Genomic DNA, 72089 nt, shown 5'->3' with positions numbered 1-72089 from the left:
GATTGATAATTTGTTTGCTAAAATTGTTCAATAAAAATATATTTAAAAGAAAGAAAGAAATCCTGGTAATGTCTGGGAAATTCTGGACTCATGACAGCACTATTCTGAACCCTGTTTAGCTTTGAAAATGTGCTAGCAGTTTTATTGCTGTACCTCTCCTAGGGCAAGAGCTGTAGCTCAGTGACAGGCCATCTGAATGCATGGAGACGGTTTCACATCTCATCCACTAATTTTTCCATCTCAGTCAACTTCTATGCAAAAAAGGAAAGATTTAAATGAAAATTTGTTGACATATTAGCGTGGATTTCTCCCAACAAACACGTATTTGTAATGGAATTCTTTGAAAACACACACATTTTTGCAAGCATTTCCCCCTAATATAAATGCACTTTCAAGGTTATTTTCACTTATATGCATTTTCCCGCCCCAACCTGGCCACCGTGATCCATGCGACGGTCACCTCCAGGCTTGACTACTGTCATTCACTCTATGCTGGGCTGCCCTTGAAGCTGTCCCAGAAACTCCAGAGGGTGCAGAATGCTGCAGCGAGGCTCCTCACAGGGTCTCTGCCATGGGAGCATATTCACCCAGTGCTTTTCCAGCTGCACTGGCTCCCGGTGGAATATTGGGTCAGGTTTAAGGTGCTGGTTTTGACCTTTAAAGCCCTTTGTGGCTTAGGGCCCTCATATTTATGGGACTGCCTCTCTTGGTCTGCCCCGCAGAGGACCTTAAGGTCCCTGAATAATCATAGTTTAGAGGTCCTGGGCCCTAAGGAAGTCAGACTATCCTCCACCAGGGCCAGGGCCTTTTCAGTGATGGCTCTAACCTGGTGGAATGCTCTGTCTCATGAGACTAGGACCCTTCAGGATTTAACCTCCTTTCACAGGGCCTGTAAGACAGAGCTATTCTGCCTGGCTTTCAACTTGAACTTAGCCTGATCTTTTATTCCCCTTCCTTCCCTCCCCCTCCCCTTTTTATGAAGATTACCCGCTCTGGGATCCCACAGCTACCGAAATTCTCACCTGGTCTCCTCACTGGCTCAAATAGGACTGATTTAGCCAGCTAGCCCTGGTGACCATCTAATGTTTATTGGATGGATTTCCCCCCTAAATTGATTTTTGAATTTTGAATTTATTGTTATTCACATTTTATACTGTATTTTATGCTGTTTTTTGTTGCATCAATTAAGTGTTTTAAATTTGTTGTTAGCCACCCTGAGTCGGGTTTTCTGAACCAGGAAGGGAGGGGTATAAATAAAAAATATTATTATATTATTCTTATTTTTTATGCACAGTTTAGCCCAGTATAAGCAATTTTCTGCACATGACTTGGCTGGTACCTTGTCACTGCAAGGTAGCCAAGAATGGTGTTTTCTCTCTCCTCTTCCATTAATTTTTTTCCCCCAGCACTCAGCAGCCTCCGTGATTGTCTGCACTTCCTGAGCTGAAAAGCCCCATGGAAGGAGTTACTTAATGAAAATGTCCCCTGAGCTTTAATGGAAGTATGGGAATGCATAAGGCTGGGACTGGCCCCCTGAATGCTTTTATTTTGAAGGGAAGCCTTTCCTTTTTGCCTGTTTAAAAACAACATCTTTCCCCACTGCTTACTCATGGACTCTAGTACCATACTAAAAATTCAGCAGCGTTCTTATTAAATTTAAGTTTAAAGTTAGCTACGTTAATACTGCTCTTGTTTTGGATACCCAAATGCTTTGTTTATGCACTTCTTAAATGCAGGGCATTGATTTTCAGTCTCTTTATATGGGACTGATCATTTTAGTCCATGGGTAGGCAAACTAAGGCCCAGGGGCCGGATCTGGCCCAATCACCTCCTAAATCTGGCCCGCAGATGGTCTGGGAATCAGCGTGTTTTTACATGAGTAGAATATGTCCTTTTATTTAAAATGCATCTCTGGGTTATTTGTGGGGCATAGAAATTCATTCATATTTCCCCCCCCAAATATAGTCTGCCCCCCCACAAGCTCTGAGGGACAGTGGACTGGCCCCCTGCTGAAAAAGTTGCTGAAACCTGTTCTAGTCCTTCAACCAATATACTTCTGAGTTGAGTCACATGATCAGGCAGAGGGAGAGGGTGACTTCTACTGGAACATAAAGTGCAAAAAGAACGTTGAACGGGACCCCTGACCATTAGGGTGTACCCTTGAGTACCCCCTGAAAAAAGCACTGGGTGGGATGGAGAATGGGGAATCCACTGGCAAACGGAGGTGCCATGATGTCAGGACAGGCATATGAGGCAGAACGACAGGGTCCTATTATACAGAACATGTAGGAGGGCCCTCAAATGCAGCAAGGCCAGCTTATCAAAATTTGCTCTTGCACACTTGATCCCTCCTTGTAGTGATATTCTGGGAACAGTTATGGACCACAGGTATGAAATTTACGGCATGTAATGCCCTAAGAGAGAATTTAATGAAAATGATTTACAGGTGGTACATGACACCAGTCAAGCTTGCAAAAATTTATAATTTACTTGACAATAAATGTTGGAAATGTAATGAGACTGAAGGTACATTCTTTCACCTTTGGTGGACATGCCCAAGGATTAAGACATTCTGGGAGATGATCTATAATGAAATGAAAAAGGTATTTAAATATATCTTCCTGAAGAAACCAGACTGCAGTCCTGAACACTCTTTAGAAACTGGGTTTTGCCCCTCAAGCCCTTCTAAGTCTGGGGTTGGGCCAGGCAAAAGCTATAGTCAGGCAAAGAATATTAGACACCGAGAGACAACAGGACTGTGCAAGGTGCCCCAACTATAAAAGTGGAGAAATCGAGAGATATATAGCCGCATCAGCAACATATCTCTTCTTTCTCATATCTAGAAATGCAAGAAGGGCATTTACACTCACCAGAAGCTCGGCTCTTCCCTCGCCAGTCCTGGATGGAGCTTTTAGAAAAGTCCCCTATGCTCAGAGACTTTGCACCTGTCCATTGGGAGAGATAGGAAGCCCAGAACACTTGTTCTTTAGATGTCCCTTTTTGCAGAGCCAAAGTCGTTGAGTTTTTTTTTGCACAGCCAGAGTTCTTGAGCTTTTTTGGGGGAGCCAAAGTTGTTGAGTGCCAAAGCCTCTCTCACACTGCTGCACACCTCAAAGGTGACACCTGAGGCAGTCTGCACCCACCACACCCACCGAGCGCCGCCTCTGCATGCAATGTTTTGCAGTTGTTTTTTAAGTGTCAGAAAGAAAAAGAAGGCATTTCTCCCTCTTGAAGACACCCACCCACCGACCCACCCACCCACCCTTTGCTTTGAAGTATAGCTATAGTATAGGTGATAGCAGCCACAGTTTAAAAAAATTCTGGCACGATTTAGACAGCGAGCTCTTCCTCTGCTCAGCCTGAAGGATTTTTTCTTTGAATTTTGTCTACCTTACCATAGAATCCCAGAATTGAAGAGTTGGAAGCATGGCCCCACTAAAGCAGTTGTGGGGGCTTGTGGTACCCCTCAGGTTGTTCAGTTGCAGCTCCCATCATCTCTGACCCATACCCTCCAACATTTCTTCGATGAAAGTAAGGTAAAGGTAAAGATAAGGGGACACCTGACCATTAGGTCTAGTCGCGGATGACTCTGGGTTTGCGGCACTCCTCTCGCTTTATTGGCCGAGGGAGCCGGCGTACAGCTTCCGGGTCATGTGGCCAGAATGACTAAGCCGCTTCTGGCGAACCAGAGCAGCACACGGAAACGCCGTTTACCTTCCCACTGGAGTGGTACCTATTTATCTACTTACACTTTGACGTGCTTTCGAACTGCTAGGTTGGCAGGAGTCGATGAAAGTAGGGACATCCTATTCCATAACAATAATAATAATTTTATTATTTATACCCCACCCACCTGACTAGGTTGCCCCAGCCCCTCTGAGCAGCTTCCAACATATATTAAAACAAAACATTAAACATTCAAAAACTTCCCTATACAGGGCTGCCTTCAGATGTCTTCTCAAGGCCGACAGTTACTTATCTCCTTGGCACAGGGTTTGGATAACTCTTTACCAGGCATAGGCAAACTTGGCCCTCCAGATGTTTTGTGACTACAACTCCCACCATCCCTAGCTAACAGGACCAGTGGTCAGGGATGATGGGAGCTGTAGTCCCAAAACAGCTGGAGGGCCGAGTTTGCCTATGCCTGCTCTATACCCTCCATCATCAAATCAGAAACTGGAGCGGCTTCTGTAAATCTGGGACTGTCCCTGGAGAACAGGGACACTTGGAGGGGCTGCTGGCCTATGCTGGCGGGGGCTGATGGGAGCTGCAGTCCAATGCCCTGTGGAGGGGCACAGGTTCCCCACCCCTGATCTAAATATAAGAGCAAATAAGAGCAGAGTCTAAAATTATACAACTGCCCCACTGAAAGCCATGCCGAACAGCATAAGGTATCACTGCAGAGCCAATTGCGCAGGGTGTGTCTGTGCATGCATTCCCACCTTTCACTTTTGCTCTGTTCCCCACACCTTCGAGCCCTTCTGCTGGCAGCCGGGAAAGCCTTTGCAAAAGCAGCTGCCAGTCGCCTTCGACAAGGCAGGCTGGGAGGCCGTGCGCATTCCTCCTGCTGCCCACACTCCGGCAGCATTTGCGACGTGTTCTGCCGCTTAATTGCCTGCAATGGTCTTGATTTACTCTGATGGCATCCAGACGAAGGGCCTTGATGGAACGTGCCTCATTAACCATTCTGCAAAGCACTTTGTATCTTATCAGTCGGCAATGAAGCTGCCCGAACACCAGGCAGATTTGCAGCGTTATAAGGACATGAATAGCTGCGATCTTACAAGATGGTTGCGGGGAGGTGGAGAACAAAAAGGGACTCTACATAGTGCTTTTTTTTTTTTTTAAGATTCACCTTGGCTGATCCGAAGGAAGAGAAACATCGGTGTTTTTGATGAGCTCTTCTCGCTTGAAATGGATTAGCCCCAAATAACCCATCAATTCCCCGTCAAATTCAGGAAATAGCTTGGGTTATTTCCACAGCAACTTTCCTCCCTCCTCCAAACTGCTTTCTCCTCTCTGTCCCACAACTGGCAGTTGCTAAAGCAGGGCTTATCCACCTCCAGATGTTTCGGACTACAACTCCCATCAGCCCCAAAGAGCACAGGCTGTGGTAGAGGAACGGCAAGCAAATTAACAGGTGGAAAGAAAGAACCGAACTCAGGGGGGTCATTCCTAGACTGTTGGAATCAGAGTCTGGGAACAACAAACTTCAGCAACATCTTAATGGACCTGGGCCTTAAGCCATGGCTTCTCCTTTGGGTTTGGGGGCAAATCATGCTTCATCTGATTTGCAAAGTGTGGCAAGCTATGGTTACTGTGAACCAGGGAGAGCACATCAGGGAGGGAGGAGAGGTGAAGGAGCATGTGTGCAAGCTCATTACTTGTTCTAGTTGGCCAGATCATGATTTGGATGTAACATGTCAACTGGGCCAAGGGCTGCTTCCAGGTGACCACAGATTCAATCGCACACCAGCAAAATCAGGTTCTGCAATTAAAGGTGACTTGGAGCTCTTCTACAACAAGCTAATTTCCGCTCCCCCACCCAAATTGACATTTTGCAATATGGAAAGTGGTGGGGAAATGGAAAAAGTGGGATAACACTTCCTTGATACCCCGCCCATCTGGCTGAGTTTCCCCAGCCACTCTGGGCGGCTCCCAATCAAATGTTAAAAACAGTACAGCATTAAAAACTTCCCTGAACAGGGCTGCCTTCAGATGCCTTTTAAAAATAAGATAGCTGCTTATTTCCTTCACATCTGAAGGGAGGGTGTTCCACAGGGTGGGCGCCACTACCGAGAAGGCCCTCTGCCTGGTTCCCTGTAATCTCACTTCTCGCAATGAGGGAACCGCCAGAAGGCCCTCGGCGCTGGATCTCAGTTTCTGGGCTGAACAATGGGGGTGGAGACGCTCCTTCAGGTATACTGGACCGAGGCCGTTTAGGGCTTTAAAGGTCAACACCAACACTTTGAATTGTGCTCGGAAACATACTGGGAGCCAATGTAGGTCTTTCAAGACCAGTATTATGTGGTCCCGGCGTCCAGTCCTAGTCACCAATCTAGCTGCTGCATTCTGGATTAATTGCAGTTTCCGGGTCACCTTCAAAGGTAGCCCCATGTAGAGTGCATTGCAGTAGAGAAGACATCCCCAGTCCTACCAGGGTTTGAACTTGCGACCTTCTGCATGCAAAGCAGTTGCTCCACCACTGAGCTACTGCCCTTCCCTGCAAACAAATCAGAATGAATGCTCAGTGAATAGCTGATGTCGTCTAAGCTCCCTGCAAACAAATTGGAACGAGGGCTCAGTTAACAGCTCATCTGGATGGAGCCGAAGTCTTGGCACTTCCTTTTCCTACTTGCAGGTTCCTGCTGGAAGGGTTGCCGATTTCCTAACAATAAAAATAACATCAACAATAGACTCAGTTCTCATTGAACTGTTTTTGGAGGTCCTGTAGAGGATTCCCCAAATATATTTTTTGGGTGTTTCTGAGTATGATAGAACCTTCCTCTTGTGAGCGGGTGGTATCATTTAGGCTACATAAGGAATGACATTCAGAGATTTGAGTTTGCTTCTTAATAAATATAAATATATGACATTTTCTCCAGGGAAGTCAAGGCAGCATCTAAGATTCTCCCTCTCCTCAGTTTTATCTTCCCAGCTGGGACTGGATTTTCGTTGTTCAGGAGATGAGATGAAAGGCTCTTTGAAGGGGAACTGCAATCAGAGTCAGTCCCAGAGGCAAGTCGGCAGGATGAGCTCATGGTTTCTGTGTCCTTTGTATCCAAGGATGTTCTGCTGCAATCCTCTGACTCCGAGGACCCTATTGTGAAGTCAGAGTCTCCCTTGCTCAGTCAGAACAAAATATTGCCGGAACTGACTGCTTCTTACCTATCAGGTTTAGTCCTGCTGGCCACATGACCCAGAAAGTTGCCTGCGGACAAACACCAGCTCCCTTGGCCTGAAACAAGATGAGCGCCACACCCCATAGTAAAATTTGACTGGTCTTACCTTTTTATCTTTACTTATCAGTAAAGGTGGAGTTTACAGTGGAAGCAGATCTGCTGCTCCGGAGACCTTCAGCCAAAGGCCACATTTACACCATACATGTAAAGTCCTGTCATACCTTCTTAAGGAGTCTTGGCTTTGCCTAAAGAATTCTGTGAGATGTAGTTTGTTAAGGGTGTTGAGAATTGTTAGGACACTCTGCTCTCCCCCTCACGGAGCTACAATTCCCAGGGTAGTTTAACAATCAACCCCTCTTCCCAGGGAACTCTGGGAACTGTAACTCCATAAGGGGAATAGGAGTCTCCTAAGAACTATCAACACCCTTAATGAACTACAGCTCCCAGGGTTCTTTGGGGGAAGCCACTACTCCTTGAAGTGGTATCATAGCCTTTCAAATGCATGGTGTGAATGTTGCTGAACAATAGGAGAGTGCTATTTCCTTATAGCTCTTGCATGCAACCATAGCACCAAGAACCCTGTGAGGTGAGTTAGGCAGAGAGAGAGAGAGAGAGAGAGAGAGAGAGAGAGAGAGAGACCAAGATCACCCTGTGGGCTTCAAGGATGAGCGTGGATTTGACCTGGAGTCCACTATACCACTCTGGCCTTACTACTCACAGTTGTTGCTGCTGTAGGATGACGGAGACTGCAGTCAATTCTGGCAAAGCTTTGCAAGCAAATAGTGTATGGCCGGTGTCAGGCTTCAGGGAATCCCCCTCCGTCACGGCAGGCTGCCAGTAATGGAAAAAAAACAAGAAACTCTTACCAAGGTAAAGGTAAAGGGACCCCTGACCATTAGGTCCAGTCGTGGCCGACTCTGGGGTTGCGGCACTTATCTTATTGGCCGAGGGAGCCGGCGTACAGCATGTCTAAGCCGTTTCTGGTGAACCAGAGCAGCTCATGGAAACGCTGTTTACCTTCCCACCGGAGTGGTACCTATTTATCTACTTGCACTTTGATGTGCTTTTGAACTGCTAGGTTGCCAGGAGCAGGGACCGAGCAACAGGATCTCACCCTGTCGCGGGGATTCAAACTGCCGACCCTCTGATTGGCAAGTCCTAGGCTCTGTGGTTTAACCCACAGTGCCACCCGCGTCCCTCTTACCAAGATATTTTATTCAATATTCACAGAGATAGACGTAGGAAGCAGTCTTTCAGATAATGGCGTTGCTGCGAGCAAAGTCCCACCCCCTCCGTCTCTCCTATTGTATGTCATCCCTGTGTCAATTGATCTGTGCTTTCTGCCTCTTAGCTTTCTGTTCTCTTACTTTCAATGCCCGCCAGATACTGTGGGGTTGGGGAGTCAGGAACGCTTTCTAAAGACACAGTCTGTCAGCTGTCTCTTCCCTGGTTCTTCTTTCTGCTGCCCTCCCAATATTTCCCAGATTCTCCCTTCTGCAGCCTCTGAACTATGATCTTCTGCAAATCTCTGTTGTAAATCTATACTGTCCTCTCCTCGGGAAGGTTCAGGAGAAAGGGGGGCAGTCCCTACCTTTCCTCCTTAGGCCAGTCCCTAACATCCGGACACATTTCTAAACCTTTCTTCTGCCCCTGCATGAATTTGCAATGTTCGGATTTCAGGCGACAACAATATATTTCCCCCCTTCGACAGTCTCACACCTGTTCATTTTTCAACTTTCATGCAGTTGTTACACACTGCTCAATTCTGCTTACAAGTTAGGAGAGCTGGGGGAAAAACCATTCCTATCCATTGATTTCTTTAAAAAAAGAAAACCTCTAACACACCAGAATTTCTCTTTTTTCTCTCCTCTCTCTCTCTCTCTCTCTTTTTTAAAAAAACAAAGCAAGGCTGCTCAGACAGAATAATCTTGTTAAAAAATCTCAGCGGGGATTGAACATAATTAATATGAGCAAATTCTTTTTGGAACAATCCCTCATTCACCTGCAAAATAAATCCACAGCTGTCACACAGTTCATTTCTCAATCACAAAGGGTGAGATTGCACCCGCCCCTTCCCACATACTGAAAAAAACCCCATAATAAATCAGGGCCATTTCCCTCCAATGCTGCCAGGCCAGATACAATTAACACAGACAAAAACTGCAAGTACAATAAATCCTCCCTGATCCCAACAGGTCATTGTGAGGCTGTTTGCTGGGAGGAGGTGGTGGAGGTGGGAAAAAAGGATTTTTTCCCTTGTCAGAGCTATTCGTTGTTCCGAAAGAGCAGCGATGGGCAGCCATTTAAAGCCCAACCTGTCCTTTGTGATAGTTACTTCTTCCGTTGAATGAAGTTGTGCCACAGCTGCCTGACCCTCTCTGTTGCTTCACAGATGAAAAGCAGGTTAAAAATAAAGGTAAAGGTAAAGGACCCCTGGACGGTTAAGTCCAGTCAAAGGCGACTATGGGGTTGCGGCACTCGTCTCGCTTTCAGGCCGAGGGAGCCAACGTTTGTCCACAGACAGCTTTCCAGGTCATGTGGCCAGCAGGACTGCTTCTGGCACAACGGGACACTGTGACAGACGCCAGAGCGCACGAAAACACCATTTACCTTCCCGCCACAGCTGTACCTATTTATCTACTTGCACTGGCGTGCTTTCGAACTGCTAGGTTGGCAGGAGCTGAGGCAGAGCAACGGGAGCTCACCCTGTCATGGGGATTCAAACCGCTGACCTTCCAGTCAGCAAGCCCAAGAGGTTCAGTGGTTGAAACCATAGCGCCACCTGCATCCCTTTTAAATGAAAATATAAATCTGCTCACAACATGCCTCTTTTTCTCCCACAGATCATGAAGTGCATTGCCACATCCATAATCCCACATTGCCGAAGGCTTCACTCCACGTCTGTTTTGCTGCACATTGGGAAGAGAACAGTGGCGGCTGGTCCATCAGAGCCCAGCAGGTGGCGCAAGCAGTCAGCTTCCTCTTCCTTAGTCTCCATGTTGTCATTATGGAGCTCAGTAGGGAGGATGATGGAGACAACACAAGAATTAGTGGGCTCCACCTATCAGTAGCTCTGGTGCCACCTACTGTTGGCCTCCCTGGGGCCCGTTGCAGCCACAGAAGAGGCTGGCAGGGCTGGCTGTGGCTGTGGGTAGGCCTGGTGAGGCCTGTCACAAGTTCTGGAATACTGAGGGGGCCTGACCCCTCCTTGAAATTTTTGGGGTGCCTCAGCCCCTTGGCCTTCCCTTCGATGGTGTGCCTGCTGCCTGCCCTGCCACCACCACTATCAACCTTGATTTCTGGCGAGATCTTGTGCAATTTTGGTGAATTGAAGCTGTTTCTCTTCCAGTGGTGATGGCAAGTTGTGTGGGTCACCCATAGGGGAGGGATTCACCACACCTAATGGCTGGGCGCCACCCGCTACTGGGTGTGGAACCTTTTTGCAACTCCTTTCTGAGCATAATTCCATAACTGCCAACACACCTGATGAAAATAGGGACGTCCTAAGGAAAAACAGGATATTCTGGGATCAAATCAGAAACCAGGACGGCTCCTGTAAATGTGGGACTGTCCCCGGAAAAGAGAGACACTTGGAGGGTCAGAAATTGCCACACTTGTCCACGTTAATTAGGCCACCCGTACAGTTAAACTGCACCTCTTGAATATTTGCATACCGTGCAAAACAGAAGCCACCGAGAAGGAAAAAGGCTATTCTCAGAGCTGCAAAAGAAGACAGAAAGAAAGAAATCGTCCTGATATTGAGTAATCGCCCCAACAGGGAAAAGTAATCAATCAACCATGTGACAGATCTATTATGTACACAACACATCTTGTTATAAGTACATCTTATAATATATTGCAGGGTGATAAAACCATGATATATAAAAGACAGAGCTATGGCAGTGTAGTTATAGCGCGCATATAATTGATCTGTCACAAGGGTTATTTTAATTTATTTTTCTCCTGTTTGGGTGATTCTTCAAAATCAGAACCAGGGCCTGCTCTCCAAGATGCAGAAGACCAGCCAGAAGAATAAGGGGATAAGTATAAAAGGGCCATAAAACACAAAGCGAAAACCATATTGGTGCCAAGCGCAGAAAGTTAAGGAACCCCTTCGGGGTTCCAGCAAGGGAGTCTGTGAAGAGATCTAGGATAGTGTGATAACTAAGAGTGCCAGATCTAGGGGTAGATGTAGCTGTCCCCATCTTTTGACCTGACCTACCTCACTGGGTTGTTGGGAAGATGGAAGGGGAGACTCATGGACCTACATGTCCGGGGAGAGGGAGAAAGAGAGATTCTGACAGCCCTCTTGCCAGCAGTTTATTATTTGCAATATTGCACTACCAAAGCAGCACACAGCTTCCCTGCTGGCATCTGGTACTGATTTGTTGGTGCTGAATGCCAGGCCTTTTTTCAGGTTTCCCCCCTGAGTTCACAGGAACTCAGTTCCGGCACCTCTCAGGTGGGTTTGGGTACCTCTCAGGTGGGCACCATTGCCATTCAAAAAGAACAAGGGAGGTGTTTATAGTGGGCCCTGGCACCTCTTTTTCTAGAAAAATAGCACTGCTGAATGCCACATACACTTGGGTTACATACGCTTCAGGTTACATATGCTTCAGGTTACAGACTCCGCTAACCCAGAAATATTATCTTGGGTTAAGAACTTTGCTTCAGGATGAGAACAGAAATCGCGCGGTGGTGGTTCGGCGGCAGCGGGAGGCCCCATTAGCTAAAGTGGTACCTCAGGTTAAGAACAGTTTCAGGTTAAGAACGGACCTCCGGAATGAATTAAGTACTTAACCCAAGGTACCACTGTATAATGAGTTGAAGAAAATGTTCCAATTAACATTTGTTAAAAAACCGGAAGCATTCTTGTTAGGGATTGTTGGGAAAGACCTGCCAAGGAAATTTAAGAATATCTTTGTGTATATGACAACTACGGCAAGAGTCTTAATAGCACAAGGATGGAAGAATGAAGAAACCCCGACTAAAGAACTGTGGCAAAAGAAACTGATGGATTACGTGGAACTGGCGAAATTGACACACAAACTGCGGGACGAGGACAACTGTGACTTTAAAGAAGAATTGGAACCTTTTACAAAGTACTTCAAGAAACAACAAGATGAATTGCCCTCCTTGGCAGGTTTTGAATAAACACTTGCAAATTTAATATTAATAATACATAGACAGATAAGTTAAGGATCTTTACAATTTTACAATATGCAGAGAATTATAAGTATGGAAAAATCAGGGAGAGGAGCTGAGGGAAGTCCGGGGGGGGGGGAGAGAAAAATTAGGGGGGAACTTTTGAGTGATATGTTTTATTGTTAAAATATGTTGTTATGCTCAGTAAAATTCTTTTTTAAAAAATTGTTGGCTGATAAAGGCAGCGGAACCCATGCTAGAAAACAAGGTGGTCACCCGAGTCGTTCCCTCATTCCCAGTGGCTGTGCATGGTCTTTTGCTACAAGGGCAAGAGATGGGAGTGATGGCATTGTGATGCTCAGGGGCCAGGGGAGAATGGTTTTTGTTAGGGTGAGCCCATTACTAAAGTGGTCCTGGATGCTTTGCAACAATTAATGAGCATCTGAGGAATGCTGGGATGGAGATAGACAGGGGTGAGACTGGTGTGTGCATGCAGAAATCCAAATCTATCTCTTGGATGGACCTATAGAGAATCTCCTAGCAAAGCTGTTTTTCCTTGTCAGGATTGGACTCCTTCAAAAATTCACTTTGGTATATCCCTCTTGTCTATCCCACAGTAGATTTGGTGTATGTGTGTGTGTGTTGTGGGGAGGGCAAGGGGAGGAGAGAGACAAAGAACCCCCTGTTGAGATCTTAAAGAGTTACATTCATTAAAATCTTTCTCCCATGGATGCCAAACAGCTGGAGAAGCAGGTTTTAATTACAGAAACAAAGGGTCGGACTGCACAGAGATTTCAAGTACTTTTTTGGTTCGGGGACAGTCTGTTTGCCTGGAATTTTCCGAACAGAAAACTGCTGTGAACAAACCACCACCGCTTTAAAAATATTTACATTTACTTTCTTTAGCAATTTATACTGCTACCTTTCCTAATCATTCGAAGCAGCAAACAATCAAGGGAGAGACAGACAAGATCTTTCTCTCACACACAAAAATATTCAGGAATGTGCATACAAAGTATTAGTGGCTAAAATAATAAAGAAAATGGCAGGAAACATTCACTGTCAACAGAAGGAGTGGCAGCCACTGCTAGACCTACTTGAATTTAACCCATTGAAGTTGATGAACACGACTATCTTTGGCTCATGCATTTCTATTGGTCTACTCTGAGTAGAACTAGCATTGAAGAGCACTGATGGTGAACTGCAACTCCTGTCACCCCTGGTCATTGGCCATGCTTGCTAAAGCTGATGGGAGTTGCAGTTCAGCAAAATCTGGAGGGCCAAAGTTTCCCCATACCTGTTCTAATGAGATCAAAGACCTACCTAGTCTAGTATGTTTCCCACATTGGTAACCAGCATCCTGTGGGAAAATCTTCTGAGCCCAAGGGCTGCATTCTCTTATTGCAACAAGCCACTGGTGGATGGAGCCAGAGGCAAAACATGCAGACTTTACCTTTGTACAGTCACCTGGTTCCTGCGCAGACTCACCTGGCCCTCTCTGGCCTCCACCCAAGCAAGCAAGAGGCAATTTCAGAGTTCAAGGATACAACCAAACCAGGCTGAATCACTTGAGGAGAGTGCAAAGAATGGCTTGGAAAAAGAGGGTCTACCTGGGGTGTACCATAAAGAAGGCTGATCGCCGAAGAATTGATGCTTTTGAATTATGGTGCTGGAGGAGACTCTTGAGAGTCCCATGGACTGCAAGAAGATCAAACCTCTCCATTCTTAAGGAAATCAGCCCTGAGTGCTCACTGGAAGGACAGATTGTGAAGCTGAGGCTCCAATACTTTGGCCACCTCATGAGAAGAGAAGACTCCCTGGAAAAGACCCTGATGTTGGGAAAGATGGAGGGCACAAGGAGAAGGGGACAACAGAGGACGAGATGGTTGGACAGTGTCCTCGAAGCTACCAGCATGAGTTTGGCCAAACTGCGGGAGGCAGTGGAAGACAGAAGTGCCTGGCATGCTCTGGTCTATGGGGTCACGAAGAGTCGGACACGACTAAACGACTAAACAACAACAAACCTGGGGTGTGTTCTTGGGGGAGCACACAGGTGGCACTGTGGTCTAAGCTACTGAGCCTCTTGGACTTGCCAATCAGAAGGTCATCGGTTCAAATCCCTGCAATGGGGTGAGCTCCCATTGCTCAGTCCCAGCTCCTGCCAACCTAGCAGCTTGAAAGCATGCCAGTGCAAGTAGATAAATAGGTACTGCTGAGACGGGAAGGTAAACAGCATTTCTGGTTTCCGTCATGGTGTTCCATTGCGCCAGAAGTGGTTTAGTCCTGCTGGCCGCATGACCTCAAAAGCTATCTGTGGACAAATGCCAGCTCTCTCAGCCTGAAAGTGAGATGAGTGTGGCAACCCCAGAGTCGCCTTTGACTGGACTTAACTGTCCAGGAGTCCTTTACCTTTTTATCCTCTTGGGGGAGAGTCTCGAGGGTCTGATGGAGAGGCTTGGAGGACTGTATTTGGCCTCCAGGTTTGAGGTCCCCCAACCCCAGCCATAAACAGAGCATGGAGACAAAAGCTACTCCTAGTTTTGCACCCCAGAAGCTGGTATTCAGTGGTGCACTGCCTAATTTAATTAAAACCCCAATTAAGCATGTGGTCAGGAGGGGGAGGAGGAGAAAACAATGTTGACAGCTGCATCTTTAATTAGGGACTTTGTATGGCCCCTCAATTTTGTCTGAGGCCCAGATCAGTCCATGTCAGAATGGAGCTTGCAGTGGAGAGACTGAAGTCCTGGACTCCTTAGGGAACTGGAGGTGCTTAAACCTGCTCATAACCCCATCCAACGACACGTTTGGTAACTTGCACAGCAACCCCCTCAAAAAGCCCTGTGATGCATGAAGGGCCAAAATAATGGGAACATTAATTTGCCAAAGGTAGAAGATGAAACAGATACTCTCCCTGGTAAATAGAGACATTTGGAGTATATGGTTTGGCTATCCAAGGTCTTTTGCCCAACCCTGGAGTTGAATGTGACGGATCCTCTGTCCTGGGGGAGTTTCCTGTTCCTGCCTCTTTCCCCTCTCAACTTGTATTGTCTTCTAGATGAAATGTGTCAGGCTGTATTAGCAGAGACTCCCCTGATTCCCACCCAGAGAGCTTCCGTTGCAAAACAAATAGTCCGGCATCAGCAAAATGTCCGGAATAATAAAAGCCAGTTGCCAGAAAAAGGAAGATGTAACTCTATATTAATGTTCACTGGACACCTTCATAGCTTATTAGTGGCTCTGAATATGATATCGGCAGTTTTTCTGTTCTGCCTCCCACACTGCAAGGATTTCCCTGAGAGGATTTGCGATAGCAAGAGATGGGAAAGGCAAGAGACCCTGGGAAGCGGTTGCCTCTCGGAGTAGATGGGGGAAGCCGAGATGGTGCCCTCTGGATTTTGTTGTAGTGTTTCTCTCATCAATGGTCTGACAAATATAATTGCTGTACATTGAAATGGAAAAATGGGTCTGAATGGTATTGCTAAAGGGAACATTGGAGAAATTCCATTGAGCTAGAGAGCTCTCTGAGCACCTAAGGGGTTGATGATTAACTGTTAGAATATATCTCTGCTCTGCTCTGTCACATGGTGTTTAACTTTAGATCACATGAGTAATGTTTTCAGTTGCAAATCGCCATTGAGAGAGTCTTTGTTCTTCAGTTTCTGTAGAAGAAAGATGTGCTAATGTTCTCCCAAAGAGAAAACAGCTCCAGGCTGTAATGGAGCCTGTGGAGAGAGACTCACCTTTGATTTCAAGTCTGTTTGGAGTTATTGTAAGAAGCTGAGTCTGTGCTTGGACATGCATATGATTTTATGCAATGATTTGGATGTATCATTTATTGTTTTAAGTCTGTTTGAAGAAAGTTCTGTTAGCAAAGCTTTGAAACCATATTTGGTTCCAAGAGGAGTCAGTTTTTATTCATCCTATTGCTTCAAGCTGCACAATATTAATATCTGCAATAGAATTGGTAGGAATGGGTATGTCAAAAGAAAGGCCTAAGGTGGCTTTGTGTTTTATGGAGGGCAGCCTCCTTTTTGAAGAGAATATTTAGCCTGGAGAAGAGAAGACTGAGAGGTGATATGATAGCCATCTTCAAATATCTGGAGGGCTGTCCATGAAAGATGGAGCAAGCTTGTTTTCTGCTGCTCCAGTGGGCAGGAACCAAAGCAATGGATTCAAGTTGCAAAAAGGATATTTCAGCTAAACATTAGGAAGAACTTTCTGACACTAAGAGCTGCTTTGCTTACAGGCTACTTCGGAAGGTGGTGGGGCCTCTTTCATTGGAGGTTTATAAATAGAGGTTGGATGGTCAATTGTCGGGAATTCTTTAGGTGTGATTCCTGCATCGTAGGGGGTTGAACTAGATGACCCTTGGAGTTTTTTTTTACAACTCTGCAATTCCATGATTCTATGAAGAGGACAGTCCTCCATGTAAAGGAGTCTTCTGTTTGAAGAGCTGGCTGATCCAAGTCTGGGTTAAAGGAAAAGAACTGAGAAGAGAGTGCAGGAGGGGCCTTGGAGTTGCTCATTGACAGGGACTCTGGACTGAGCAGGCAAAGAGGTCACCTGGTCATGCAGTCTTCCCTCATATGAGATGGATTGTGTTTCTATTAAAATCATTGCGATTGTTTCTCATTGTACATCTGTGTATATATATGGGCTCCTTTGGGAAGAAGGGAGGGATATAGATTTAACAAGAAGAAATTTATACATACAAATTAGTATTTGTAAATAACCATATTTTTTGTTCTATAAGACTCACTTTTTCCCTCCTAAAAAGTAAGGGGAAATGTGTGTGCGTCTTATGGAGCGAATGCAGGCTGCACAGCTATCCCAGAAGCCAGAAAAGCAAGAGGGATCGCTGCTTTCTCTGCACAGTGATCCCTCTTGTTGTTCTGGCTTCTGGGATTCAGAATATTTTTTTTCTTGTTTTCCTCCTACAAAAACTAGGTGCGTCGTATGGTCTGGTGTGTCTTAGAGAGCGAAAAATACGGTATATGCAAATTGTACAGACTTACGCTGATGGGTAAATGGCAACCCTAGGGAAGGCTTTGACTCCCAGGAAGGAGAACAAAAAGTAGCAATGGATGTGTTGAATGGAAGGTAAGATCAGAGGTGAACTATCTGGTAGACTCTGCCTTTGCAAGATGCAACATGGGACTCATAACACTATTCAGAGCTGGGGATTACTCTGGGTGCAGTATTTTATTTATTTAGATAAAATCTTGGACCACTTTCCCAACTTGCTTAAGAGTTCTTAAAGTGACATGCAAAAGCTTTTTCCGCTGGAATTTTTTTTAAAGCATCCATTAAAACAGAAAACTCTTAAAACTGCTGAATGGCAAATTAAAATAACAGCAGTCAGCAAAGGGGAAAGAAACCATACACAACCCCTTTTAAAAACACAGTGTTAATCAATGGAGAGAAGTGGAAGCTTTTCCTCTATTATGTACTAAGCACTCTGAGTATATTTCATCCTCCCTCCCTCCTTTAAAGAAGGGTCTTAAGGATTGCAGGAACAGAAATAGCAGCCCAGCCCAGCTCTTTGAATGGGTTTATTTCACTTACGCACTTATTTTCAGCTTGGGTACACAATGGCTACTCATCTGCTCCCCTACCCCCCTCTTTTGGTGCCTCCTTGGGACTACTAAGTTGCTCAATGGCATAGAGGTTGGGTCAAATGTGTGAAGTATCCTGGGGCTGCCTGGAAGGTACCACATAGAACAGTAGTAGGTAATATGGCGCCTCTCCAATTATTGTTGGGTTCCGAATCCCATCAGCCCCAGCAAGCACAGCCAATTGTCAAAGATGATGGGAGCTGGAGTCCAAGAACATCTGAAAGGCCACAGGCTCCCCATCCTGGGTGCACACTGAACCCAGGATCTCAGCTGAGATGCTTGTATGTGTACATAAGGAGCACTGGAGCATCTGGAGAAGACATGTATGCAATAGATGTGCTGAATTCACACAAGGGTCAGAAAATATGGCTGGAGATCATGAAGAAAGATAAATTAGCTCTGCTCAGGACAGCATCTCCCTTTGAAGAGCATCCCCCAGCACATGTTCAAACATCCCTCCACAACTACGAGGAAACATTTTTCAACAAACAAATGGATAAACAAGCAGTAAAGTTAAGAATCTCACCAATTAAAATTCTGTACCAGATACTCGATTCCACATGGAATTCCATGCTTGCAGAATCACGTAAGATGAACAGCTTCACTAATAGGCAATGGCACAGCCGCCAGCTGTTTGTTCATAGAGGTGGTCTTTCATGTACGATGCACCAGGATATAGGATTCAGAACACCTGCCTACATGTCTCAAAAAGTCATTTTAATTATGAAGGGGTTCCCTCTCTGCTTTACTGGTTCCAGGACTGGCCCAAGGCAATTTTCTGTCTGAGGCTAAAGACAAGATGGAACTGTTTTCCTCACCTTCCACTTACAGAAGCTGACCAGAATGTCAGTTGAATCTTACTTTTTGACGCCTGCCACAGTGCTGTGTCTTCTTGAGGGGATCTGGCTTAATGTAGGTGGGGCACACAGGTCTGTTGTCCAATGCGCCATTGCTACTTGACATCTGCCACCTGAGATAGTTCCTTTGTTCTGCCTAATGATAGGGCTGGCGCTGCACTTTTATAGCCAGCTGGTCAACACTTCTAGCAAGCTCCTTGGGATTGGTGCTCCCTATTGGGTAATTGAGTCCCGGCTTAGTTTCACCTCCATTAGTCCTAGTCCCAGATGTCATGTGAGGGAAAGCGACCTCATGGTTCTTAATCAATTCAGTTAGGGTGGTAAGCAGGTTCAAGCTTTCCGAAAGGAAATTTTTAATTGGCTCAAGTTCTTTGCTTATCTGTGTGAAATGAGTTTTGAGTAACTCTTCAAACATCCCTGACAGGTAGAAGATAATGTTGTCCGGGTACTGTAACCTTAAGCTGTCTCAATCGGTTCAGTCGGGGAAGGGCACCTTAAATTCTCTCCTGATAGGGAGGCGAAAGGAGGCTTGTTTAACATGGCTTCTGGGTATTCCAGGAATAGCTCCTGTTCTAAACTTGCTTCATGTCCCCCTTTGGCTAGCTCAGCTTGTTTTAGTTCTGTTGCCAGGTCCACTCCCTCACTTCAAACGTTAGTTTTTTCCTCCCTTCTAATACAGGTGTGGTCAATAGACCACTCATGAGAATGGAGATTTCCTGGATTATTTGCTTCATCAGCCTTGGGATGGAAGTAGGTTGAAATTTTGGCTTATTTTTTCTTTGGGGGAGTTGTTGCAGGTTGTAAAGGTGAAATCTCCAGTTCTTTGCAACATTGTCTTGTAAGTACCATCTTTGTACTCGGAGATAAATAGGGCTATTTTATCCAGCCCACAGCTTTATGGGTTTTTCAATGGAGGTGGTTCAAAGTTGATTTAAGTAGCTTTGAAAGGGAGGGGAGGTTTAAAAGTTCACCCGACAGCTCCCAGAGTCTTTAACTGATAAAAGTTGGCCCTACCTATTGGGTACTCCATAGCACAGCCGATGCCTGCCTAAAGTGGGACTGGTGGAAATGCCCATGTTGATTGGCTGTTATTTCAAGCCCACAGAGTTCCTCATTGAAGCCTGCTCAAAGCATGGCTTGGGGTAAGTTGCAATGTAAGAAGGCCTTGTTTCCTGCCCTGCCCTGTATTCGCCGCATGCAGCACCATTTCCATTCTGCTGCAGTCTGCCCTCTGCCAAAAACAACATTATTTGTCTCAATGTCTGTGGTGGCAAAATTACAGCAACTTACATACGTAATTGGGACATGGGTGGCACTGTGGGTTAAACCACAGAGGCTAGGACTTGCCGATCAGAAGGTCAGCGGTTTGAATCCCAGCGACAGGGTGAGCGCCTGTTGTTTGGTCCCTGCTCCTGCCAACCTAGCAGTTCGAAAGCACGTCAAAGTGCAAGTAGATAAATAGGTACCGCTCTGGTGGGAAGGTAAACGGCGTTTCCGTGCACTGCTCTGGTTCTCCAAAAGTGGCTTAGTCATGCTGGCCACATGACCCGGAAGCTGTATGCTGGCTCCCTCAGCCAATAAAGCAAGATGAGCGCCACAACCCCAGAGTCGGCCACAACTGGACCTAATGGTCAGGGATCCCTTTACCCTTTACCTTTACATACGTAATTAATCACATATATTATGTAAGTTACATTGTGATCACCTCCTTCGGCCCCTGGAATTTTAGTGCAAAGGGGGAAATGATGCAAATTGGGGGGGGGGGCAGACACCCACCACAACCCATTAAGTATCGTTTGCCGATTGAAAGCAGCAACAACAGGAAATACTAATTGGATTCGCCCGATTGAATTCTGTTCTGGGGAAGGGGCGAATAAGGGAACATTGTCACTTTCCTCTGGTTTCTTTTTTCATCAGAATTCCCCAACGTCCCTTCCTGTAAGCTGGAATTGCTGTTGGCAATCCAAAGGATCTTCAGCTACATAAAAAATAAGCTTGGGTCACATAGTGTCACGGTGAGAGCCAGTGTGGTGTAGTGGTTAAGAGCTGTGGAGTCGTATTCTGGTGAACTGGGTTTGCTTCCCTGCTTCTCCACATGTAGCTGCTGGGTGACCTTGGGCTAGTCACACTTCTCTGAAGTCTCTCAGCCTCACTCACCTCACAGAGTGTTTGTTGTGGGGGAAGAAGGGAAAGGAGATTGTTAGCTGCTTTGAGACTCCTTAGGGTAGTGATAAAGCAGGATATCAAACCCAAAAAACTCCCCAAACTCCAAAAGACAGTGGCCCAACCCACCTGCCAAAATGGCCCCCTGGCCAGAGTCTGCTTTGCATCCCTCTCCTGTAGAGCCTTAGACTGCTGGGGAAGGAACTGGGTTGAGAGCGCTTGGGAGGGCAGGGACCTTCAGTCCTCGCAACTGCTTCATTAGTAGGCAAGACCTACTTGGGAGAGTTGCTGTGCTCAGTAGGCCTGTGCTGTTTTGATTTCTTTGAATAAAATGTTAACTTCACTGACACTGGTGTTTTTTATTGACCTACTCCTGACTCCAGCTGAGATCTGTTAACCAAATAAGCCAAGGATTAAACTGGGTGTATCCTCTACATGCAAAACATGCGCTCTGTCACTGAGTAATGTCTGCTTTGCACAAAAACAGACATCAGCAGGAGTACCTTAGCTGCTGACACATCACTAAAAAACAGGGAATGCATAGGGGGGAAAACACCACCAAAGAGGAAAGAGATTTGCATAAAATTTGCACAAGTTAATTCATATGTATAGGTACAAATTTAGAAGCAATTGTTATAATTCATTTAGGAATTCAGTGTATCTCAATGTTGTGCAGAAGACTGGCCTGTGTGCCTGCCTCCTCCATTCGCTGTCCAAGTTCTAATTGTGGACTGGCAACTTCAAGGCCTCTGATCTCACCTTTTGCAGTTGCTTATTGTCAAACCAGACTTGGATCAGATAGTCCTTCAAATAGAGAGAACCCACTGCTTGACAAATGGTGGGGAACTTCCAGCCTGAGGGTCTAACTGGGCCCAGCAGGGATCTTAGTTGACCTGCAAGGCCATTTCCCCCAAACCATGTCCTCCTGCCACACACCTGGCATCATCTATGACATCTGGCATGCAGCAGGTAAAGGTGCAGCTACAAAGGAACAACTGGGAATTTGGAGCCTGCTCTTGATTATTCATCTGCAAGCTGGATTCACTGACAGGGCTGATCAGCTGATTGACGATGACAGTGAACCACACTTCAAACTAAGCCTGTGAATGGACATTTCCCTTCTGCTGATAGCTTTGCCAGCTTGCAGATAGAAAATTCCCACTTCTAGGCATTGTGTGAATCCCAACCACGCTTGCAAAAGGACAAAGAAGGACTCACTGTCAGCGCCAATCAGCTGATTGGTGCTGGCAGTGAGCCCCTTTGAAGTTGCCACCTGATGCCATAATGATATCAGGTAATTGATAGGTGGGCGGGCCTGATCACCTGTCAAAGTGGTCCACAGGGGTTGGGGGTTATCAGGATCCACCCTGCGGACCAAATCTAATTGCTCACCTCTGAAACAGAGGGCTGTATCCTGAAAAGCAGGATGCGTCTTCATTGTAAGCAAAGCAACAACAACAAGCAAAGCCACAGCCCATTTCTGTAACCTGAAATCCCACCAGCATCCTAAGACACAGTGAGTTACTCCAGCTCTAGAGCTGAGCAAGTCCTGGGGGGAATGTTGAGAAGGTGCCCCTCCCTTTCCTCCCGCTGCGTCTCCCTCTGTCGCATTTGATAAGTGTCAAATCAAGGTTCTACTGAGTCTGTCAAGGTCACTTTCAACATGTCACAGTTCGGCGGGCAGCCTCGCTCCACTTCGTTTGCAATTTTCTTCCTTTCGTGTTTGTTTATTTGGCTTTTAAGTAGCCAGGCACCCACGGAAACCGATGCCTGCGCTTCCAGCTCGAGGAGAGGCTAGCAGGGCAGGAGGAAAGAGCGGGCTGGGGGTGAGGAGGCCAATGGAAACATTTACTCGGCAAGGACCTGCTCCCATCTCCCCATCTCCCTTCAAATGAAAGAAAGTGCATGTGACGGAGTCGGTTGGTGTTTCGTGCTACTTGAGAGCTGGAAAGTCTCAAAAGAAGTGCTGAAGTTTTTGTCCAGAGGACGGAAGCAGCTTGAATTGGGAAGCCACTTTTTGCCATGTTGCACCATTTTTCGGGGACAGGGGGCAGGCAGGTGTGGGGGATTCCCTGGTCCTGAATGGGGTATCTGTGCCCATGAAGGACCAGGTGCACAGCCTGGGAGTCATTTTGGACTCACAGGTGTCCATGGAAGTGCAGGTTAATGCTGTGTCCACGGCAGCTGTCTGCCAGCTCCCCCTGGTATGTAGGCTGAGACCCTACCTGCCTGTGGACTGTCTTGCCAGAGTGGTGCATGCTCTAGTTATCTCCCGCTTGGACTACTGCAATGCGCTCTACGTGGGGCTACCTTTGAAGGTGACCCAGAAACTGCAATTAATCCAGAATGCGGCAGCTAGACTGGTGACTGGGAGCGGCCGCCAGGACCACATAACACTGGTCCTGAGAGATTTGCATTGGCTCCCAGTACGTTTCCGAGCACAATTCAAAGTGTTGGTGCTGACCTTTAAAGCCTTAAATGGCCTTGGTCCTGTATACCTGAAGGAGCATCTCCACCCCCATCGTTCAGCCCAGAAACTGAGATCCAGTGCTGAGGGCCTTCTGGCGGTTCCCCCATTGCGAGAAGTGAGGTTACAGGGAACCAGACAGAGGGCCTTCTCGGTAGTGGCGCCCACCCTGTGGAACCACCTCCCTACAGATGCGAAGGAAATAAGCAGCTATCCTATCTTTAAAAGACATCTGAAGGCAGCCCTGTTTAGGGAAGTTTTTAATATTTAATGCTGTATTGTTTTTAACACTCGATTGGGAGCCGCCCAGAATGGCTGGGGATACTCAGCCAGATGGGGGGTTAAATATTATTATTATTATTATTATTATTATTATTATTATTATTATTATTATTTGACCCATTGGCCCAGCATTGGAGGTGTGGAACCTGTGGCCAAGTGTTATTGGATTCCAGCTCCCATCATCTCAGACGATAAACCATGCTGGCTGAGGCTGATGGGACTTGGAGTCCAATGACATCTGGAAAATCACAGTTTCCTCATCCCCGGTCTATATTGACAGGAACAGCTCTCTGGGGGCTCAGGCAGAGATGGGTCCTTGCCACACCTGATCCCTTTCTCAAAAGGAGGGCTGTTAACATATTTCCAGGTAATCCTGCCATGGGGAAATGTGAAACAGAATCTTAAATAAAGTGGTGCAGAGGAACAGAGGAAGCTGCTCTGGAAGCTGCTGGAGCAGCCACCTTAGTGTTGTCCACTGTGACTGTTTGCCTTCCTACCCGGAGAAGCAAGGGATTGAATCTGGGGCCTTCTGCATGTGCAGAGTTACTCTGCCTCTGAACTCTGCCCATTCCTTATGCTTGGTAATGTGCAGTAGGGGAGCCAGCCCCATCACAGCTTCAACCATCTTTATGAACATGGTATCCTCTTCAGGATGGAATCTTTCTCACCTTCTGTGGATCTGGTCTGGCTTCAACTAGCTTGATTCTCCATTTGGTGCTAAGGCAACAGTGCATTCAGTTAGTATACCTTTCTTGCTCTGACACACGTCAATAGGAGCAGAGAGAGGACATCTGCCCCCAGTTGATTTCCATTCTGTGTCACTAACCCCACTCAGTCCACGTGACTCTTTCGACTTTTATACCAAGGCACCTTTATTACAGTGACAGACCAAAGAACTCCTTGAACTCCTTCGGAACCTGAGGACAAATGGAGGACACATCAGCAATATATATATAACAAAGAGAATATATCATTGTTCACCTCCCAACACCCTTTATTTAACTAGGGAAACTGCCTGAAGTGGCAGGGAACAAATGACCTCACAAAGGTCAACAGGGGTTTTTGTACCAGCTGTACCCCCAACAGTGACATTTCTCAGGCTTTTGCCTGATTAGTAACAAAGTCTAGTTGTGTTTGAGTTTCAGCTGCCTTTGTTTGTTATTGTGAGGACAGGCTTTTTTTTATTTTAAGAAAAAGCTTAAGCCTGTGTATGGAATCCTTCTCCGAACCCAGAAATATTATATTGGAAGGAGAGTTCCAGTCCCCCTGCCTTACCTTATCTTTATATTTCAGGAGAACCTCATATGCGTTACAGGATTTGGAGATCAATTCATCGGCATCCAGATCTACGATGTTATTGCACAGCTGTAATAGTGAAGAAAAGTGACAGCTTATCAGTCACCCAGGCTTGCTGTTTCACAGATTATATTGCCATTTTGGTTTGGTTGCAAATGTATTTTAGTCTCTGATATGAAAATATTAAAATATAAGAATAATGTTGAGTGATCAGTCGGCTCTAGCACCAGTGGGAAGCATCACTGGTGATGCCCGCCATCCTGCAGGATGGTACTGCCAACCCCTGGAGCCTCCCGACTCTGCTATTACTCTTCCTTGCTTTCATTGAGTCTCATTCACACATGACACCAAACACAGGTCCATGTGTTTGCATAAAAGGGTTAGACTTGTTGATTTGTACTGCTCAACTATTGTGTGCTCAGACTGTGCACTCATTGATTGTTATATCTGAATTAAACTCAGAGCTTAGAAAGCTGTTATTTAGGGACTAGTTTTCAAAATGTTTAAAAAGGAACTAATATTGGTTCCTTCACAAAATGAACTAGTCCATTCACATTCAGTTCACAGTTCAATTCAAGTTCATCCAAATGATCTTTGGCACTTTTTCCAGGATCCAGGCTGTTACAATCCGCTGGGCTGATGTATAAAGCGTATTTAAGAATATTAATAAAACATTAAAACACACACACAGTGGAATGTGATCTGTTAATTTCCCCCAACTATTACAAACTTCACAGAACAATAAAATTGTAGAATTGGACGGGGCCATGAGTATCGTCTAGTTTAACTCCCCACAATGAAGGAATCTTTTTTGCCCAATATAGTCTAAAGAGTAAAAAAGCACATGTAAGAGAATGAACTTGAAGATGATCTTGAAGGTGACTTTTATCATGAGAGTAACCAATTGGCAGCAGCAGAGAGCAAGAATCTGTGGCCCTCAAGATGTAGCTCAGGGTTCAGCAACCTTTTTCAGCCATACGCCGGTCCACCGTCCCCCAGACTATGTGGTGGGCCGGACTATATTTTTTGGGAAAAAATGAATGAATTCCTATGCCCCACAAATAACCCAGAGATGCATTTTAAGTAAAATCACACATTCTACTCATGTAAAAACACCAGGCAGGCCCCACAAATAACCAGAGATGCATTTTAAAGAAAAGGACACATTCTACTCATGTAAAAATACTCTGATTCCAGGACCATCCACGGGCCGGATTTAGAAGGCAATTGGACCTGATCCAGCCCCCGGGCCTTAGTTTGCCTACACCTGATGTAGCTGGACAACAATTCCCATCATCCCTAACCATTGACCAGGCTGGCTGGGGCTGATGGGTATTAGAGGTCAATAATATCCAGAGGGTTACAGGTTTCCCACCCCTTGTTTATAGCATGGTTGCTGAATACGGTTAGGTCGTATTGATGCATTATCATCTCTGTGGCAGGCAGCAGCAAAAATCTAGAAGTTCCCTAGGTATGCTCCGTTGCTTTCCTTCCAACCCTACAACTACACCATTCAGCATTCAGCATTCAGCATTCATTCATTCATTCATTCATTCATTCATTCATTCATAAGGGTATGTGTATGCCACTGTATCGTAAAATATCAGGGCAGCATACAATGTTCACCAAGATTTTTGTAGGTAGCTTGCCTATGTGGGAATTCCAGGGTACCCTGGATTATAGTGCTGGTGCTTAAATCGCATCTCATGTAACTTTTAGGTGTCCTGATAGTCTGACTCACCATTAAAATGTCGTCTCCATTCATGTCTTCTCTGAGGATCTGATCTCTCACTGTCTGCAACATTGTGTAGGCTACAATCACTTGAAAGTTTCTGCAAGGCAGCCCAGTCAGAAACACCTTGGAGGAGACCAACACAAGCTAGAATTAGGGGTGAACGGAACAGTCTATTCCCAGCTTGTGCCAATTATATGTGTGCTCATTCATACGTCTGTTCCATCTCTGCATTCATCTGTGATTTTTTTCCCCATTAAAAAAATCTTAACTCTAATTTTGTATAGACAGAGAAGATTTCCCCCCCAAAAAAGTTAAAAGAAAAGTAAAATACCATCATTATAAATATTCTGGAGGGTGTTGTAACAAATGTGGCTTACACATGATCGATTGTTCTTGTGTGAACTATACATTTTGAATATTATCTCCAACACATTTTGTTGTTATATAACCTCTAAAACAGCTTGTTCTGTGTTTGTGTATTTATAATGACATTTAAAAATTAGCTTATGTCACAGTTTTAACAAATCTTTGCACTTATTTAACATTCATTCCCATATTTTCATATAATGGGATACATTATACCATAGAATCCTGTGCCAAATTCCTAGTTCCCATTCTTTTATAGAAGATGAAGATGATGAAGAAGAGGAGGAGGAGTTTGGATTTGATCTCCCACTTTATCACTACCCGAAGGAGTCTCAAAGTGACTAACATTCTCCTTTCCCTTCCTCCCCCACAACAAACACTCTGTGAGGTGAGTGGGACTGAGATTGGCAAGCCCAAGAGGCTCAGTGGTTTAGACCACAGCGGCAAAGCTAAAGGGGTAAAAGGGCTTGGTGAGCTGGGAGAGTCTGTGGCAGAGAGAAGTCCAGAATCAGAAGCAGGAGAGGAAGGCGCCCAAGAGGCAGAGAGTCTGGCTGGTGAAGAGGCACAGGTGTCTACTGCTGCTGCGACAGCCTCCTATCCTCGCTGGTCTCCCAGAACCTGCAGAGGCATGAAGTGGGAGGAGCAGAGGACAGGCATGCTGGCGCAGTCTCAGATTGCTTGCAGAAACCCTGGGAGAGGAGGGCACTTAGGCAGGGATCTTCCAACTGCCTCACAGGGGCAAGACCTACCAGAGAGAGTTGCTGTGCTCATTAGGGCTGACACTCCTGTGCCGATCCTGATTTTTCTAATGAAGAGTTAGCTTCACTTAACTCTGTGTCATTTACTGCTGGCTGGCTTCTGACACCACAAACAACACAAGCAACACGAAGACCAGTATACTAGATAGCACTGCAATTCTTATTGCATAATATACAACAAAAACAAATTGTGTGCACTTGTAAATTCCAGCGAAACAGTCAGATTATCCGGGATCACTGTCCTACGTTGTTATTCAATTACTACTTCAGCACTATGAACGCCTAAAATGTTTTACCGCTTAGCCCACAGGATAGCATCTATTACTTTGTTTCAACTATAGACTTATTATACTTCTACGGACTTTCAAAGACTGACAGATGTGTGTTCATTTGATTTCAAATATATTGGAGAATTTACAGGTGTACACAATTTGTTTTTGTTGTATATTATGCAATAAGAATTGCAGTGCTATCTAGTATACTGGTCTTCGTGTTGCTTGTGTTAAGTTTGCAACACAGGGGTTTGTTGTTCTGTATCGGCTCCTGACACCGACAGGGTTTTTGCAGGGGTTACATGAGGAGCAGGAGACCCATGTAAGGAGCCACCTCAGTGGTTTAGACCACAGCACTGTATCCATTATGGCTAGTAGGCATTGATTGGCCTGATCTTCCATGAAATTGTCTAATCCTCTTTTAAAGCCATCCAAGTTAGCGGCCTCACTGCCTCCTGTGCGAGCAAGTTCTAGAGTTTAACTGTGTTGCACTGTGTGAAGAAGTCCTTTCTTTTCTCTGTCCCGAATCTTCCATCATTCAGGTTTGTTGTTGTTGTTGTTGTTTAGTCGTGTCCGACTCTTCGTGACTCCATGGACCAGAGCACGCCAGGCACTCCTGTCTTCCTCCCGCAGTTTGGTCAAACTCATGCTGGTAGCTTCGAGAACACTGTCCAACCATCTCATCCTCTGTCGTCCCCTTCTCCTTGTGCCCTCCATCTTTCCCAACATCAGGGTCTTTTCCAGGGAGTCTTCTCTTCTCATGAAGTGGCCAAAGTATTGGAGCCTCAGCTTCAGGATCTGTCCTTCCAGTGAGCACTCAGGGCTGATTTCCTTAAGAATGGATAAGTTGGATCTTCTTGCAGTCCATGGGACTCTCAAGAGTCTCCTCCAGCACCATAATTCAAAAGCATCAATTCTTCGGCGATCAGCCTTCTTTATGGTCCAGCTTTCACTTCCATACATCACTACTGGGAAAACCATAGCTTTAACTATATGGACCTTTGTTGGCAAGATGATGTTTCTACTTTTTAAGATGCTGTCTCGGTTTGTCATTGCTTTTCTCCCAAGAAGCAAGCGTCTTTTAATTTTGTGGCTGCTGTCACCATCTGCAGTGATCATGGAGCCCAAGAAAGTAAAATCTCTCACTGCCTCCATTTCTTCCCCTTCTATTTGCCAGGAGGTGATGGGCCCAGTGGCCATGATCTTCATTTTTTTGATGTCGAGCTTCAGACCATACTTTGCACTCTCCTCTTTCACCCTCATGAAAAGGTTCTTTAATTCCTCCTCACTTTCTGCCATCAAGGTTGTGTCATCTGCATATCTGAGGTTGTTGATATTTCTTCCGGCAATCTTAATTCTGGCTAGGGATTCATCCAGCCCAGCCTTTCGCATGATGAATTCTGCATATAAGTTAAATAAGCAGGGAGACAATATACAGCCTTGTCGTACTCCTTTCCCAATTTTGAACCAATCAGTTGTTCCATATCCAGTTCTAACTGTAGCTTCTTGTCCCACATAGAGATTTCTCAGGAGACAGATGAGGTGATCAGGCACTCCCATTTCTTTAAGAACTTGCCATAGTTCTAGTGTTGTGAGAGAGGGAGAAAACCTTTCTCTATCCACTTTCTCAATGCGACGCATAATTCCATCAATTTAGCATGTCACCTTTTCCTCGCCTGTTCTCTAATCTCAAATGCCCCAAATGCTTTAACCTCTTCTCGTAGATGAGTCACTGCAATCCCTGGATTATTTTGATTGTCCTTTTCTGAACATGTGGCTACTAAAATGCTCCCTGCAACCCAAATATTTGCCACTTGCTGGTTGTTGTTGCTGTTTTTTTAAAATAGATCTGGACAAAAGTTTTTATTTAAGTATGTGTTCTTTGTCACTGTACATATTTTAACACATTTCTGCAATTTTGGGCACACTTTGCTACATTTAGAGCTGAAAATTGTACCAAAAGATTCAGAGAAGTGTAAGATCTGAAGGATTATTCCATCTCACTCAGCACATTGGTCTGGGAGCTGCTGCAGATCAGATCAATTTGCACCGGAATGCACGGAAAATGAATTCTTCCAGCGTACCTCACTAGAATCAGTGGATGTGATGGGGGAGCGGGCGAGGGAGAGGGCTGAACCGCTTGAAATCTCTGCTTAGCATTTATTCTACTTTCTCTTCCCCATCAGTCATTTTAGGTTGACAGCAATGTGTGCACCCAAGTGTTGTTTTGTGTAAGACATGCACTATGTCTGAAGGAGAAAGGATGACAACAAGGTGATATGAGCCACACTGCGATGCCTGGTTATTATAGAAGATGCCTGTTTTCTAACACCAGAAGATCACACTGCAAAGAATCTTATCCCTGACTTCTCAGGATCTGTACAGGAGTAGTTCAGCACACCATTCAAGGAAGTGTCTAGTCTGACACATAGCTGGGTGCCAGCAGGAACCACAAGACACCTAGAGCCTTAGAAAGGAGTCAATTTCCTCTGTAACTTCCTTTGTTTTTCTCCTGATTTGTTTTGCTCTGCGTGCCACTCATCCCAGATTCTGGTTTAACTAGAAAAATGGCAAACAACAATTTCAGAATTGGAGCATGCCTCATTCACAGCTTTCTGTTCCTTCAGAGAATTTGCATCTCTTAGACCCCCTCCCCTGTGCACAGCTGCATTGACAAAACACTGCAAAATGTCTCTCTTGGTGTGGTTGCACATCAAGAATGTTTTTTTTTGGGGGGGGGCAGCGGCTTTGGTCTTGTGCATTAGTAAAACACCACACCCAAAGAATCTTCATTAGTTATTGCATTGCAACACGGAATTAGGTGTGGAAGGTGCAACAATTTACCCACACTTTTGCCATGTGGGTTGTATATTTTAAGAACTCCTCTCATTTCTAGGATGCAATATGTTTTAAACTGCTGTTAATTTTATGTTTTAATTGTTGTAACCTCCTCTGGGACCTTAGGGTGGAGGGCAGCTTATTTATTATTGTTGTTATTAATAAAGCTTTTTCGTTCCACCTTTTATCTAGGCTTGTGTGTGAATTACCGTATTTTTTTGCTCTATAAAACTCACTTTTTCCCTCCTAAAAAGTAAGGGGAAATGTATGTTCGTCTTATGGAGTGAATGCAGGCTGCGCAGCTATCCTAGAAGTCAGAACAGCAAGAGGGATCACTGCTTTCGCTGTGCAGCGATCCCTCTTGCTGTTCTGGCTTCTGAGATTCAGAATTTTCTTCTTCTTGTTTTCCTCCTCCAAAAACTAAGTGCGACTTGTGGTCTGGTGCGTCTTATAGAGCGAAAAATACGGTAACCATGAAGGTTGGGGAGGAAGATGTGAATGCAACAGAGTCGCCAAAAGTTAAAGCAGAATGTGCATGCAGTGTGTGGCACATGCAATGTTTGGAGAGTTTAAAAACCAAGAAAATTGAGAATTCTTAATGCATTGAATCTACTTTGGAAGCAAAGCCAGGCAATTCCAGAACTCTAAAATGCAGCGACAAAACTGGAAGATGAGAATCATAGGTGTGGCTGTGACTGTTGTGGGTTTATCCTGCCACAATGAGGCCCACCTTCAAGATTTGGAGGAGACCAGATAACGTACTGTTCAGGTGCTTTCCCTCCCCCATATTTTCCTTTCCCACTCCATGACCTGCCCAAGATTAGGATACTGAGTCACTCCAGCCTTCAGGAAGTGAAGCAAAGCCCTTTATGAACAGAAAATCTCAGATTTCCTGTGGAGCACAGACTGATCTGGGCTGGAAAGTTTTTTCCGCATGCATATTTTTAAATAGAGCTTAGCTAAATCCAATTCTGCCACGTAGCCAGTACAACAGAGAAGGTGACCTTTGGTTATTTCTTAAGCAAGACAGAGGCAAGCTAAACCAGTGCAGGGAAAACTAATGTGGCATTATTTGGTGGAGGAAAGAGGGCAGGGACAAGGTTGCTTCTAAGGTAGGCTTCCTCAAACTTGGCCCTCCAGATGTTTGTGGCCTACAACTCCCATGATCCCTAGCTGGCAGGACCAGTGGTCAGGGATGATGGGAATTGTAGTCTCAAACAATTCCTGAGGGCTGAGTTTGAGGAAGCCTGTACTAAGGTCTCCTGTGGCTCAGGGGACGGGTGGAAGCTGTTAGGGGAGGGGGTGGAGCCTAGTGACACTTTCAGGAACATCTGGATTGGTGTGGTATCTTCTCAGTGGATTCTTCATGCTCTGTATTGACTCTGCCCATTCAGGCTGGTCATTGGATCATTTTGGGCAGGAGACAGTATAAAAGGACTCCTGTTCCAGATGAGCTTTATTTGAGCAGGAATGTCTTCTTGTGCTCTAGCATGTCTATGTTTCTTTGGTGGTTGTTTGGTTCTGGCTTGCTCCTCAATTCTGCTTTCCAGTGAGTCCTTCAACCCTGATTACTGGCCAGTTCCATGGTGTCAGGGAACTGACATCAGAGCGAGAGGCGGAGGCAGGGCTCCAGAGCGATGCCGGAGAGGGGACCAGCAGGGGGGAAGGAATTCAGTGCGACACCAGTAGAGAAGGGAGGGAGATGGAGGAATTGGAGACTGGTCTCCAAGACCCTGCATCAGAGACTAGTGGAGAGAGTGCTGGCACACCCCTGCCTTCCCCTTATTTGCACAGACGAGTTCCGCGCAGGGAAAATAGGAGGAGACTTGGGGTCAAACAGCTCTTATGCTGGAAAAGGTTCAAGAAACGCCCACTGACAGATTCTGCAAGCGACTGACTGGCCACGGAGTGTGGGCTGTCAGCCAAGGCATGGTGAACCAGGCAATCGGACACAACTGGCAGGCAACTTATGCACAAGTAACCCCTTACAACCATTACACATGGTTATTAATTCAAGGTTCCTGGCTCATCCCAGACTTCTGCCTGTAACCCAACTATACCCAGCCCTGTCTTTAGCATATGCACCGCTGGGGTGCAAAGTTCCACCCAGCACCCCCAGTATGCTTATGTTAGATACCACCCTTATGCCTTATCTTTTGTTGTGAATGACAAGCACCATCATTGAGTTTGACAAACACCACTGTTGTGAATGACAAGCGCGACGCGTCTTTGGTAAATGAGCGCACAAAGTCGAAAGTCCTTTAGTGAAACAATAGGTATACATTTCAGTAATACCTAGGTATACATTTCGGTAATACCTAGGTATATATGTATTTTGTTTTTCTACCTTTATCAAAATTATTTATTATTTCATAACAGGTAGGCAGTTAAGAGCTTAGGCGACTTCAGTGGCGGGTGCCTGGCGCCCCCCAGAATTCAGAGCCTGGGTGCCTTGCACCCCCAGGTAAAGACAGCCCTGACTATGACATGGGCAAAGGATTGCACATACCTAGAACAAGCTTTACTTAAGACACGTAGGAAATCAGTATTTGTCTGCACTGATTGGCAGAGAGACCATTTACATGCAAAGCATGTCACGGCTAAAAATTAGCCGCTGTTTCTTTAATACAAAAGGAACTGAGTCAGCATGAGTCAGCGGCCTACAATGAATCGGCAAAGCCTGCATGACTCATACAACCTTTCACCTGCGTATGCCTGTATATATAGAGTGGTCATTGATGGTGTGTGTGGTGGGTTGGTTGGATGGTAGAACGCTGGTTGCGTTTGATATATATAAAGCTGTTGGTTGTGGTTGTATAAGATGACTTTTAAGAATAAAAGCAGCATTCTGCAAAGTACTCTTTCTCAAAGACCAGGCAAAGGAGGCAAAGTGTTATGTACTGAGTTGAATAGGATCCAAAAGGCAGCAGTCTGATTGGTCCCAGAACAATAGGATTCAGAATGCAGCAGTCTGATTGGTCCTAGAACAATAGGGTCCAGAATGCAGCAGTCTGATTGGTCCACAGGAGCCACCCAATCCAGTTCCAGGTGGAAGTGAATCCACAACCTGATTGGCCTACAGGAGAATCCTGGAATTAGCCAATCATGTGCGGCCCATTGTGTTAATAATGTATATAAAGCAGACATTCTGGGGGAACTTCCATTCCTCCTCACCACTATGAGCTGAATAAAGAGCATGAAATCCACTCTCGACTCTGAGTATATTTCACAAAGGAGGTCAGAACCTTTTCCTTTTCAAACACTGACAAAGCAGATGCCCCACCACTGGTCCACAGTCCTTCCTTTGCTTGGTTTCTTGATGATAGAGACTGACAGACGTATGAGAAGAGGGGGTTACAAAAGGAAAAAAAGAAACCTCTTAAGCCATAAGGAAATGAGCTTGTCCCTTTGATTCTGACTCTTCACCCTGAAATTTTACTCCTCCCACTAGACACCCATAGAAAAACCCTGAAACATTAAAAGATCAGGTCAAACTCTGAGGTCTGGCAACCGTAGGAATGATATGCAGCATTTGCAATAAACTGCTTGAAGCCCAAAGACCCCAAGAGGAACTGGCTAGGAGACCAACCTGCTACAACAATAACACCAACACAAATCCTAATGGCCTGGATTAATTGAGCTTCTTTGGAGATAGCGAAGAACTTTCCTTTCCCAACCCAGATGGAGCTTTGCCCTTTCACCTCCCTTCCACATAATTACCGGCAAACGGCTGGTGTGCAGAAGCCGACTCAGCAGGAAGGACAAACACAAGGGAAAAATTCTCTGCACATATTAATTGAAATAATAAAAGGCGCTGGGGTACAGGAGGGGCGGCTGAGGCTGCTAAACAAATGGCTGCTGTTTGGCGGGGTCAGAACATCCTGCTACAGCAGCAGTCCTGGCCTCCATTTGGGATTCGACTTAAAAAGGCAAAAAAAGAAAAAAGGCTTTAAGAGGAGCTGTGGCGCAACCACTAATGCGCACCAGCTGTGTAGCTGGCAGGAATCACTGGCCAGCATCAGGGAGGCAACTGGCACAGCACCATGGCGAGGTTGCTTCTCGTCTGGCAAAGCTGCCAAGCCCCCTAATTTTTGCCCAGAGAGTCAACAAAACGGAGAGAACTGCCAGCCGTAGTGAAACAGATTTTGCATTTAAAATCCACTGTGGCATCCGCTGCACGGAGAAGATTTTGCTCACTGGAATCTGAATGCAGGTTTCCAGGACTGTGCTGAGAATCTCCCTATCCCTCTCCCCCCTTCTCTCTCTCGATATATATTCTCATTTAATTATGCATTTGCTTTAGGAACTGCCTCTCTATCACTGTTGCTCTTAGGAATGACATGTGGAAGCAATCTAAATCCAGTTAGCCAGCATGGTAGCAAGCCAAATATGCCAATGCATTAAGATGCACAGATGAAGCTGCCTTATGCCAGGCGAGACGATTTGTCCATTTAGTCACCCAAACAGGTACTGAGGGGTGTTTTATATCCAGCATATCTTCAGGAGTATAAACTTCCAGCCGTGTACATAGCAAAAACCACTCACCTCCCAAAGTCTCCAGACATCGTCAAAAGACTTGAAAACTCGCTGGAAAAACAGGCAGAACCAAGGGAACAAGGACTGTACCACTCGACCTTTCTCTTCTAGAAATATTAAGGAAATGGAAGTTTAGAACCCACGAATCCTATCTCAACCAAGAGGGACTGGCTGATTGCCCTAACAGAAGAAATAGGTACCTTTAAGCTCATCCAGTTCAACTTCCTGATCCATGTAGGATCTGCAGTGCAGTGCAGGATGCGACAACAATATCCCTGATAGGATGCCCTGCCAGCCAGCATCTGCTTAAGTACTGACAGCAAAGGAGAGCCCACCATCACTGGGAATACCTTCCTATTGTTGTTTTGTGAATCAATGATGCTGATGGCATCTTGGAACAGTGAGGTACAAGACTTCCTGTCCTGCTGTCTTCTGTGTTGAGGACAGAAGGTAGAAACATAGAATCATGTAGGTCATCTGCTTAAGCTTCCTGCTCTATGCAGGAAATCCAGAGCTACAGTATTCTCAACAGGTGGCTGTCCAGCCTTGGCTTGAAGACCTTCAACCTTTTAGGCAAATTATTCCATTATCCAATTGCTCTTACCATGAACACATCTGACTGTAGCTTTCCTTTGGGGAATTATAGGGACAGAACTACCGAAATCATATAGAAATTTATTCATGTATGCAACTACAGCGGCAAGAATGTTACTTGCCCAAACATGGAAAGATGAAGAAGTCCCAGTGAAAGAAGAATGGATACAAAAACTTATGGAATATGCAGAAATGGCGAAACTTACCGGAAAAATAAGAAATCAAGATAACAAACTTGTTAAAAAATAATGGAAATGGTTCGTGGAATACAGTGGTACCTCTAGTTACAAACTTAATTTGTTCTGGAGGTCCGTTCTTAACCTGAAACTTTTCTTAACTAGAGGCGTTCTTTTGCTAATGGGGCCTCTTGCTGCTGCTGCACTGCCAGCACACGATTTCTATTCTCATTCTGGGGCAAAGTTCTCAACTCAAGGTAACTCTTCCAGGTTAGCGGAGTTTGTAACCTGAAGAGTTTGTAACCTGAGGCGTTTGTAACTTGAGGTACCACTGTATCTACAAATAAACTGTAAACAGATAAGAACTTTGGCAGGATTGTTGTAATAACCTGCAGTTTTATATATTTAAAGTAGATAAATAAATGAGTAAATTAAATTAATTTGGAATATGCAGGAAATATATATAAAAATTTAAGGAACCACAGAAAGAGGGTCAAGGAAGTTGAGTTTTGAAATGTTAAAATGATTGTAAAATTATTGAAATGTATAAAATTGAAAATAACAAATAAAAGAAAAGCAGGAAAAGAATCTGTCTCTGTAACTAAATATCAGTAATAGGGACTCTTTGCACACATATCTTGGCCTGTATAACTTCTGGCCCTTAAAGCCAACAATACTTTTCACTACCCATATACTGTGGCCTGCTAGAGTGGTTGGCAAGCCCAAAACCTTTGCAGGCATGCTGATGTGGTGTGATATCTGAAGAAACTGGGCAGGTGGCAGAACTTACCCAAATGCTTTGCAAAGGTTGGATCCATAAATGCAATCAAGGCTCTAAGCATGATCAGGTTTTTCTCCACCCCAACGTTCATAATGCAGCTATTCTCCTGGAAAACAAGAATCCTGGGCTGTGAAAATATTCAAAGGAGCATGATGAGACCAGATGGTGCGGGCTGGCTGCGTCCTGATCTTGCATAGGTCAGTCCACATGATGGGAATAAGTCCTCCCCAAGACACCCAGGAAACCGAAATATATAGTTGTTCCAGGGACACATTTGTACTCTGCCCAGACCTGTATGGGAGGAGTCCCTATTGTGGATATCTAGCAAAATGCTCGATGTGCTAGCTTCTGTTCCCCAGCACAGAATGCAGAACAGGCACTCCTGCGCCTCTGCTTCAGCAGAAAGTCCTTTACCTCATTGCTCCAAGAGATTGTAACTGGAGCTGTGCACTGCCCCGTGTCTTCTATTTTGTTTTATAAAGAAAATCTCCAGCATTTATTTGGAATTCAGAGACCTTCCTACATCAAGCAAATGCACTCTTTAAAAAGACTTCCACCCCAAGCTTCCCATCCATCAGGACCCACAAGATGGCTTAACAAATATATAAATGAGTTAGACTACATGAACCTTGTTGTATCAGAATACATGTCTATCGATAGGATCCAGCTTGCTGTTTCACACAGTGGCTTGGCTTGTGGAAGTCCACAAGCAGGGTATAAGCACAATTGCCTTGCTGCTCGTCAACATACTGGTATTAAGTGGGATACTGTCTTCAAATAGCTGAAGGGTGGCTGTTGTTGTTATTAGAACTGATATACGGAGGCAGTTCACAAGCAATAAAAGCACACAGCCAAATAATGAGTATCAAACCAATTATAAAAATACAGCTACCTGTAATTAAAATAAATAATAAAACAACCACATTAAAACATCTATAATTAAAATACATTAACAAAGAAGCCAATTAAAATACATAGTAAAGAAGCCTATTAAAACAGTGTAACAGCAAAAACCACAATCAAAGCCAGGAATTCCAGCCAGGAGGTCAGGAGAATGCTTGTGTAAACATGTGTATTCAAGAGCCGGTGGAATGCCAATACTGATGGGGCCTCTCATATTTCAGCATGCAGTAGAAGATGGAATGGACTTATTATCAGCTGTTCCAGGACTAGAACTGAGGAGTAGAACTGGCTAGGAAGTCGTTTTCAGCAAATCTTCCTAATAGTAAGAGCTTTCTACCAGGAGAATGGATTGCATTAAGTAATAATAATAATAATAATAATTTATTATTTGTACCCCGCCCATCTGGCTGGGTTTCCCCAGCCACTCTGGACGGCTTCCAACAGAGATAAAAAAATACACTAAAATGTCACATATTAAAAACTTCCCTGAACAGGGCTGCCTTCAGATGTCTTCTGAATGTCAGGTAGTTGTCCATCGCCTTGACATCCGATGGGAGGGCATTCCACAGGGCGGGCGCCACCACCGAGAAGGCCCTCTGCCTGGTTCCCTGCAACTTGGCCTCTCGCAGTGAGGGAACCGCCAGAAGGCCCTCGGAGCTGGACCTCAGTGTCCGGGCAGAACGATGGGGGAGGAGACGCTCCTTCAGATATACTGGACCGAGGCCATTTAGGGCTTTAAAGATCAGCACCAACACTTTGAATTGTGCTCGGAAACGTACTGGGAGCCAATGTAGGTCTTTCAAGACCGGTGTTATATGGTCTCGGCGGCAGCTCCCAGTCACCAGTCTAGCTGCCGCATTCTGGATTAGTTGTAGTTTCCGGGTCACCTTCAAAGGTAGCCCCACGTAGAGCGCATTGCAGTAGTCCAGGGGGAGATAACCAGAGCATGTACCACTCTGGCGAGACAGTCCGCAGGCAGATAGGGTCTCAGCCTACGTACCAGATGGAGCTGGTAAACAGCTGCCCTGGATACAGATTTGACCTGTGCCTCCATGGACAGCTGTGAGTCCAAAATGACTCCCAGGCTGTGCACCTGGTCCTTCAGGGGCACAGTTACCCCATTCAGGACCAGGGAATCCTCCACACCTGCCCGCCTCCTGTCCCCCAAAAACAGTACTTCTGTCTTGTCAGGATTCAACCTCAATCTGTTAGCCGCCATCCATCCCCCAACCGCTTCCAGACACTCACACAGGAGTGGGGATGGGGGCTCCCCATTGGTGCAAGCATTTAAACAGAGGCTGGATAGTCATCTCTCAGGGATTCTGTAGAATCCTGCACTGCAGACCATGCATTGAGCAGAGGGTTGAGTACAAATTCCAAAGTCCCTACCAGCTCTAAAGTGTTTTGATTCTGGAGACTGTGTGGACCCATAATGGCTAACTGTACCTGATAGAAACCATATCTCTGAATACCAGTTGCTGGAGATCACAAGTGGAGAAAGCCCTGTTGCACCTGGGCCCTGCTTGTGGGCTTTCCAGAAGGTTACAACAGAATCCTGGACTAGATCCAGCAGCACTCTTCTTGTGTTCTTACCAGCTGTTGTAGGGTTGGTGAGAAACAAGGAGAAAGGTCTTCTGCACAACAGCATACAGACTGCGGAACTCTGCCACCAAGCGCACTATCACTGATGGTCTTTACAGAATGTACTTTTCAGCAAGCATTTAGCATTCTGTTTGAGTCTTTAGTCTCCCTGCTGTATTTTGATTTCTTCTGCTGGTGAGTTCTTTTATGGGCTCCATTCTGATTTTTGCACATTTTTTGAATAGTTAAAAATATTGCAACCTGCTTTGCACAAGGCAAGGTGCAAATCAACCAACCAACCAATCAATCAATCAATCAATCAATCAATCAACCAACCAACCAACCAACCAACCAACCAACCAACCAATCAACCAACCAATCAATCAATCAATCAATCAATCAATCAACCAACCAACTTACTGTTTTTTGGAGGAAGAACTGGAAGAGCCAATAGATCTCATGCTCCTTCTCCACAAGTAGGCGGAAAAGCAAAAGCATCTCATGGAAGCCTTGCTGATATTCTGCCAGAGAGCAGAAAGAGTGTGGGATGGGGAGATAGAGATGAAACGTTCTGCCCATCACTCTTGTTCTATAATTATTCTAGTTCCCCATTTTTCTAACCAGATAAGTCATTGTTACAGCTTGTCCCCAGTTACAACCCACACGCAAGCACCACTGATGTGGTGCCTCTTATTGTCCTTCCAGGCCAGAGGACACTGCTGTACCAGCCTCCTTTGACTGGGATAACCAGTCTCATATAACCAACAAGCTTAAGTTTAATTAATGCATGAAGGGGTTAAGACCATAGAGTAAGCTGTCCTGCCAACAAGCTTAAGTCTAATTAATGCATGAAGGGGTTAAGACCATAGAGTAAGCTGTCCTGCCAACAAGCTTAAGTCTAATTAATGCATGAAGGGGTTAAGACCATAGAGTAAGCTGTCCTGCCAACAAGCTTAAGTCTAATTAATGCATGAAGGGGTTAAGACCATAGAGTAAGCTGTCCTGCCAGATTTAGCCCAGGTCAACCAACCAGGAAATTTTAAACTAAGGGTATGGTAGCCTTAAAAACAAAACAAAAAAAATCAACAGTCTACCATGAGACAAGTAGGAAATATAATTGTATTTAAACAACAACTGCATATGCCATAAATCTGGTCTGGGGAAAATGGGAGGAAAACCAGAAAAAACTAAAATAGCGTGGGTTGGCAATGGCATCAGAATTAACCTCTACAAAGGCCAGATATGATGAGATTTTCTGTTCATCTACTTACCAGCTTTCACATTGCACACATAGTTCAGCAGAAGGATCTTTTCCAGCTGGCTTTTGTCTACAAGTGTGTTGCCCTGTGCATCTTTGATGTAAAGCCTCTGAACATCAGATTCTGTGGGAAAAGAAATGGCCACATGAAGCTATTGCCACAAACCAAGCCAGAGTACAAGGAGAGAAAGGTGCTGCAGCCCCTCTGAGTGATATTGCCAGCTTGCTGCAAGCAAAGACCTGGATTCAATCTCAACCATTCTAATTTATGCTACAGATAGGTAGCCGTGTTGGTCTGCCATAGTCAAAACAAAAACAAAAATCCTTCCAGTAGCACCTTAAAGACCAACTAGGTTAGTTCTTGGTATGAGCTTTCGTGTGCATGCTAACTTAGTTGGTCTTTAAGGTGCTACTGGAAGGAATTTTTTTTGTTTTGACTAATTTATGCTGTAGTAGATGCCAGTGAGCCAGGCAGTACATTCACTTGCTGATTGGTCTCACAGCATGCATTAAAACATCTCATTTGCACATTAGTATCTTCCCTTTCTCCTTCTAATTCATTCCAACAGTCTCCTTTTAATCTTTGGATCTTTTCATGAATGTCACCTACTGTTAATTTCAGTAATGGCCCCAGGGTATTTTGTTTTTTGTTTGTGGGGTAAGGCAAGCTTCTCTCAGTGCCCCCCCTTTTTTGAGTGCCCTCCCTGCTGTTGCAATTGCTCAGGAGGCTCCCAGATTGACAATGGACCCAAGTGAGGTGTGGGTCTTGGTAGGTTCCATACACCTCCAACTCCAAATGCCCATATATTGACTAGGTTTTAGTACATTCTCCAGTCATTATGTACCAGAGCTTGGGGTAATATGCATATATTGACTGAATTTTGTTCCTCATCTGGCCATTATGTATGACCTCCAAGAGGCTTTGGGGAATGACACATCTCAACTGCATTTTGTGCATTCTCTGGGCAATATGCACACTCTTCAGCCAGAATGCACAGTCTCTAAGAAACATGGTCTTTTCTATTTCTTTTTCAGAAGTGTGAAATTTGTACTCCCTAAACTGCATCTAGCCCACTGTACAATCTGTGTCTCAGTCAGCTGAACAGCCCAAGAGGGACTGCAGGGAGAATCTGGCCTTAGGTCCCCCACCTCTGGACTGTTGCACTGAGAAGGAGCAGCAGAACCGATGGCACTGGCTCTGCCTCTGGTGGGACTCTGGACCCACCAGCACAATGCATAGCTGTCAACTTTCCCCTTTTTTAAAGTAAAATTCCCTTATTCCAAATAGGATTCCTCACAAGAAAAGGGAAAAGTTGACAGCTATGCACAATGTCAAAGGCAGAATCATAGGAGTTCTACATTATCGTGCAGAGGTCTTAGTCAAGTGGCATGCCTACTCATGTACAGCTGAAACGAAAACCTACCTTTTGAAATTAACAAATAAACTTTACTTTGAAAAATACAAACTAGCTCCTCCTCCTCCTTTCATGTGCACCACAAAGCACATCCCCAGGGCTGCATTTAAGTTTGATGAGGCCCTAAACTACTGAAGGTAATGGGGCCCTTTATATGTCCAGCTGTCCTTTTGCCAACAACAAATTGTAGCTGTTTTTATGTGTTGAATATATGCTATATGGTAATTGATGGACCTAATAGGTATCTAAAGCCATTTGCACATAACAAAATATGTATTTTATCAAAGTAATCGTTGAACTGAAATACAATTAAGAAGAAGTGTATTAATAGTGGAATACAATTAAGAAGAAGTATATTAATAGTGAAATAATTATTACACTCTAACTTAAAATGATTTTTTATTCATAACAAACTTAATAATGCAAACACATGCAACCAGTCCATGCAGAATGTAGGCACCCTATATATAGAAATGAGCAAAGCAGTGATATTTTAGGGAGCAGGCTAGCAGGCGGGGCCCATTACTTACATCACAGGCACCTACACAACACAAAACACTGTTGCTGTATGTAGGTTTTATTTTATTTGTTTTTTATCTTATATTTTGGAAATGTACATCCAGGTATTTTCCCCGTTAAATTTTTATGGGCTCCCAAGATAGTCGGGCCCTAAGCTATAGCTTGTTTAGCTTATACGTAAATCCGGCACTGCTCATCCCCACAGACTGCTCTCCATGAAAGGTGTTGAGTGGAGCTCTGATAGAGACAGAGCCATGAGACAGAGATAGATTTAGGGAGAAGAAAAAGGCTGGAATGGATCTGTGGCTACTGCAACCAGAAGTCCTTCTCCCTTACTGCTACGGTTGAAGCTGATTGCCCTACTGCCACTTCCAGAGACAGACACAGGCAAAAGCTGAAGATTCATTTCAGATCCATTCCAGCTGGGTTGCAACTCTCTATTCCTTCCTCACCATGATTCCCAGTTAGTCAGTTTGCTTTAAAAAACACATTAGCACATGACTATGTTAGGGACACAGGTGGCGCTGTGGGTTAAACCACAGAACCTAGGACTTGCCGATCAGAAGGTTGGCGGTTCGAATCCCCGCGACGGGGTGAGGTCCTGTTGCTCGGTCCCTGCTCCTGCCCACCTAGCAGTTCGAAAGCACGTCAAAGTGCAAGTAGATAAATAGGTTCTGCTCCAGCGGGAAGGTAAACGGCATTTCCGTGCGCTGCTCTGGTTCACCAGAAGCAGCTTAGTCATGCTGGCCACATGACCCAGAAGCTGTACGCTGGCTCCCCCGGACAATAAAGCAAGATGAGCGCCGCAACCCCAGAGTCGGCCACGACTGGACCTAATGGTCAAGGGTTCCTTTACCCTTTACCTATGTTATATATGGGACGTGCGTGGCGCTATAGGTTAAACCACAGAGCCTAGGACTTGCTAATCAGAAGGTCGGCAGTTTGAATCCCCGTGATGGGGTGAGCTCCCATTGCTCGGTCCCTGCTCCTGCCCACCTAGCAGTTCAAAAACACATCAAAGTGCAAGTAGATGAATAGGTACTACTTTGACAGAAAGGTAAACAGCGTTTCCGTGTGCTGCTCTGGTTCGCCAGAAGCAGCTTAGTCATGCTGGCCACATGACCCAGAAGAACTGTCTGTGGACAAATGTCGGCTCCCTTGGCCAATAAAGCGAGATGAGCGCCGCAACCCCAGAGTCGGCCACGACTGGACCTAATGGTCAGGGGTCCCTTTACTTTTATATGTTAGCAACCAATAGAGTTGCTGTCTTTCTCAGGAAAGCAAGAGAAGTTAAAACCGCTCATTTATGTATGCTAATTCATCCACACATCTAGAGGTTAAAGAGTTCATAGTCAAGTGAAGAAACTGATTGTAAAAAAGGGGAGATCTAAAATAAAAAGCAGTGAGGCGATTTAAAACAAGACAGGAAATTTCAAAAATTTAATGGTGAAGGTGAGATGTCTTGAAGCCCCGAGTGCCCTTGAAGTGTGCATCGTTGAGGAACTGCTATCTAACACGTTATCTTTTTCTATAAAAGTGGGAAATGATTTCATTTTAGACCAATTCCTGGGAGAACGAAGGGCAGTAATAAAGGGGAACATTTCCCTGGGTATGTGACCTGCTTAAGGAATCCTCTGCCGAGATGGAATATCTATTACCTCTGAAGGTCCCGCCTGGGTCCCACCTAAGCTGTAAATCTTTCTCTAGGCTCACTTGGCCAGATTTATGACCATTACATTGATTTGTAACATTAATTCTCCGGTATCGTTTAATATTCTTTTTGTTATACAACTGGGAGACGCTTGCATGGGAATCTGAATATAATCATAATAATCACTTACGCGCTGCCTTCCTGTCATTTGTGAGAAAATATACTCTTTGGTGCTTTGGTGGCCTTGGACTTTGGGAACATCATTTTCTAACTCTGACCCCACCTGCACTATGCATTTAAAGCAGTACCATACCAATTTAAACAGTCATGGCTTACCCCAACGAAGCCTGGGAGCTGAGAGTTAGGAGACCCCTATTTCCATTACAGAGATACAATTCCCTGGGAAGAGGGGATTGGCGGTCAAATGACTCTGAGAACTGTAGTTTTGTGAGAAGACTATGGGGAGTCTCCTAACCACTTTCAGCACCCTGAACTGCAGTTCCCAGGGTTTTTTTGAGGCGGGGGGGGGGGAGCCATGCCATTGTGGTACAATGCTGCTTTAAATGCACAGTGTAGGTGGAGCCTCTCTCTTATCTCACATATGTGTGCATTAAAAAGGTAAAGGTAAAGGGACCCCTGACCATTAGGTCCAGTCGTGAATGACTCTCGGGTTGCGGTGCTCATCTCGCTTTACTGGCTGAGGGAGCCGGTGTACAGCTTCCGGGTCATGTGGCCAGCATGACTAAGCTGCTTCTGGCGAACCAGAGCAGCGCACGGAAACGCCGTTTACCTTCCCGCTGGAGTGATACCTATTTATCTACTTGCACTTTGAGGTGCTTTTGAACTGCTAGGTTGGCAGGGGCAGGGACTGAGAAACGGGAGCTCACCCTGTTGCGGGGATTCGAACCGCCAACCTTCTGATCAGCAAGTCCTAGGCTCAGTGGTTTAGACCACAGCACCACCTGCGTCCTTTATGTGTGCATTACATTTGTATAATTACATTTTGTTAACCCTTTCCTGCCCCTTAACAAGCTCCGGGTGCTCTATTTCAGGTATGGGCAAGCAAAACAGCCTTATGCACACAAAACACAAAGGAGAAGTAGCCCAAGAATGAGGGAGAAAAGAAACAAAGCCACACTGCTGATACTCATGTGCGAAATATCACTGCAAAACATTGAGATGGCCCCATGGCAGCTGCCCCAGGATTAGGTGGTTGGAGGTGGCCAGAGATACTTTCCAATTTAACAGACCTTTCTTAGAAAGCTTTAAAAACACAAAGGGTAAATAAAAGCATGTTTTTGCTAGACCTACAAGAGATGTGGCTGTGGAAGGGCCATAGTTCAGTGGTAGAATCTGTACTTTGTCTAGGGGTCAGTCTGCAATAGCTCCAGTTAGAAAGGTTCAGATAGCAGGTCATGAGAAAGACCTCTGCCAAAGAGTTGCTGCCAGTCAAATTACATCACCATCACAATCATCATCATCATCATCATCATCATCATCATCATCATCATCATCAATTTATTATCTATACCCCGCCCATCTGGCTGGGTTTCCCCAGCCACTCTGGGCAGCTCCCAACAGAATATTAAAAACACGATAAAACATTCAAACATTAAAAACTTTCCCAAACAGGGCTGCCTTCTAGTGGGCTAGATCTGGGGTAGGCAAAGGATGCCTGCCATATCTTGCTGACCACAACTCCCATCATCCCTGACTATTGGCTGAGGCTGACAGGATTTGGAGTTCAACAACATCTGGATTGGAGGGCATCATGTTCATTACCCCCAGCCTAGATGGAGCAATGGTTTAACCTAGAATCAGTCGGTTTCCTAATGCCCATTGATTGCATTTAAGCCACCTAGGTAAAAACCCAGATCCCATTTATTGTGAAAGCTCCCTTCATTTTGATCGCTACACTCCTGACTACTCACTGATGATGTTTCGCACCTCCATGAAATCCCTGTGCTCGGTCTCCAGCAGAGGTTGGATCTTTTCACACATGTTGCACAAAGATTCGTAACTTTTCCTGCAAGGAAGGGAGGAAATAGTCACTGCACAGAACAGAATATAAGCCAGTGCCCTCTGGTGGACCCCTCCTCTGTTTGAACTTCCTACAGTGCCCAGATTGAAGTGATGTTGTGGGGGCATTGTGGGGATATTAAAAAGGCTGCCACTATCAGCCAGACCTGCAGCTGGGACTTCTGCCACCGCCTTGGTGAATTAAGTGCTGCCACTGGGTTTGTTTGTTCCTTCTTCTGTTTTCCCAAGACACACTTCTTTGGCCTCCTGTGGGCAAAGGCAGCAACAGGGGCAGAACCATAGCTATCAACTTATAGATTTGAAAATAAGGGACCAGAAGCCTTGAAAATAAGGGATCAGCAGCCAAAATAAGGGATTTCGGAGCACAGGTTTGTTCAGCTTCTGAGCCCCTCCAAGCCAAAGGCAGAAAGCCCAGCCAGCAGCCAAACGAAGCCTCAAGCAGTGGTTCCCACAGCGCAGCAACCCGGCAAAGGGGATGCAGCAAGGAAAACCACCGTCACCTCTCCGCTGGGAAGCACTGAGCAAAGGCGAGTCCCCAGGCAATGTGGCTGATTTGATCGGCTCAAGGCATGCAAGCTCCGCCCCCCAGTCGTTCTTAGACTCCTTATTGGGTGAGCAACACAGACAAGCAACACAGTTGGAGCCTCCCTCCTCCCTGGCTGGTAAGGAGGGAGTGAGAGGAGCTGCTTCCTTTGAAACCCAGGAAATTTAAGGGACATCATCAATAAGGGACAGCAGCAGGACACGGTGCTGGGATAAGGGACTTTCCCGCCAAATAAGGGACGGTTGACAGCTATGGGCAGAACAGGAGGCTGGACGATCATCATAGGTGCATCTCTTTCCCCCAGTACCTTAAAACTTTTAAAAGCAGACACATTCCTCCCCTGTACAAAGGTCTGTCAAACTGAATGCAACACTCCTTAGGAAAGGAGTCGATCTGGATGCTTTAGTTGAGATCGTTGCATTGCAGGCAATTGTATTGCAGGGGCCCTTCCAACTCCACAATTGTACGATTCTGTGATTCTAACTCAGCATGCTCTCTGATTTTATTGCTCATGGGATATTTTGGATTTTTGTTGATATGAAGTTCTTTTTGAGGACTGCCCCAAGCTCATATGTGCAGCAGTGGCTGGTGCCCATTGGTTGGTGGGGCAGAAGGCAGGGAGACCAATGGTAAGTGGAGCCAGATCCAAGGACAGGCAGAGCCACACCCTGATTGGCTGTAGGTAAGAAGACAGGCTGGTGGGCGTGGCTGAGGGAAGAGTCAGACATTGCTCCATTTGCCCTAATGGACCAATCTGTGCTACGTGTGTGTGTGTTTATGTGTGTGTGTGTGTGTCTGTGGTGGGGGAGAACAGACCTGTTTCATGTTCTTACTGTCATCTAAGACAGGACTCTATACAAGAACTTTATAGTCTCCTTCCAGGGAGGAGACAACAGCCACAGGAAGCTCCTGTCTCCACCCAGCCACAACTAAGTCTAGTGCCATCTAGTGACTAAACTGTATATTGACATTATCCACATACCGCCTCATGCTGTCAACTGTCAGTCTCTCGTCACAGGAACTCCTCCAGGAGTAATAGCCTGTGAGAAACTTCCATGCTTCTGATCTCACAGAGGGATCCAAACCCTGCAACAACAACAAAAGGAGGCGGTGAGGCACAAAAAAGGTATGTCAGGTAGCTTACTCATCCATCTCCCCCACCCCCCACCAACAACAAGGGTCTATAGCAGGCATCCCCGAACTCAGCCCTCCTGGTGTTTTGGGACTACAACTCCCATCATCCCTAGCTAACAAGATCGGTGGCCAGGGTTGATGGGAATTGTAGTCCCAAAACATCTGGAGGGCCGAGTTTGGGGGTGCCTGGTCTATAGTCTGGGCAAGAAGTGAAAGGCTATGTAAGAGGCTGAATCCTGATAAGACAGAGGTGCTGTGGCTGAGGTAGTTCCTGTGTCCAAAAATTATGTGGATGACCTTTCCTGGGAGGGCTTGCATTCCCCCTGAAGGAAACAGCTTCATAGTCTGAGACTACAGCTGGATCCCCCCATTTCACTGGGATGAAATGTCAGAGAATTCCAATGAAAACAGAAACAGGAAATTGTCAGTGTTCATTTATTTGTCCTATATTTGCAATATAAATCAACCCAGCCAATACACTGGGTATTCACTGTTGTTGCATTTAGTCTGCAAATGATTACATCCTGCCCACCCTTTGCATTGTGTTTCCTTTGCGCTGACATGAATGAGTTGGAATAATAAAATAACAATGTAAATTACATCGTGTAAATTGCACCATAGCAGACGGTGAAAAAATAATGTCCTTTCCAGTGAGAGGTGAACTGCAGTGGAATGGAAACAGTGCTGCATGTACTGAATAAAGGGTGGAATGGAAATTGATGCCTTCTTGCATCCATACCCTCAACAGCTTAGCTGTGTTTTGATGCCGGCAGAAACTCACCAATAGAATACTTTCACCCAAAGCCAAATTAAAAGCGCTAGAGAATAATTAAACTTGAGTAAGCAATCAGTGGCAATCAAACTGCTTTTTCAGGTAGAAAAGCAACAAGTTCAGAGGTTGAGAATAAGCACTCTCCAAGTCCCAAAGACAGATGCTGTGGTTTAGATGAGAAGGGAAAAGCATGCAGATGTGGAATAACTTGGCAATTTTGATAAAATTACACGAGAGACAAATGGGATCTGCCAAGGTCATGGCACTGGCTAAATTTATCAAGGCAAAGACTAACATTTATGACAGACTGTGGAGCTCTTGAGGGGGGAGAGAGAACATTTTCACAGCTCTCTTCAGAAGTGCTAGGTTTCCCTGGGTTCATCTGGGCTTTGGTGGCTGTCTCTTTACCTCCAATGAAGGTGGAAAAGCACTTCTCACTGACTGAAGAAACAACTTTAGAACATGTAGACTGCTTGAAAAGCCCCTTGCATGATGGGTGAAACTAATTTGCCAAAGACGTGATAGGGAGATGCAAAATGTTCAAGCTTTTCATCGGATTAATAGGCAGATGGATTGGTTAGAGATTACACTGTTGGATCTCCCATCGTTCCTGGCCATTGGCGTATGGTGGCTGGACTTTATGGGAGCTGAAGTCCAACAACATGTAGAAAGCACTTACTTGGAAGCGCATCTCACTGTCTTTAATGTGAATTATTTCAAGGCAATGTGTAGAGGGTTGGATTGCAAAGGTTTTGACCACACCTAGGGTTCTCCATATAAGTTATTTAACTTATATGCAGAATTTAACTTATTATTTAACTTATATGCAGAATTCATCATGCGAAAGGCTGGGGTGGATGAATCCGAAGCTGGAATTAAGATTGCCGGAAGAAATATCAACAACCTCAGATATGCAGATGACACAACCTTGATGGCAGAAAGTGAGGAGGAATTAAAGAACCTTTTATTGAGGGTGAAAGAGGAGAGCGCAAAATATGGTCTGAAGCTCAACATAAAAAAAACGAAGATCATGGCCACTGGGCCCATCACCTCCTGGCAAATAGAAGGAGAAGAAATGGAGGCAGTGAGAGATTTTACTTTCTTGGGCTCCATGATCACTGCAGATGGTGACAGCAGCCACGAAATTAAGAGACGCCTGCTTCTTGGGAGGAAAGAAATAACAAACCTAGACAGCATCTTAAAAAGTAGGGACATCACCTTGCCAACAAAGGTTCGTATAGTAAAAGCTATGGTTTTCCCAGTAGCGATGTATGGAAGTGAAAGCTGGACCATAAAGAAGGCAGATCGCCGAAGAATTGATGCTTTTGAATTATGGTGCTGGAGGAGACTCTTGAGAGTCCCATGGACTGCAAGAAGAACAAACCGATCCATTCTTAAAGAAATCACCCCTGAGTGCTCACTGGAAGGACAGATCGTGAAGCTGAGGCTCCAATACTTTGGCCACCTCATGAGAAGAGAAGACTCCCTGGAAAAGACCCTGATGTTGGGAAAGATGGAGGGCACAAGGAGAAGGGGACGACAGAGAACGAGATGGTTGGATAGTGTCTTCGAAGCTACAAACATGAGTCTGACCAAACTGCGGGAGGCAGTGGAAGACAGAAGTGCCTGGCGTGCTCTGGTCCATGGGGTCACGAAGAGTTGGACACGACTAAACAACTAAACAACAAAAAGGGTTCTCCAGATGCTGTTGGAATTCAGCCCCATGAGCCACAACCAGGGGTCACAGGCAAAGATTCGAGGAGCTGAAGGAGTTCAACAACCATCCATAGTTCTTTCTCTCTCTCTCTCTCTCTCTCTCTCTCTCTCTCTCTCTCTCTCTCTCTAATTTTTATTATCTTTTCTGTTTTACAATTTAAAATACCCATTTAAACATCCTTAAAATATCAGTGGCTTCCCTTCTTCTCTTTCCATGGTTCATTTTACATATCTTAAATCCCTGCATATTTTACAAAAACTAAACCATTCAATATTCCATTACAGTGGTACCTCTGGTTAAGAACTTAATTAGTTCTGGAGGTCCATTCTTAACCTGAAACTGTTCTTAACCTGAGGTACCACTTTAGGTAATGGGGCCTCCTGCTGCCGCTGCACTGCCGCTGCACGATTTCTGTTCTCATCCTGAAGCAAAGTTCTTAACCCGAGATACTATTTCTGGGTTAGCGGAGTCTGTAACCTGAAGCATCTGTAACCTGAAGCATCTGTAACCTAAGGTACCACTGTATTACATTCATCAAAACTTATTTACACTTACATTTAATTATCTTAATGCTGCCAACATTTTCAGGTGTACACAATTTCCCCCCATGTATTCAATAAACATTTTCTAATCTTCTCTTCTTGTTCTCTTATTCTTTCTGTTAAGTTTGCAAGTTGTGCATATTCTGTCAGCTTAAGTTGCTACTCTTCTTTGGTTGGGATCCCACTCGATTTTCATTTTTGGGCTAACAAAACATGGGCCACAGTAGTGGCATACATAAATAATCTTTTTTGGCTCCTGTAAATTTCTGTCTGGATTATCCCCACAAAAAGGACTCTGTTTTCTTTTTTTGGGTTTTTTTTTTTGAAATGTACTTTTAAACATTTTTTTTCAATTCATTATGGATTATTTCCCAATACTCTTTTACCCTTTTACAAGTCCACCACATGTGAAAGAACCATCCATGGTTTACACTGTGTGCCTGTGGACAAGACTCATGCTGCTTAAAACATTTGTGGAGCGTCTGCATAATGATTTCTCATATTTCCCAAGTTTAGACCAGGGGTCAGCAAACTTTTTCAGCAGGGGGCTGGTCCACTGTCCCTCAGACCTTGTGGGGGGCCAGACTATATTTTGAAGAAATAATAATGAACGAATTCCTATGCCCCACAAATAACCTAGAGATGCATTTTAAATAAAATCACACATTCTACTCATGTAAAAACACCAGGCAGGCCCCACAAATAACCCAGAGATGCATTCTAAATAAAAGGACACATTCTACTCATGTAAAAACACACTGATTGGCGGACCATCCGCGGGCCGGATTTAGAAGGCGATTGGGCCGCATCCAGCCCCTGGGCCTTAGTTTGCCTACCCATGGTTTAGACTATGAGTGCCATAGTTTATGTAGACAAAATAGTATCACCCATGAGCTTCAGGAAACCAAGGGCTTTTTTGAAGTAGAAAGAAACATTACTGTGCCAGGGGGAACATAAGGGGAGGGGAACTCCTCCTCCCAGAACTCAAGTCTAATTAGGAATGAGCATACTCAGTGGGCAAGGAATGTTGAGTGACTGTTGGGGTGGGGAAGAAAATGTGGTGGGGGGAAATGGGAGGAAATGGCAGGAATCCTAAAAAAGGACCACTCCACACGGCAACATTTTGTTGCTGCTCCCATATGTTATTTAGTTGGTTTAAAGCCTAGCTGTTTAATCCAAGTTTAATTGGTTGGCAGCTCTGCAACACTGATGATTATCATCCCCCAAGGTGGATTTCTCCAGTTCTCTCTAGGTTCTGCTGGAACGCCAGTGAACGGAAAATCCTTCTGACCCCAAACCCACATCTGCTGGGCAAGACCGCTTCCACTGCCACGAAAAGAAACTTCCCTGGAGAAGAATCCTTTTCCGAAGCTGCCGGGGCTTCTGATTACCATGGCAACCTCACCTTGGCTCTGGAGATGTGCTAAATGAGCTAGCGGAAGGAAAGTCACAAATCTTTCACATGTATTAGATGCTCATAGACAGCTTAGTCCCACTCGGCCTTTCAGGGATGTAGAAACAAGGCCATCGTGTCCTTGCCCCAGTGATGCCTCTAAAAGGCTTATTTCCCCTCCTTATAGGAAAAACCCGAAGCGATGAATCACGTAACAATACTCCCAGGAAACCACTCCACTCTCCCATGTCAGCGTCATTATATTTCTTACCTTCCTTCTGAGTATTATTCTGAATGTTTGCAAAATAAAAATAAATAAATAAATGCAGGGCTGTAGCAGGCTAGGGGGGTATTTGTGTGTGCTTTGGGAGTCTGCTTTACTGAGCACAACTTGGTTGGTTGGTCCAAGCCTGGTTTAAAGATCAAGAACCTGAAGAAGGGAGAGTAGTACAGGCCTTGAGGTTGACTGAGCAGTCCAACAGGTAGAGATGGAGAAATCTGACAGTTGCAGTTCTCTGCGGTTCACATTTTCCCAGTCTTAAATGTTAAGAGTAATTGTTTAATTGACATTGAAATGGGAAATAACTCTTGATGTGTTTGAATGTGTATTGCTGAAGGTTTAACATGGAAAATCCATTGAATCTAAGAAGAGATCTCTGGGAATCTTATCAGTTACTAATAAACTGTTAATATATCTGCTCTGCTACCTCTCACGTGGTGCTTAACTTTAGATCATGTGAGAGGGTTCTTCAGTTGCAAATTGTCATTTTGAAGAGTGTTTCTTTCTCTGAAAGCCACCGACGACAAAGGTGTGCTAATGAAGTCTCTCCTGAAGACAAAACAGCTGCAGGCTAATGGAGGTTGGGTGGAGAGACAGACCTTTGATTTTAGGTCTGTTTGGAGTTATTTCAAATTTGTAAGAAAATGAACCTGTGTTAGATATGCACATGATTCAATGGGGAGTGTGACTTTTTTATCCTAGTTTTCCTTCAAGAAACTCAACACTGTGTACATGGCTCAACCCCTTTATCCTCCTAACAGCCCTATGAGGTAGGTTTGGCTGAGAGATTGTGACAGGCCCAAGGTCACCGAGTGAGAGCTTCATTGCTGAGTGGGAATTTCAACCCAGGCCTTCCTGGCTGTAGTTCAACATGCTAACCGATGCCCCATATTGGTCCAGAGTTAAAACAGCAGCTTCCAAGAGAAAGGGCACACCATCAGCATTGTAAGGGAACATTTAATGGGTAGATCTAATATTGCATGTAAAAAATGGCAAATGGTAGCAACAAGCATGAGAATGGAAACTGCCTCATTACCTCCAGTCTGTTTACATTGTGCATAAGAAACTGCCGTCTATTAGAAGATTTATAAACTACTTAGGTGAAGGGGGACCCCTGACCATTAAATCCAGTCGTGACTGACTCTGGGGTTGCGGCGCTCATCTCGCTTTATTGGCTGAGGGAGCCGGCATACAGCTTCCAGGTCATGTGGCTAGCATGACTAAGCCACTTCTGGCGAACCAGAGCAGCGCACGGAAACGCTGCTTACCTTCTCGCCAGAGCGGTACCTATTTATCTACTTACACTTTGACGTGCTTTCGAACTGCTAGGTGGGAAGGAGCAGGGACCGAGCAACGGGAGCTCACCCCGTTGCGGGGATTCGATCTGCCAACCTTCTGATCGGCAAGTCCTAGGCTCTGTGGTTTAACCCACAGCGCCACCCGCGTCCACTTACTTGATTAAAAAAAAGCTCTCCAAGTGGTGTGCAAATAAAATGAGAAATGAAACACAACTAAGCCCACAGTGCAAATAAAAAACACCACACACAAACACACACACACATTACAAGCAGAGGTTCCCAGCTACTACTCACCCTCTCCAGGATTTTGGCTGAAATGAACTCTTTTGACTTGAGTAACTGGCCGCTCTCATCAAAATAACTTTGCCATTCTGAACTGTCAATGGGCAACTTCTTCATACTCTGGAAACAAAGTCAAGGGATTGCCGTTCACCAGGATGCAATGCAAAAGGACTTCAGGATATCCCACCCCATGATGTGGATACCAAACAGGTAGGGATGCCAGTATTGGGGGAAAGTGTGTACAGCCACATTCTTTCTTTTTTAAAAATAATATTTTATTGAGTTTTCCAATTTAATAGTCCAATAAAAACCACAGTATGACATTCCAAAAACCACAGTATGACATTCCAAAATACAATACAATAAAAAAAGAAAAGAAGACTTCCCATGCCCTGAATTTCGCAGAATGCTAATCATCTAATATCACATTGCATTTCTTAATTAGTCTTAATTAGTCAATAAACCATTCCGATGTCAATCCTTCACTTAGTTTTCATTTAAGTTTGCAACCACTGGTCTATTCAAACTTTCGTCTTCATAGTTCTGGTGAAATATTTCCCCCTAATATTGTCCACTTCCAGCAATTCCATTTTTGGTTTCTGCCAACAGGAGCCATAATACACCAGATCCCAGACAAAAATACATCATTTGCTCCGGGCAGCTGTCCAGAATACCCTTCCATAGTCTCACACCATCTCCCAACGTACTGGTATTTCTGCAAGGACAAAGTAACTCCAATCCAATATTTTTTCCTTCCTTCCTTTGAGGAAACAGCAGCAGTGTTCTTTTCAAACCCACCTGCGTGTTTCAAATCGTTGCCTTTTGGGGGAGGTTTACCCAGTAAAACTGCAAATACATATATATCAAAAGAGAATAAAAAAGGCTCACCTTCCTCTGGGGTGTACAGCCACCTTTTAATCATACAATTAAAGTGCTATGATGCCACTGTAAAAAGTCACAGCTTCCGACAAATAAATCTGAGAGATGCGGATTAAGGGTGCTGAGAGTCGCTAGGAGACTCCCCATAGTCTTGCACAGAGCTACAGTTCCCAGAGTGTGTGAGCAATGCCAGAGGTAGCTCTGTGTGGGGAATAGGGGTCACTGTTCCTAGCATTTCAATTTCTCACAGTGCCTTGGAGCAATGCTACATTTGAGACACTGCAGAATTAAAATGGTATTTCACCACCCAGGGTTAATTCATGGTCCCACATGTTGCCATTGCCTGAGGATGTCGCTGGGAGGTACTGGCACTGAAGACAGCAAGTATATGTCGTGGAAAGAAGGGTTTTGACAAAAATTCTTAGGATGAGAAGGATGTTAAGAGAGTGTGAAGTATTAGAAGGTGTGCTGCAGAGGTGGCCATGTGTCCTACTTAACAGAGGACAGTTATCTGTGTGAAAGAGTTCTCTATTTGTTTTGCAGCTGTTGTATTGCAATTTTTTTAATTCTCGATTCTGTGCATTAAAACCCAAATATAAATAAATAAATGGTTTCTAACAGACTGAGATAAACACAATTAAAACACATTACCTGGCATTTATATCCTTTTCAGAAGGAATCTGTTAAATTAACAAATATTCAAACACACACGGGCATTTTATGCCCATTTGTTTTTAGCGCTTGCTTTTATCAGTATTTTTTTTTAATGAATATTTGAATTGTTCTTTGTAAACTGCTTAGAGGCTTTCTGTGGAGTATGTGGCATATGGCTTCTGTTAAATAAAAACATATCAAATTAGGGCAGGTAAAATACAGATTTAAAACCTACAGTGTAAAACCTGACAGGGGACTTATTGTACTTATTCAGCTATAACTTGTGTAGAGGCATATAAAATTCACAAATGCAAATTGTATGCCAATTTGTGTCCACTTTTTGTGGCAATTCATATGTGGCCACACAAACCATTCTTGCCTTGAACATTGATTTAAATCCTTCCACAGGGTGATCCTCACCATTTATTGACAGATCTATTGGTATTGCAAAAGCTTTCAGCGTTCCAAATGGACCGTGTCATTTTCTACAGTGCACTGCAAAACTGTCAAAGAAAAAGTTTGCTGTGGAGTCAGATAATAGCCTCAAATATATTTTATTCCCCATGTGGTTTAATGTCTATATGAAGCCTCTGAGTGGAGTCATAAGGAGTTTGGGAGTATGTTGTCAGCAGTGTGCTGATGACACACAACTCTGCTTCTCCTTTACATCTGCAGGTGAGGCAGTAGAAGTGCTGGACTGCTGTCTTGCCTCAGGTAATGGACTGAATGAGAGCCAACAAACTGAAACTTAAATCAAATAAGACAGAGGCACTGTTAGTAGGTGGCTCCTTAGACCAGATTGTCAGGGACTGGGCAGAGGAGGAATGGCAGAGACTGCCTCCCCATCCTGACCCTTCCAGGGAGGAGAAAGAGGAAGACAGTATAGATTGACAACAGGGGTTTGAGGTAGCTCAGAGGGAGATGAGGGGGAAAGTTCATGGGAGAGCCAGAACAAAACCCAGCTCACACGTTGTCATTAGAAAGCATCCCAGACCCTCCATCTCCCAGAACTTGGCGAGCCTTAAAAGTAGGAGAGCAAAGAGCTCAAAGGCAGAGGGCATGTAGAGGAGATGGTGAGAATGACGAACAAGGAAGTGGGGGAGATGACGGGTGGAGATTCATTCGGGACAACGCCATTATCCAAGAGGCTGGGTTCTATAGCCTCTCCCTGTAAGACTGAAATAAAAAAGGGTGGTAATAAATTTTCCCTTGTCTTTATACTTTCCTGGGCAACCATCCGGAAGCCGCTGACAGCATCCTGACAAGATGGATGGTAGGTTTCCTGCTCTTGAGGGGGTTACACTCCCTCTTAAGGAGAAGGTACATATCTTGAGTGTGGCCCTGGATCCATTACTGTCACTAGAGGCCCAAGTGGCCTCAGTGGCATGGAGTGCCTTCTGTCAGCTTCAGCTGGTGGCCCAGCTATGTCCCTATCTGGACAGAGATAGCCTAACCTCTGTGGCCTACGCTCTGGTAACCTCTAGGTTGGATTACTGCAGTGTGTTATATGTGGGGCTGCCTCTGAGGATGGTTCAGAAACTGCAGTTGCTGCAAAATTTGACAGCCAGGTTGTTCAACAGAGCAACATGGTTTGAACATATCACACTGATCCTGGTCTGACTGCATTGGCTGCCAAATAGTTTCCAGGCCCAGTTCAAAGAGCTGGTGCTAACCTATAAAGGCTTACATGGCTCAGGACCTCAATACCTTAAGGACTGCCTCTTCCTATATGAACTAACCAGGACCCTGCACTTGTCATCCAAGGTCTGGAGGGTGACAGCACGAGAACGGGCCTTTTCTGTGGTGGCTGCCTGTCTATGGAATGCTCTCCCCAGAGAGGCTGTTCTGGTGCCATAATTACCTCTCTTTAGGTGCCAGGTGAAAACATTCCTCTTTACCCAGGTCTTCAGCCATTAAATAATTTATGCTTGTTAAATGTGGTGTGGGGGGCCTGTTATTATTTATTATTTTATTATGCTGTATTATGTTTTTATTATGCTGTGTAAATTATGATCTTAATTTTGTACACTCCGCTGGGATGTTTGGATAAAGGGTGGTATATAAATCAATCAATCAATCAATCAATCAATCAATCAAACAAAAAACAAACAAACAAACAAATAAAATGTTTATATGACTGCTCTGAGGTTTTATTACAATCAAATAGTATATAAACGTTGTGTGCATATATATCTCTTCTCACTTCCTTCTCAAATGGCACTTTTTCCAATTGGGAAACCAGAGCTGGGATATTTGTACTTAGGTTTAGTTACAAAGGAGCCTCAAGACTGAATGTGTAATTAGTTACAAACAACCTGAAGAGAGGGACTGAGGAAATAAAATCAATGACATCGGGCAGAGGGGGCCATTTAAGCAAATCTCATCAGAATCACAGAAGCTCTGTGGCCTATGGAATTGAAAAAGAAATTATGGGATTTTCAAGGCACAGGAATCTCTTCGGGTCGAAAAATCATTGACGGGGAAATTGAGTGCTGGCCAAACTCTGCTAGGAGAGAATGCTATATTTATGCCTACTGATAACTTGATAGCCTTGGGTATTTGCAAGGATTCCCATGATGACAATGCAAATCCAACAGGTGAGCACACAAATAGGAGGGGGGGGGTGTTGTCAACGTCAAACAGGAAGCCCTTGCTGGCACCATCACCATTACATATACTTGCACTGAGTCGGACTGCTGGTCCATTTGGCTTATTATGGTTTACACCATGGGTAGACAACATCTTGCTGGGCATCTCTGGCCAATGGTCAGGGAAGTTTCTCTTGATGTTTACCCAAAATATGCTTCCCTGCCATTACCACCCCTTGGTTCCATCTGCAGCACCACAGAACACAGCTTGATCCATCTTCTTGCATGACACCCCTTCAGATATTTGAAGACAGTTATCATGCCTTATCATGATTTTCCCTTCACCAGCTCTTCCAATTGGTCCTCATTATGCTAATGGAGGGGAACTCACCAGTAGAGTTGAGATAGAAGCCCTGAGTCCTACAATATTTTCTTCAGAGGACGTCGGGCCTTCAACCTTTTCTGCAGAAATCCCTTTCCTCATTGTCCCACAAAAATAGTCTTATATCACTCCAAACCAAACAGATCTGAATTCCCTTTACACTTCTTAGAGAAGCCAAAGGCTCCCTTGATCTTCTCCTTTGTCTTTCCATCAAATGAATGAGACTCATGGAGATGAAGTCAACTGTTTTCCCCTGCAGAACTGAAAGTGGTTACCATAGTAGCATGAGGTCACAGAGGCATGAGGTCACTGGATGAAGAAAGGATTTGCAGAATGGATGTTCTCTCAGGGGGCAAGGGCATTTGGAGATACTTAGTGTGAGAGATGTTTCTATATTTCTAGAATGGGGTTGGGAAACCTGTGGCCTGATGTTGCTTGACTTCAGCTCTCACCATCCCTGACCACTGACTATGTTGGCTGGGGCTAATGGGAAATGGAGTCCAATAACACCTGGATGGCCACAGGTTATCCATTTCTGCTCTAGAAAATGGGCAGAAGTGGCTTACTGGTGGGATGAGTCACTGTCCTTAAGACAAACTATCTGGTGTAACATCAACCCTACCTCCACCAGGTGCAAAGTCTTCTGCAGGCTTGCTTTACCTGGCTGGTGGTGACTGATGCTCTTGCACATGCAGAGAGTGTGTATCTTGGGCATGTTGAGTTGTACAAGTGGGCCCTGCAACAAAATGTTAGAGGGTTCCTGTCCCAGCTTGCCATGTCATCTTCCAAGATTCCCTCCGCCCAACACACACACAGCATTGCATGGCAACCAAGAATGCTCAGTCTTCATGAATCTGCTTTCTTTCTTTTCTTTTAATGGAGTGCCCTTTAGGTTTTCTCTCCTAATTTTTTTTCCATACTTCTGCAAACATTGAGGCTCCACATCCTACAAACACACAGATTTGGTTTGTAGCCTTTTGTTTTTCAGTTTCGCACACAATCTTCTTGCCACTCTCCATCTGACTATATTTTAGAATCCTGTCTTTGCTCTGAGATCAGGTTCATTGCTGCTGGATCCTCGTGAGTCTCCTGGATGTAGGTATCAATAGATATTCCAGCAGATATGCACGTGTGAGAGGCAGTATGCCGCTGAATAGTAGTTGCTGAGAATAGCAGCCACTGCACTCAGGTTCTGATTACATGCCTCCCTCAAGCACCTGGTTGGCCACTAGGTGGGCCATTGGCTTAATTCAGCAAAGTCATCTTATGTTCTTATGGATCATAGAATAGTCTATAGTGACTCGCTTCCTTTGGAAACTGGTAAAAATGACAACATGGGTAAGTACAGATTGTGCGTGAGCTGTGGTCCACACATGCCTATTTGTGTGCCCTTTGGTTGCCACGTCTATTGAGGATACTGACACAAAGGTAAGTAAGTTAATACTTTGCAAAAGGGATTCAAGTGCAAAGCAGGAAATTTAGAATTGTGCAACTGAAGTCTTGTTGGTGCTGTGGGTTAAACCACAGACCTAGGGCTTGCCGATCAGAAGGTCTGAGGTTTGAATCCCTGCAAAGGGGTGAGCTCCCATTGCTCAGTCCCTGCTCCTGCCAATCTAGCAGTTCAAAAGCACGTCAAAGTGCAAGTAGATAAATAGGTACCACTCCAGCGGGAAGGTAAACGACGTTTCCATGCGCTGCTCTGGTTCACCAGAAGCGGCTTAGTCATGCTAGTCACATGACCTGGAAGCTGTACGCTGGCTCCCTTGGCCAATAAAGCGAGATGAGCGCTGCAACCCCAGAGTCGGCCACAACTGGACCTAGTGGTCAGGGATCCCTTTGCCTTTACCTCATCCAAGCACAACCAACTTTTTGTGTGTCAGGGACTGGGCAGAGGAGGAATGGTGGAGACCACCTCCCCAGCCTGACCCTTACAGAGAAGAAGACAGTTCAGAATCACAGCAGGGTTTTGAGGGAGATCACAGCTCAGAGGCAGATGAGGGGGAAAGCAGGGAAATAATGGGACAGGAGAGGGGGAGGAGGAGGAGGAGGAAGCACCTGGAGGGCAACAGCTGATGGACACAGTGTCTTTAGAAAGCATTCCAGACCCTCCATCCCCCAGAACCCATCAAGCACTGAAGGAGAGCAAAGAGCTCAAAGGCAGAAGGAACTTTTCAGCACCCATCTCAATGACGCATGAGGAAGTGGGAGAGACGGGAGGCCGGAGACTCACTCAGGACAACACCATTATTCCAAGAGGCTGCATTCCCAAGCCTCTCTTTGTGAATATTGAATAAAGAGCAGATGCCAAGGGCTTTTCCTTGTCTTATCTGCTCCTGGCAAGCTGCTGTGGGGGTTGGATCCTCTGCTGCCTGACTCTGTGGTTAGGGAAGCCATGGGGAAATGCTTTGAGGAGTATGGAAGGAATGATAGGTAGATGCATAAATACCTCACAAGCAAATCAGGATGAGTGTATAATGAAGCAGAATGAATGCTCGATAAAGGCAAGATATAATGTAACTTGTGCATAAACTTTGTGGAAGCAAATTAGGATGATTGCTCAATAAGTGCTCATAAATGAAATAAATAATAAGTGGTTCATTTGAGGGAGCCCTAAAAGGAGGCTGATAATGGTTCATTGATGCTTATGGATGCATCTGATGTGCCCCAAACCCATCAGATTAGATGATGATGCCATCACCAGTGAAGCTTTTAGGGCTTCAGGAAGCTTCAGTGGTGAAGTTTTGCTGATATCCTTGCCATAGAAGCTGAAAGAAATTGCAAATGGGTTGGAAGAGTATGAAATGAAGAGGAAATGAAGAAGAAAAGAGGAAAAACAGCAGAAGCAGAGGACCTCTTTAAACTCTGGAGACAGTTAATGGAGAAGGCAGTGTTGCTTGTTGGTTAATTACCTGCCCTGAAAGTGATACACTAGAAAATGAATTTTTAATGGAAAAATAATGCACTTTGCTAGTAATGTTCATTTCAAGAAAGCAAAATGGGAGAGGATACTAGACCTCCACAGGCTCCACTGGCGCTTCGATCACTGGGTTGCAAACAATACGGGGGAGGGGACGATGATGAAGAAACAGAAAATAGCAATATGCTTGCCGATTTAGGCAAGGGAAAACTTCAAGGAAATCATGGTGATAGCTCATTGTCCTTTAATTGAGTTGGATCATTTGTCCATCTAGCTCAGTACTCTATTCATTTGACTAACAGCAGCACTCTAGGGTTTTCAGTCCTGCCTGGATATGCCAGGGATTGAATTTGGGACCATCTTCACCCCAAACACATGGTATACCCTTTCCAATAGGGCTTCAGTTTCTTTCTAAAACTAAACACCCAATTTGCTCCCAAAGCTCTCTCTTCAGTTTTCCACCAGGAACACTGATGTCATATAGTCACTGGGAATTCACCGAATATTCAAATATTTGATGTGAATATATCCCAAATGCTCAATATCAGATGTACAACGAGCTTTCATTTGAGGTTGATATATGACTTGAAGGGCAATTAGGACCTGCCTGTCTTTGATAGCAGACATGAAATAGCATTTAATGCTCAGGTTTGATCCACGCAATGGTATGGACACTATTTGATGGTTGGTGGCATGTCAGACTTCATAAACAGCACCTGACAAAATCAGAGTAGACAGCTGTCAGCTAAATCCAAAGCACTTCATTTAAGACTTTCCAGATCATCTTTGGAGAGACCTGTTGGGACAAGGGGGAAAATCACAGAGATTAATAAACTTGTGGCGGCTTGCAATTGGCTATGACTTCCTAATGTAGGTACAGTGGTACCTCAGGTTAAGTATTTAATTCGTTCCGTAGGTCCATGCTTAACCTGAAACTGTTCTTAACCTGAAGCACCACTTTAGCTAATGGGGCCTCCTGCTACCGCCGCGCCACCAGAGCCTGATTTCTGTTCCCAACATGAAGCAAAGTTCTTAACCTGAAGCACTATTTCTGGATTAGCAGAGTCTGTAACCTGAAGCGTATGTAACCCGAAGTACCACTGTACAGTGAAATAGATATGGGGACATGCATCACATATGATGGTGCAAATTGTGCTTCCCTGACATCAAGTAGGGTTGGGAATATCCCTTGCCTGAATTCCTGAAGAGCTGCTGTCAGTCTCAGTCAATACTGAGCAAAATGGGCCAATATAAGGCAGCTTCCAATGTTCCCAGTTCCCAGTCTTGCAGGATTCAATGTTTGACCAAAGAAAACAGCTTACAAAGGAACTAGCTGCCCAGATGTCATGAAAACAATGAAGCCATGGGCCAAGCAGAATATTGCCACCAGGTAAAAGGGGAGGTGGTGCTGGTGAGTTTCTTATTGCAAGTTCATGGATCCAACATATTCATAATAACTCTTTTAGCTTCTCTGACAGCCTCGTCCATCTTGAATGGATGGAAGGCGGTGAGTATTCCTTTCCCTGCCTGTATTTTCAAAAACCTCTTATCCTTAAAAAACAAAACAAAAAACTGCTCTATCAAAGAGATCTATGAAAGGCTCAGTTCTCAGCTGCTGAGCCATCTATTTAAAGTTTACATACCCGGCAACACTCTGGAAGATGCATTAATGGGAAATTGCCAAAGAAGTCTCTGCCCACAGGTTTGCACAGAACGAACACGGAGCCATCAAAGTTTAATGTTCCCCAGTTAACAAAATTTAATGTTCTCTCGTAACTCTTCTCCTTCCACTTTTAAATGCTTGAGAGAATTGTTTGGTTATTTAGTGCCCGCAAGAGGCGAGTCGAACGGGGAGGGACTTGTGCGCTTCATCCAGGCACCGAGGGCCAAGCAGCTAACCGCTGCTATCAATGCACAGCTTTGCTTCTGCAAAACTGATAAGCAATTCATTTGCTGCCTGCCTGCAAAAAGTGTCCTAAAGAAAAGCCCGCCAAAGGATTTGGCACAAATCTGATTTCCTTCTGTTTTGACCATTTTTATCCTAATGTTCTTCCCAAGTGATGCTCTGATTTTGGTTCAGCATTGTAAATAGAGTGCCAGGTTATTCTCAATATGTATTTTGAAGCCTAACACTGACATTCAGATTGTAGCCGGTGTTAATCCTACTCAGATTAAACCCATGGAAATTAATGGATGTGCCTGGTCGGCGTTGACTCATGACGGGGTCTTTTCGGTAGTGGTCCCTTGTTTGTTGGAATGCCCTCCCTGGTGAGACATGTGTCTCTATTATTAATGACTTTCAGAAGGAATTTGAAAACATCCGTTTACCTGGGAGTTTAATGTCTGAAGTACACTGGTCCGGGCAACAATGAGACCACTGGGTGAGAGAATGTGCACTAAAATCCCAACCATGCAGAGGGCCTTCTCAGTGGTGGCACCCGCCCTGTGGAATGCCCTCCCACCAGATGTCAAAGAGAAAAATAACTACCAAACTTTTAGAAGACATCTAAAGGCAGCCCTGTTTATGGAAGCTTTTAATGTTTAATAGGTTATTGTATTTTAGTGTTTTGTTGGAAGCTGCCCAGAGTGGCTGGGGAAACCCAGCCAGATGGGCGGGGTATAAATTATTATTATTAGAACAAATTTTCACGAGGGATTTCCTTTTTCAAAAAAATGACAGCGGATGCAGAGATATGGCTAACTGAACCGAAGACTGGAAAAATGAAAAATAGAGAGAACCAAAACTTGACAAATTCACTACTCCCTAACTTTGGCCTAAATGTGGCTCAGACACTAACGCAGATGACCTAGTTTTGACACTACAGGAGCCAATCCCTAGTTCTAGAAGAGCTTTGGAAATAATACAAGAATTTGGTCAGGTGGCAGGGTTTAAACTTAATAAATTAAAAACTACGGTTCTGGAAAAAAATCTGACACCAATACAGAAGGAAAGGTTTCAGGGAGAAACAGGTCTAATAGTAACGAAAAAAGTAAAATACCTAGGGGTGAACATGACTTCGAAGAATGCTAGCTTATTCAAAGACAATTATGAAAAGTGTTGGTCTGAAGTGAAAAAAGATCTTGAAATATGGACAAACCTAAAGCTTTCCTTACTGGGTAGAATTGCAGTTATTAAAATGAATGTATTGCCAAAATTGTTGTTTTTGTTTCAAACAAAACCTTACAAATAATTGACAAGATGGGCTGTTTCAAGAAGTGGCAAAAAGAAATTTCTAGATTTGTCTGGCAGGGCAAAAAGCCCAGAATTAAATATAAAATTCTTACTGATGCAAAGGATAGAGGGGGGTTTGCCCTGCCGGACTTTAAACTATATTATGAGGCGGCAGCCTTTTGCTGGTTGAAGGAATGGCTACTTCTTGAGAATACAGACATTCTTGATTTGGAAGGACATGATAACGTTTTTGGATGGCATGCATACTTGTGGTACGGTAAGGACAAAGCACATAAGGCGTTTAAAAACCATATTGTCAGGAAAGCATTGTTTAATGTCTGGGTCAGATATAAAGATTTTTTGGAGAATAAAACCCCAAGGTGGCTTTCACCAATGGAAGCTAAGGCCTTGAAAAAACTTAACATGAGATCGAATTGGCCAAAATATTGGGAAATTTTGGAACACGATGGGGACAAACTGAAATTGCAGAGTTATGAGAAACTTAAAGATAAGGTGCAGGATTGGTTACACTATTTTCAAGTAAGAGAGGCCTATAACTCGGACAGGAAAATTGGCTTCCAGGTGGAAAAATCGAAGTTGGAAACAGAATTGTTAGAACCCAGTGCTAAGATATTGTCGAGAATGTATAACCTGCTGTTGAAATGGAATACTGAGGATGAAACGGTTAAATCTGCTATGATAAAATGGGCACAAGATATTGGTCATAACATTATGTTTGCTGACTGGGAACGGTTATGGACCACCGGTATGAAATTTACAGCATGTAATGCTTTAAGAGAAAATATTATGAAAATGATTTATAGGTGGTACATGACCCCAGTCAAGCTAGCAAAAATTTACCACTTGCCCGACAATAAATGTTGGAAATGTAAAGAAACGGAAGGAACATTCTTTCACCTTTGGTGGGCCTGCCCAAGGATCAAGGCTTTCTGGGAAATGATTTATAATGAACTGAAAAAAGTATTTAGGTATACTTTCCTGAAGAAACCAGAGGCCTTTCTCCTGGGCATGGTCGGCCAATTGGTGCCAAAGAAGGATAGAACCTTTTTTATGTATGCCACAGCAGCAGCAAGAATACTCATCGCAAAGCACTGGAAGACACAAGACCTATCACCCTGGAAGAATGGCAGATGCAAGTTATAGACTATATGGAACTGGCAGAAATGACCGGCAGAATCCGAGATCAAGGAGAAGAGCAGGTGGAAGAGGACTGGAAGAAGTTTAAAGTTTATCTACAAAAACATTGTAAAATTTATGAATGTTAAGGGCATTGTAAATGAAATGAAGGGGTTCCAGTGATTAAGATAAATAAGAGTATAAAGGTAAAGATAAAAAATGAATTTGAAAAATATGATAATTGCTGAACTAATTTTAAAATGGAATACATGAAAGGAAAGCGGGTGGAAGCAAGGAAAATAAGATCTGGAAGGTTATTAATTTGAAACAGAGTTTGTTTTTAATCTTGAATGTTCTTTGTTATGTTTTTATTGGTTTTTTTGTCTTTTGTTGGCATTTTTTGTTGTATGCGTTTGTTGGTTTTTTGTGATTTGGGTTGTTTTTATTGTTGTTAATTTTTGTGAAATTTAATAAAATATCATTTTAAAAAAACCACTAAATGTGGCTCAGACAGATGATTGTGCACTTTTATGCCATGTTTGTCCGCTGGTCTTATTCAGTTCTAGCAAAACCGCTGAAACTCAGCACATTAATATGATTCCCATTGAAGTCACATCCACTTGAAACACATTTAATGCACATGGCTCCCTCCAAAGAATTATGGGAACTCCTGGGCATGGTGGGCCAATTGGTGCCAAAGAAGGATAGAACTTTCTTTATGTATGCTACAACAGCAGCAAGAATACTCATCGCAAAGTACTGGAAGACACAGGATTTACCCACTCTGGAAGAATGGCAGACGAAGATGATGGATTATATGGGACTGGCTGAAATGACTGGCAGAATCCGAGACCAGGGAGAAGAGTCAGCGGAAGAAGATTGGAAGAAATTTAAATACTATTTACAGAAATATTGCAAAATTAATGAATGTTAGAAGGATGTCGGATAGAACTTAAGTGGTTTCCAGCTGCAATGCTTTAAGATAAATATGGGGGGGAAAAGGATTTAGAAATAGGTTAAAATTTATTAATAAGGATTTGCTGAACTAATAATTTGAATTGGAATACAAGAAAGGGAGGTATGAGGACGTCTGGGAAATAAGTTAATGAAAAATAAGTAAATGGAAATTTTATCTGTTTTTCTTTTTTTAATTATTTTTATTTTTGTATTTTTGACATTATTATTTTTTTTACTTTAATTGTATTATTATTGAAAATCTTAATAAATATTCCTGGGGGAAAAAAGAATTATGGGAACTGTAGTTTGCCCCATCACAGCAACCCAATTCTCAGAACCTTTAACAAGCAACAGTTCCAATGGTTCTTGGGTGGAGATGCCATGTGCTTTAAATCTACGGTGTGCATACTAAGGATGAAGAAGTCAAATCAGTAATGATAAAATGGGCACAAGACATTGGGCACAATATTCAATTTTCATCTTGGGAAAAATTATGGAGGGAAGACTTAAAATTTACAGCCTGCTGTGCGTTGAAGGAAAACTATATGAAAATGATGTATAAGTGGTATTTGACACCTGTAAAACTAGCAAGAATGTATAGGACTGCTTCCAATGTTTGCTGGAAATGTAAGGAGAAAGAAGGCACCTTCTACCATATGTGGTGGACATGCAAGAAAACCAAAGCATTCTGGGGAATGATTTACAAGGAGTTGAAAAAAATGTTTAAAATGACATTTGTGGGGAAAAACAGAGGCTTTTTTGCTAGGCATTTTAGGTTCAGAGATTCCGAGGGAGCAGAAACGACTATTCATGTAAGCGAGGATATTACTGACCCAGAGGTGGAAAGAAGACAAAGTTCCAACCAGAGAGGAATGGCTGATGAAGATGATGGGCTATGCCAAAATGGCGAAACTGACTGGGAAAATCAGAAACCAGGAAGAGAAGACTTTCAAGAAGGAATGGGAAAAAATTACAATGTACTTAAGAGAATACTGTAAACAACAAAAAACTTTGGCAGGATTTGAGTAATGCTTGTAATGTACGAAAAACCATGGAAAAATGGATTATTACAGTGGTACCTCTGGATGCGAACAGGATCCGTTTTGGAGCCCTGGTCGCATCCTGAGTAGAACGTAACACGCATCTGCACGTCTGCGAATGTGCGGGTCGCATTTTGCCACTTCCGAGCATGCGCGTGACGTCATTTTGAGAGTCTGTGCATGCGCAAGCGGCGAAACCCGGAAGTAACGTGTTCCGTTACTTCCGGGTTGCCATGGAGTGTAGCCTGAAAAGGCTCCATCTGAAGCATATTCAACCCGAGGTATGACTGTATTTCTTTAACAAATTAGAGAAAAGAAGAAAAGCAGTTGAAAAAAAGATTGATAACAGTAACCATGGAAGGGTGGAGGGAAGCCAAAGGATTCAGAGAATCCGAAATGAAGAGGTGAATGATGTGTTTGAATTTAAATTTGTTATGTAAAAGTTAAAAATGCAATGTAAAAGTTAAAAAGCAGAGACATCACCTTGCCAACAAAGCTTCATATAGTAAAAGCTATGGTTTTCCCAGTAGTGATGTATGGATGTGAGAGCTGGACCATAAAGAAGGCTGATCGCCAAAGAATTGATGCTTTTGAATTATGGTGCTGGGGGAGACTCTTGAGAGTCCCATGGACTGCAAGAAGATCAAACCTATCCATTCTTAGGGAGATCAGCCCTGAGTGCTCACTGGAAGCTGAGGCTCCAATACTTTGGCCACCTCATGAGAAGAGAAGACTCCCTGGAAAATTCCCTGGTGTTGGGAAAGATGGAGGGCACAAGGAGAAGGAGACGACAAAGGACGAGATGGTTGGACAGTGTTCTCGAAGCTACCAGCATGAGTCTGACCAAGCTGCAGGAGGCTGTGGAAGACAGGGGTGCCTGGCGTGCTCTGGTCCATGGGGTCACGAAGAGTCAGACACGACTAAATGACTAAACAACAACATGTAAAAGTTAAATTTTAAAAATTTTAAAAATAAATGTACGGTGTGGGTGCGACCAGAGGCTTTGCTGTTGGTTGGGGTTCTGTTGAGTTGCAAATGCTGGCAGTGAGTCATTGAGCTTATTTCTTTGAAGCAGACCTGAAGGAATATGGAGGGGGGGGGACCCGCTTTTTCTTTGTAATAAAGCTGTCATTGTTACAAAGGCTGACATGCAGTCTCTCTGGGTGAATGTTCTCTGATGGATTCTTTGTCCCCCCCACCTCCCATCCCCAACTCTTGCAAAGCCCCCAACTGCTTGCTCATTTGCCATCCACGGCGGAGGAATCCAAAGGGAAATCCCTTCAGTCACCAGCCCAGCAAATGCATCACAGCTGTCTACTGACGCTGCAGCTGCTGAGGGACGGGCATGCTCTTCAGAAGAGATGTGCCCGTGCCTGTTACATCTCATTTTTGATTTAAGGTACAGAAAAGGAAAAGGAGGAGGAGGATCCATAAGAAACAACAGCTGCAACACCTGCAGCAGTAGACATCAACGGTAGTGATCGCACCAGATGAGACAAGACAGATGGGAACACCAAGCATCCTCTTAACATGTGTAAAGAAGAACAAGGCTGTTCTTTATTGTGGGCCTGAAGGACCTCAGGTCTAGAGGCTGAATGCAACCCTCCAGGCATGGCCCTCAGGACTCTGCCTAGTTACACCCCCATCCCAGAAGACGCACCCACTTTCTCCAGGCCACACTCCTCACTGTGTCTCCTCCACTGGCTGGAATGTGTCCTTGAAGGGCACTGATGCTTCTGGATCAACAATAGTGAAATGTGTTTGGAGGAGCTGCAGCCCTTTACATGAAGTCTGATTCACATCCATTGCTCTTCCCACTTTTGCCTCTGGCCTCACACACCAATGTTACGTCCCCCCCCCCCCCGCACCCGAAGGTTGTCCATATTGGAATGTGGTCTTTGAGCTGAAAACGTTTCCCCATCCCTGCCTATGACAAAGGAACAGGGGCCAATCCCAAGTCCTGAAAACCCCCAAATCATTTGTAGTGGAGAGATGCTCTAATCGTGTCAAAGTGATTATAATGCAGTTGATGTGTCATTCACAAACAATGGCAGAATGGGCCTACACTTCTGGTGTGGTTTACCAGAGAACAGTTCAGAAAGATCAGATGTGGGAGAATCAGAAAGCATATTTTGTCTATAATATATGGTATGTTCTCATTGCCTGTTACCTACGACCTCATTGGCTTGACTGCTGCTATGTCATGGAATGTTCACTAACATAACAGTTGAGGTGCAAGTGTCATTTATCCTCCCATTAACTATTCTCTAGCAGTCCCAGGACAGGGGGCAGGCTGGTGTGGAGGACTCCCTGGTCCTGAATGGGGTAACTGTGCCCCTGAAGGACCAGGTGTGCAGCCTGGGAGTCATTTTGGACTCACAGCTGTCCATGGAGGCGCAGGTTAATTCTGTGTCTGGGGCAGATGTCTACCAGCTCCACCTGGTGTGCAGGCTGAGACCCTACCTGCCTGCGGACTGTCTTGCCAGAGTGGTGCATGCTCTAGTTATTTCCCACTTGGACTACTGCAATGCGCTCTACGTGGGGCTACCTTTGAAGGTGACCTGGAAACTGCAATTAATCCAGAATGCGGCAGCTAGACTGGTGACTGGGAGTGGCCGCTGATACCCTATAACACCGGTCCTGAAAGATCTTCATTGGCTTCCAGTACATTTCTGAGCACAATTCAAAGTGTTGGTGCTGACCTTTAAAGCCCAAAACGGCCTCTGTCCTGTATACCTGAAGGTGTGTATCCACCCCCATCGTCCAGCCCAGACACTGAGGTCCAGTGCCAAGGGCCTTCTGGCGGTTCCCTCTGGTGGTGAGGTTACAGGGAACTAGGCAGAGGGCATTCTCAGGAGTGGAACACCCTCCCATTAGATTTCAAGGAAATAAGCAACTATTTTAGTTTTAAAAGTCAACTGAAGGTGGCCCTGTTCAGGGAAGTTTTTAATGTTTGATGCTGTGTTGGTTTTAATATTTCGTTGGAAGCCGTCCAGAGTGGCTGGGGAAACCCAGCCAGATGGGTGGGGTATAAATAATAAAGTATTATTATTATTATATCCCATGTTATCAAGGGGTTCTCTCAGGACCCCACCTTATTAATAAATGAGAAAGGATTAGTTAGGGCAGAGATTATTTTTAAGGAGTGAACTATTTCACACCAAAAAAAAAAAAAAAATGCCTTCCAGTAGCACCTTAGAGACCAACTAAGTTTGTTATCGGTATGAGCTTTCGTGTGCACGAACACTTCTTATTTCACACCAGTTCACTCTTCTTCACTGTGCTTCTTGGCACCTTGCCTTCTTCCTTTTGTTGACCATATAAGCCATCTAATCACAGATCACAAAGCTACCATGATGATATCAGTTTATTGTCCCAAAACCAAACCGGAGCGTGGCCAATGCTTCCTGCCTTCACTCTGAAAGGGCGAAGGGTTTCACCTCATTTTGTGAGACTGCCAAACTATCTCCATAGTGGGTAAAGAAGTTTTCATCTTGCAGCAGGTGGAGTTTTTCAAGATGCATGCTCCTCTTTTTTTCATGTCAACTCTCAGTCAAAGCTAAGACAGAAAACAAAGTGGGATTGGGAAGAGAAACAGAGGGAGGTGGTGGTGCAGAGAGTTGTTCCACTCACTTTATTGACAGGAAAAGCTTTATCTTTTCAACTCTACTGTGCATCAATTTTAAACAACACTCCTTGTCATTGCAGAGAACAGGGAAGCCCATCCATACCAGGATTTTGACTGGCCAGCAGCATCTCCCTGAAAGACTCTCCTCCCTGCAAGAGAGGGGAGTGGTTGTGGGCGGGACCCCGAGCACCGCCCCTAGCAGGGGGCGTTAGCCCCCTGCCTTCACCTCACCTGGCTGGCACCCACGCCCCTCAGCAGGCATCCAACCAGGTGCCTGAGGGGGGCGTGTTCAGCAGCCTTTTGCTGCGGCGCCAGCCTTCGCCCGGCCTCATTCTTCGTCCTCTCACCACGAGTCACCCACCCTCCACTCCCTTTTAGTTAGGGCTTAGGTCACTGGCCTTGCTATGGACCTTAGGTTGGTCGCCCTGGTTGTCTAGGGGGCCTGGTAGGAGTTTTTCCATTTGGCATTAGGCCTTTTTGGTTTTTTCGCCTACCTTGTAGCAATCGTCACAACTTTTTGTGGTATTGGTGGGTAGGTTAGGCATTGGAATAATGTGTTGTGCTGTGTCGAAGAGTTAGGTGTGGCCATCGCCTATGCCTTCAATTTTTAGGGGTATTCCGTT

At 44.6% G+C, this 72089-nt stretch overlaps 1 protein-coding gene and 1 long non-coding RNA gene across 2 annotated transcripts; both read right to left on the bottom strand.

Annotated features, from left to right (window-relative positions):
- Positions 1–18170: 18170 nt before the first annotated feature.
- Positions 18171–20136, bottom strand: LOC310830937. Its single transcript, XR_014557704.1, has 2 exons — positions 19534–20136; positions 18171–18732 (listed from the first exon to the last, which is right to left on the bottom strand). It is a non-coding gene; the product is annotated as an uncharacterized lncRNA (long non-coding RNA).
- Positions 20137–24278: 4142 nt separating this feature from the next.
- Positions 24279–58896, bottom strand: TBC1D21 (TBC1 domain family member 21). Its single transcript, XM_083712859.1, has 11 exons — positions 58625–58896; positions 54125–54232; positions 47677–47780; positions 46042–46136; positions 40539–40649; positions 39688–39788; positions 36793–36889; positions 35242–35339; positions 26469–26585; positions 24707–24796; positions 24279–24348 (listed from the first exon to the last, which is right to left on the bottom strand). The coding sequence occupies exons 1-11, from the start codon at positions 58715–58717 to the stop codon at positions 24307–24309; spliced, it is 1056 nt and encodes a 351-aa protein (XP_083568985.1). The 5' UTR covers positions 58718–58896; the 3' UTR covers positions 24279–24306.
- Between the last annotated feature and the right edge of the window lie 13193 nt (positions 58897–72089).

The sequence above is a fragment of the Podarcis gaigeae genome (genome assembly GCF_964106915.1).
Source record: "Podarcis gaigeae genome assembly, chromosome: 14".
In the NCBI taxonomy this organism is placed as follows: Eukaryota; Metazoa; Chordata; class Lepidosauria; order Squamata; family Lacertidae; genus Podarcis; species Podarcis gaigeae.
The sequence above is the reverse complement of the archived record's forward strand: the minus strand, read 5'-3'. Positions and strand labels throughout refer to the sequence as shown.

Bases quoted from the DNA above. Each gene is read 5' to 3' on its own strand.
- TBC1D21 (XM_083712859.1), bottom strand. From the start codon at position 58,717: ATGAGGAAAGGGATTTCTGCAGAAAAGGTTGAAGGCCCGACGTCCTCT. The intron at 36,890-39,687 runs GTAAGTTGGTTG...CTTGTTTTCCAG, and splicing joins AGTTCTTCCTCCAAAAAACA to GAGAATAGCTGCATTATGAA. The intron at 24,349-24,706 runs GTAAGGCAGGGG...ATTTGTCCTCAG, and splicing joins TCCTGAAATATAAAGATAAG to GTTCCGAAGGAGTTCAAGGA.